The sequence below is a fragment of the Odontesthes bonariensis genome, chromosome 20 (genome assembly GCF_027942865.1).
Source record: "Odontesthes bonariensis isolate fOdoBon6 chromosome 20, fOdoBon6.hap1, whole genome shotgun sequence".
Lineage (NCBI taxonomy): Eukaryota > Metazoa > Chordata > Actinopteri > Atheriniformes > Atherinopsidae > Odontesthes > Odontesthes bonariensis.
The window spans coordinates 26,441,537-26,513,625 of record NC_134525.1 but is presented as its reverse complement, the minus strand read 5'-3'; the positions used below and the strand labels follow the sequence as shown (position 1 = coordinate 26,513,625).

General features: G+C 41.7%; 1 protein-coding gene across 2 annotated transcripts; it reads right to left on the bottom strand.

The window, feature by feature from the left end:
- Positions 1-17,874: 17,874 nt before the first annotated feature.
- On the bottom strand, positions 17,875-36,061 carry LOC142370415 (polypyrimidine tract-binding protein 2-like). 2 transcript variants are annotated; one of them, XM_075452981.1, is made up of 14 exons: positions 35,972-36,061; positions 34,826-34,853; positions 32,780-32,822; positions 31,011-31,183; positions 30,184-30,324; positions 28,080-28,226; positions 27,886-27,996; positions 27,529-27,739; positions 27,124-27,239; positions 23,141-23,174; positions 22,532-22,624; positions 21,844-22,060; positions 20,125-20,202; positions 17,875-19,937 (listed from the first exon to the last, which is right to left on the bottom strand). In XM_075452981.1, the coding sequence occupies exons 1-14, from the start codon at positions 35,977-35,979 to the stop codon at positions 19,808-19,810; spliced, it is 1,530 nt and encodes a 509-aa protein (XP_075309096.1). In that variant the 5' UTR covers positions 35,980-36,061; the 3' UTR covers positions 17,875-19,807. The 2 variants fall into 2 exon arrangements, with proteins under 2 accessions (XP_075309096.1, XP_075309097.1); XM_075452982.1 differs by having other exon boundaries at positions 27,541-27,739.
- Positions 36,062-72,089: the final 36,028 nt, after the last annotated feature.

Here is a 72,089-nt window from a genome sequence, read left to right as displayed (position 1 = left end):
CCCTAGTCTCAACTACTCCCTTCAGCCTCTTACGGTCTGCCTCGGTGCAGTGGGAGAACCATACCGAGAAACAGTACATTAGCATGCTCTCATTGGTGGAGCGGTTGAAGGTCACCAGCAGCTTCTCACTGATGTTGTTCTTCCTGAACACTTCCAGGAAGTGCAGGCACTGCTGTGCCTTGCAGTCCAGGAGAGGTGTCCAGGAGAGGTCGACAGAGATCGTGGTGTCCAGGAGGGTGTGGAACCTCTCCACATAGTTGTCCTGCCTTGTGCTTCATGAAATCCAAGATGATCTCATTTGTCTTAGTGGTGTTCAGAGCCACGTTGTTTACCGAGCACAACTCAGACAATTTCTGGACCTCATCCATGTAGGCAGACTCATCTCCCCCTGAGATCAGCCACACCAGGGTTAATCCAGGGTTTCTGGTTGGGAAACACCTGAATGTGTTTGTCCACTGTGACATTCCCCATACAAAACTTGATGTAGGATAGTACAGCTTCCATGTGTACAGTCAGGTTCTGATGTTCAAAAACATTCCACTCGTTGTGAGTGAAACAGTCCTGAAGCTGAAGAAGTGCATCTTCAGGCCATGTAGTTGAAGTTTACTTGATTAAAATCGCCAGCTATGATATGCACACCGTCGAGGTGAGCCTGCTGTAGCTTGTTGATTGTGTTTGACAACAGCGAGAGAGCTTAAATAGTGTTAACATTGGATTGTATGTACACAGCCGCGATTAGCACGACTGTTAGCCCTCTCAGAAAGAGAGCTATGTGTCAATTATGGGTTTGGCAGGACATGGATGCTGACTCCAGAGGTAAGAAGCAAAACTTGGTTTATTCTCAAAGCAGCAAAAGTCAAAACAAAGGCGCGGCTGAGCCGGATGAAGAAACTAAACTGTGGACATGAAAAAAAACACTTAGCTTTAGATCGGCATGGCATGAAAGGTGACGACGGAGAAGGAATTCACAAATTGAAAGGGGAAACCTGGAAACTAAATACTGAACTGGGTGATTGGTGAGAGAGTGCAGCTGGGGACAATGAAAACAGGTGACATTAGTGAAACTAATGACCTGACATGGGAAAAGGGAAAAACAAATGGCAAAACTTAACTAAACATGGACTTAAACTAAGACATGACTACGCATGATAAAAACACAAAACCAAAAACATGGGGAAAACCCCATGAATGTGACAGTATGTATGGGTAAGTTATCTTAAGACCAGTTGTAATTCATGTAAATGCACAAACTGCCCCCTCTGCTCTTACTGGAGTCTTTGTTTCGGTGCCAGCAGTGCACTGTGTGGCCTGCTAGCTGTACGGCTGTGATGGGAATCAGCAGGTTTAGCCAAGTTTAGTATATAACTGAAATACAGCAGTCAAGAATGTAGTAATTTCCCTCCATGAGCAGTTCTAGCTCGTACACTTGTGGATCATATCTCTTGCATTGATGAGGAACATACTCAAAAGAGGAGGTTTGTAGGGGTCTTTCCTCAGTCTCGCTACTAGTCCGGAGGGGCATCCCTGCTTTTGCTTCCTCTCACAGCTTCACCTTCGCCCCCTGCCAGCATCGTAAACAATGCATGGAGCACACGGTCACCTCTCTATCTCAAGCCCCTTTCACACTGAGACCCGCTACCTTAACGGGTCCAAATTGCCACTTCGTCCCGCGTTGAGCAATGTGAACGCTTGGCGTGTTAGGTGACCCGTGTCGCCTGAAGCCGAGTTCCGGGGGAGTTGCCTAGTGGCAGAGCGTCACACGAAACACATAAAATGCTGGGCGTGTACAATGACGTAGGCACAAGCCATGCGTCGGAGGTAGGGTTAAATACACCTGTCTGCATCAAATTTTTCAAACCAACGATGGCGGGACTTGTTTTTGCAATTGTATATGCAGTTCATGGAGATGTTATTTTACGGGGTGTGGATGGTCACAACGTGGGATGCCACCAAAGAACATATGCGGAGAATACAAGAGCACTATAATCTCCAAGTTGAGGAAATCCATCGACAATTTGAAGCAGAAGAATGCGAGCTCCATGCTGCCCTGAATGGCAATGGGTTTGGCAGAGTGGCTTCCTCCCCAGATGGCGTGGCACATGTCGAAATATGGCCAGTCCAATCGCCCTCTGCCACTCCTGCCGTTGTGGTCATTAACCGCATGGAACTTTTTCCTCATGGCCTTTAGTTTGTTAGTCACCTGCGCCTGTGCTGCGTGGGAAACCGCGCTCTCCCATCTTTCTCGCCAGCCCTTCCAGCAGAGGTCCATCTTTCACCGTCCCCGACATGTGGCGGTAAATAACGTCCTCTGCTCGGGGGCTGAGGAGCTCGCGGACCTCCTTGTCTCCCCAGTTGGCCATCTTCAAAAATGTCTCGAACTTGAAGTAAAACAGAGTAAAACTTGTCCTCACATGTCGCTGTTGTTCTGATCAGCTGTCCATTCTGTCTTTTAAACTCCTCACGTCACGCCACGCCCACGTCCGACCCGCGTCAATTGCTTTCACATCAAACTCGGCTCGGCAAAAAGACTAGGGTCCGACGCGGGTCGAATGGCGAGTCGAGTTGACACGCCAGCCCGGGTCGTCAGTGTTAAAGCGACCATCCGGGATTTTGGACACAGGACCTCATTTCCAAGTCAGCCAGGGTGTAAGAAATGTGTCCAGGTGGTTTTTTTTACATTCCATGCAGTCCTTGTGAAATCTCGTGTTCCTGTTGCTAAGCTAGCGCAAGTGAACGGCTATGCTCTAGCCTGCCCCGAAAACACTCTAAACCTATTTATTTAACACTGAAAGCAACTCAATTATCATGGCAGGTTATCGATGCAAATATATGTGTTGATGGGGGCGTTTAGGAAGTTAACCAACCTTGCAATTGTGTTTGATCACCATCAGCAATTCGTACTACCTGATTTGAAAGCTTGGCAGCCGCGGAGTGATATTTCTAGCACTAATCTTAAATAAAACTTGCCGGTACCCATCTGTGGGCTTTATTGTTGCAGTTGATATATGCACATTGATGTACCATGTTGCGATGTCGCTGTTTTTTAATCTACTATTCAATCCGAAAGCAAGTTGTAGAACTAGCCTTGCTAAGCGACGTCTCTTGCGGCTCCCTGTTGATGACAGTGTGGTTACATCACAACTGAAGACAGCGAGGTAAAATTCCGCTGACCCCGAGAAAATAGTCCCTCAACATTCTAAAATCCAGGCAGTGCTAGGTCGGTTATATTTCAAACCTCATTATATGAAGACAAACATTTACATTCGGAGCCTGGCATAAATACGGTTTTGTTTTGAATGTTGTTTAAACTGGATAAGACTGTTTTTGGGACAGGCTAGAGCATAGCCGTTCACTTTCGCTAGCTTAGCAACAGGGATATGGGATTTCACAAGGACTGCATGGAATGCAAAAAAAACGTTCTGGACACATTTCTTACACCCTGGCTGACTCGGAAATGAGGTCCTGTGTCCAAAATCCCGGATGGTCACTTTAAAAGGAACAGCGGACACACTAAATTCGTGAATTAAACACGGGTTATTCCTCAGTGTGAAAGGGGCTTCAGTTGGGAAGTTGTTGGAGCGGTGAGACTCGTTTCTGGTTGTTGGTTTCATGTTTAGGCCAATGTCCAGTGTCCCCTGGCGACTATATCAGTAGTTAACATACGCACAGACATACAAAAAAGACAAAAATAGCACCAAAAATAGAGAGTCACAAGCAGCTACGTCCTTATGCACTGCCATCATGACATCATCATCAAAAGTATAGATGTGTAAATGTTCACTGCACAGTAAAACTCCTCAGGCAGATGATTGAGAAATGTTTTAAAAAATTTAAAATTTAAAATAATTGGCTACAAAATAATCTGCAATACATAATATCAAAAAAAAGGTTTAGAGAATCTGAAGACATCTTTTATTTAAAAGAGAAGACCAGAAATTAGTATTTGAAAGCCACAAACTTTGGGCCATTAGGGTGTTTTATTATGAAAAAAGTAAATGAAATTCATCACTGCGTCGGGATTTTTTCTGGAAAACATTTGTTAATTGCCACATCAGACAATTTTAAGTTTAGGGTCTACCATTTAAAGCAACAAAACATAAGGCTGCCACCTTCCCTGTGCCTGAACCCATTAAAGATAGACTGAGGTGAGATGGAAAACTATTCTCTGTTCTAATCAATCAGGAACTGAAATTCATTTAGGCTAACGAGGCAAGGCTGAAAAGACTACCCAGCTTCCCATCAGCACACAGTTAAAAAGCCAGCATCTTTGATGGTATGGGGCTCCATTTATTCAGTTTGAAAGGAGTCACTTGCACATCCAGTCTCACTAAATGAGGGAGATTGAACCAGTACATGCAACATCTATAAAAGGTAATTTCAGGATTTTGAATCATCCTTGATCTTTCTCAGGTTCACTGTAGTAAAAACAAAATTCTAAGTGTTACCAACTCGAGTGATTAAGAAACTGTTTTTCCGTTCCTTATGGAGGAATACTATGACAAGAATGACAGTACCAATCCAATGCAGTAATGGCTATTTTTCTGATAGTGCTGGCCGGGTATTTAGTTGTTGTAACACAATATGTTCTATGGCTGAGAGGTGAAGAGAAAAAATTAAGTATTTGATTTAAAGTTGCACCTGTGGCTTTGATTTCAGCTATAATAGCCCAGTCACTTCAGAAATAGAAATACAAATATAGATCATATGTACAATTTACTATGTACAAGATTTAGTGGTTCTCTGTTTCTACTAATATAACTTTTTCATCAATCCCTGCTACCTCTGTATTCCACTTGATTCTCTCCATAGAAAAATGAAAATGCAAGCTTTTTTTGTGCACCAGGATTGCTTGTTAAATTTCAATAAGGAAGTTGAACATGCTGTTCTTTCTCAAAGAAGCCCTTTTTCTTGCTGTCAGGGGGTCATCCAACACATTATCATTCTTATCTCATCTCATGCCAATGTTGGTTAAGAACCTGAACATTAACAAAAAAAGGTGCTTTAGGAGCACTGAGTTGACAACTGACACAGTGGGCTCTTGACAGAGTGACAGTTTGTGATGACTTAGGGGTGAGAAGAGGTTGCATCATTATGTTTTCTAGCTTGCATTTGTGGAACATGTCCACATGTGTCTACCATATATAGTAGGTTTGCTTCCATCATAAAAAATAAAGTTAGCTTGCGTTCAAACAATAATTTAGTCATTTAGACAGGGATGTGGTTACTTCAAATCAAAATTAGCGAAGCTGTATGTACATATTTAAAAAGGGCAGTACTAAATCCTCAACTATTGATTGTTGATTTTCTTGAAACTGTCTGTAGAAATGTTCATTCAACTTTTGGAGGCTGGTCATAGATGGTGGGTATATGTAGTTTGTGCTGCTGTCAGTTTGGTTACACTATACTTTATAAAAAAAAATATATTGTGTACATTTAATATTTCATCCACCCATATTCTATGATTAAGCTTGTAAGCATGTAAGCATTTCAGTCAGACAATCTGTGGCACAGTTCTTCTCAATTGACAGCCACATGTGACAGTGATGGCAGACTGGCCCCTCACTGTAGGTCCTACAGTGAGGGGAACGATGAAAAGAGAGAGAAGTGAGGGGCAGTAAGGCCATGCAGCAAGGCCAGCTGTATGGCCTAAAACTAGACAAAAGCCAAATCAATACTGCCATTATCAGCCTTGTGTAAGACTGAATTAGATGTCACACAGCTGCAGGGTTAAAGACAGGATTTGACAAATGTGAACATTAAGAGCACTTTGATGAAAATAGTTTTGTGTCAGTGCGTGATGATGGCAGCAGAGCTTTGTGTTTGTGGAGGAGTATGAGATCATCATCTCTCACTACTACGGTAAGAGCTGTTTGCGTCCAGCATACAGGCACACTTTGTACATCTCAAGGCTTCAGAGGCACAGTGGTGTGAAAATGATGAGTCAGTTGTGAACTCAGTTGTGAAGATCGTTTCTGGAGCTTGGATGAATGTTATTAAGTGGACCACACTTTAATCAGTTCATTTTTATACTAATTTCTTTACTTTGTAGAGATGAACCAGATCTGTCGTAATTAAGGGCTCTCATAAACTAAACTGGCATAAAGAACCAGTGGTGACAAGAGGACCCATGGTGCATCTCCTCGCGTCACCATTATCTGAACAGACGAAATGGCACTCAAACAGACCACAATGATTTCTAACTGCCAGCAAGGATGTATAACCTGTGCATCTGCAAGAAGACATAGTATAGCTTGCCAATACAGAAGGGTGCGGTAGTACGTATGTTATACAAGAGACAGACGTTCACTGACATTCCACACTTGACAGTTGATTTGGTGTGTAAGACCCCTAAAGGCTCTAGCATGGTTGCCGCGTCTGCTAGCGCGAGCGGTGTTGATGGCGTCACGATTTCGTGCAGGCTTCATATAGTGGTGCAAGTCGATGCGCCAGTAGTTGCAATTTTTTCCGTCACAGAGGTGGCGCTGCTACGTTAAGGTTACCGCTAACTACTCTACAACGAAGAAAGTCGAGAAAAAAACAATGCCACTGTCAAGAGCAAGAATAATGCCATTAATGATACTGCTGTAGTATTCGGATCATTTTAATTTTTTAATTCAGTTAAAAGAGGTGTAGGTCCCCCTCTGAAGCCCCCGGCATCACCAGAGTCTCTGCCCTCTTCTTTGCCTTCACGTATCTGTCCCATAGCTTCTTCCACACATTCTTACAGAACTCTCCCTCTTTCCCCAAAGTTCTGTTAATCTCTGTCCATCAGTTTTGGGAGTTTACGTACTCCCTGTGCTGTTTCACTGCAGTTTCGTACAGGTGCTGTACAAACGCACCTCCTGACTGAGCCTGGTCTCAAATTGGTCCATCCGGTATGTCGTTGTTGGCGCCGCCAAGTTACAAAAATCGACTGGTGCACGACAACGCGCTGTGCCGTCTTTTCAAGGCAAGCGCCATGCCTGAAACGTCATTTTGACGTCACGGGCCGCCACCGCCGTGAGCGACGCGTCAACTGTAACTCCGGTTTAAGTTGTAAGAGGGCTGATAACTAATGATAACTAGCTGACAGTAATTAAAACTCATCACAATGGTCTTTTATCAACATTCAAAAGGATTTTTTTTAAGAATTCTTAGATTTGATCTCAAAAGCAAATTAAGACACTTCTTTCACCAACATGTGTGTAATGAAGAGCTTCATTACAATGTCTGGACACTTAAAATGATGTTTGGAGTATTATTGAAAGGACAGATTACACTGAAAGAGATTGGAGTATTTTATTTAGGCAGTTTCTTCTCAGCTGGTACTGAGGATGACCTGTCCTGTGGAATAAACCAAATGAATAAATGAAACACTAGTATTGTAACTAGTCTTTGTTTGAAGGTGTATTGTGAAGTAAATTACTTACCTCTGTCTCTTCCTCTGTAGCTGTTCAGGCTAAAAGATTCCCCGGGAGCCTAAGCACTCTTTTAAAGGTTCCGGAAGAGACCATTATGAGTTGAAGGGGAGAAGTAAATAATGTGCATTTTGAATGTTTGGTGTTAAAAACCTTAGAACCTAGATAGACTTGTCTCAGATGTCTGGTGATAGTTCAGATGTCTAGTGATAGTGTTTGTTAAATAAAGTGATGTTTTAGCTATTTTGTATGTATGTTAATGTAGGTTTGTTTCCCCTGTCATGATAGGTTTGTTAATGGGAGGGGCTATAAAAGGCTACCGGTTGACAACCTGGGGTGGGCTGTAGTGAGGATTATATGTGACTTGTGTGATGAGGTTTCCTCCTTGTAAATATTCAGTGTCGGTGAATGAAACACCTAGTGGGTTTGCAGCTTTCCTCTCCCTCAAGCCTCCTGTTTAAGCCCGCCGCTAAGGGCCATCGCAAAAATGTGACATAAATAAATGGTTGTTCATCTACCACTTCTCTTTAACTATTACAGACTACCCATAGCCTCCAGAATATTATTGTGCATTTTACAATCTAATATTATTACAACATATATAAATGTTATAACTAATGAGTCAATGCTGGGTCTGCGGACAGCTATTTAAAATCAAACAGTTAGACTCATGCTTTCTTTGGACTGCATCATTACTCTCAGGTACTGCTATCCCTAAGTATAAGGCATTCACTCCAGACTGTTCTCATTTGTGGTTTGCTGATGGTTAATCAAGCCACCAAATGAGTGTTCCTTCTCTCACTCTGTACACACAGATACTCAAATACTTTGACAAACCCAGATTTTTTATGCATTTTCTGCCTCTTGTCCACATACAATGTCTTTTTTTTTATGAATAACCATGCCATTATTAAATGAGTTTACATGTGGGAGCAGTTGATTGAGCTTTCCAGTGCAATAAGAACCTAATTGAAGAAGAGTTGAGGAAATCTGGGATGTGAAGCGGGAGCAAAAGAGAGAATGCAGGGGAGAAAGTTTGAAACATTTCTTCCCTTGATTGTCATCGGAAATGTGACATGACAGACAAATAAAATAGACAAGCTTGGAGCACTGATGGACACAGTGGAAATGACTGACTTGGTTTTCAGGAACAGACTCTAATGTCTCTATAGATGGCTGTCACTATATAAGCAGATAGGGACTGCAGACAGAGGGGTAAGAGTACAGGAGGAGGGATTGCACTCCAGCTAATAAACCACTGGTTCTGAGTTCATGTCCATGTTGTCCACAGAGTTCACCTGTGTTACCCTTCAGTGTTTCACAGTACCTGACGTCACCAGCTCAGTTGTTGCCGAGCTAAAAACTAACATCCACATGTACTCATAGCAATTTTAGCCCTGCCCTGTTTTCTACAACCAACTTTCCAACATATTGTTATCTTAAATTCATTCATTTTTTGGTATTAATCTGTTCTGGAAAAATATATTTTCTTCTTGGGTTTATCCATCCATCCATCCATCCATCCATCCATTTTCTATACCCGCTGAATCCGTCGGTCGGGTCGCGGGGGGGCTGGAGCTATCCCAGCGGTCATCGGGCGACAGGCGGGGTACACCCTGGGATTTAATCAAGTGAAATTCAATTCAATTCAGTCTCTTGAGAGAACACCTCCTGAACACCTCTAACACACTACCAACTCATACATGTGTTTACTGTTCTGCTCGTAGTCCTTCCTTTCAAATAGATTTACACCTTAATTAACCAACTGGGTCCGTGGGCAAATCCCTCCAGTATGAAATTATGGCATCTCTGTCGGAAGCCCGTGAAAAACCATATCCTCAAAGCACCGCACAGCAATGTAAAAGATACCTCATCTTCAACCACCTGTCTTCTTTAGTCCCACTCTCTTTTCTCCTATTTTCAAATTATTTCCACACTTGATGCAGTCACTCATTACCGTCCATATTTGATCAAAGTTTAACAAAGAAATTGGATCTAATGTAAGTAATGGACAGAGAAAAAAAAGAAAATACATTAGTTATCAGCAGTCTTTTACACCTAGTTTTGCTCTGAGGAACTTCTGCCCTGCTAAGGTACTTAAACTCTGAAAAGGAATTCTCTGCATGTTAACATAAGGCAGCTTTCAGATGGGGACCTTTTTCCAACATTTTCAATGTTGCTTTTAATATTTCAGAATGTCAGATGGTGACAGAAAACTGCCAGCTGGTTTGATTTTTTTTTTCCAAAGGAAGCACAAGAAGACTTTCTTTTATGAGCACAGAATTTAAGGGAAGATGGAAGAAAATGAAGATCCCCTCAGCGTTCAGTACCACGAAGCCCATGAGACCAAATGTACTGACTGCATTCAGACGTGTTAAGATTTGGTGGAATGCTGTTTGAATGTCAGTTTGAGGAATGCCTTCGGGGAGAACAGACAGAGGTAGCCAGAAGAACACTGACACCGTGTTTATTATTCTTGTCTGCAAGGGTTTGCATTTACTGACACTTTCTTATGTTTTCTTTTACTATTTACAATTCAGTTGGCCTGTATCTGTTTGAATGGATCCAGTGTAGCAACTTTATCATCTATAAATATATATATATATATATGTGTAGATATATTGTATGCTAGCAGCAAATTCGAGGAATGCAGCCTGTAATTTCCCACATGGATGTGCTGATGTGAATCAGCTCTTTGTGTTTTGGAGAACGATATAATTAATTTTTACAGTTTTAATGCTTTTTTTCTCTGCAGTTGTTAAATCTAGCTAGGTTTATCTTTACAAGCACTTCTAATATGTCTTTGGAGCTTTTTGAGTAAAAATAAGGGACATTCCAGTCTTATTTTTAAAGCATTTTCAGAATATCCCTCACTGTCCTTCACCTGAGACACCTGAGAAAAAGACGTGTTTTCATTAAAGAAGCCATGGCATGAAATTTTCCCTTTTTAAGGTTTTTTAACATTAATATGAGTTCCCCTAGCCTGCCTGCGGTCCCCCAGTGGCTAAAAATGACGATAGACCTAAACCATGCACTGGAAATTATTCTCCGCCTTTGGTAATGTGACCATGCAGATGGCCTGATCGGGAAAGCTGCCTCATATGACGTCGAGGTTATTTCCCCCCAGAGCCCATATATGGCTATGCCAAAACTGCCTTTCCCCGCCCACAGCTCTTTGGCCAGCTCATTGCTCTGTACATGGATGTAAAAAAATCTGTTTAGAGCTCCTGCATCAGAACCTCTAAAGAGCCAGTGGACAGATTTAGTTTTTTTCTGGGAAAGTGACGACAGAACCGAAGAGATTTGAGTATGTGTGCGCCAAAAATTTATCGACGAATGTTTCCAGAACTTGGGCCAATACCGAGCTGGCCTTGCCGAACGTCTGAAAATTAACCCTGGATCAGTACGAACTCTCTTTGGCCCAACTACAGACCTTGGACAAGTAAGTAATTTAACGCTCTATAATTGTGTTGCTTTCCTGTATGTACAGTATAGTTACATAGCTTGTTACCACAAGAAAGTGTCTGTATCGTTAGCTATGCAGCTAATAGCATCAGGTATGCGTGTGTCATGTTAGCAAGCACTTATCTCTGCCAACTGGGCTGTTGGAGGTGTTTTCATGCCCATGAGATGGTTAGCTCGCTCATTTTAGACCAAAACCCCCGACTTCAAGCTTCCTGAAGAAGAATGAATCTGCAAATTCAGTGCATTTCATCAGGATACTGATTCATTCATGGTTCCAGAGTCAAAATGGTCAGTCTGTCTGTGTCGTTAGCTCTGCAGCTAATAGCTCGGTCACTGTCGCTAATGTAACGGTAACAAGAGGTATGCGAGTGGACACCTCATTTACTGTAACGCGAGTGTTGTGTACTTATTTGTTGTTTTGATAGCCGTCCTGCTGTTGGTGTTATGGCGCGCACGATATCTGCATTTCACCTGATTGAAATGACTTGCGCCACGTGCATCTTTGCAAACCAGAGCAATCAGATGAGAATGTCAAAATCCTCACTCCTGCTTTCCCCTTCACGCATACCTTTTTTGCTGCATCTTGTGTAGCACTTGCTTGATGTTTGACTGTGTTAGGAAAGTTGTTCACTTACTAGTTCGTCATAGTCAAAGTAAGCTCATTTCAACAGGTTTCGCTAGTTTTAGTCGCTAGCATCTTTGCCCCGTCATTCTCCTCCTAATTTGCATTTAAAGCTGCAGACCCTAAGCAGCTCATTCTTAAGGAAAGCTAATTTTTGGGACTGTCTGTAATTCTGCACCAAGGCAGAATTTGGGGGAAACAAACTCAGATACAGTATTAGGGGACCACTAAAGCCTATAAAAATATATAAAAGCCTCCATTTATTGTCATGCCATGGCACCTTTAAACACATCTTTTTTTCCATCCAAATGTTGGGGTCAAGGAATAAACCCTACCAATCAGGATGTGTACTCTTCCACAAGTCAACATCCTTGAAAATTATGAATTAATTATTATTGACTAAAAATGTTAAACTGAGCTTTTCCACCTTTGGATTACTACGCTGATCTTGGAGGACAAGAGATCCTGAATGTATTTTGCACAATGTTGCATTACATTTACCTAACTGGAATCTTTCTTATTTTTTACATGAAATAATAAAAACTGAAATAACCTAGCAAGAACTGTAAAGGGTGAACTAGTTTAAAACTAATAGACTGAAAACAGATCATTGATGTTTGTGGCATATGTGCTCTCAACATATGCATGTGTGTAAATGTTTAGCTTATTTCTCCTGCAAAAGTCTGAGTAAAAGACTCCTAACATTAAACAAAATACAAAATATGCAGGCGGATGAATCCAATGTATTATATTTCCTATCCGATATAGTAAAAGAAGTCACATACCTTCAGTGGCGGTTGAATAAAATAGTAACAGATGTGTACATTTCAGGTGCCTGTGTAATAATAGATGTAAAGTCACAGCAGAAAGAGACATTATCATTGCAAGCCACATTTATGTCATGTGTACGTTTACAGAATAAAGTCTCTACAATGTAAAGATGGTAGTACACCAGCATCAAACTTGTTTTTTTAAGCTGCTTAAAATGTGTCGTTCGTGCCGGAAGCAAAGTAACAAACTCCGGAATCTGAAGATCCCTCATCACAAAACACATAATTTTGCTCTGAATGCAAATACAAGCAATTAATCACTTAGAGCACTAAGGTTTCAGCAGTGAGGAAGTGCAGGAACCCATAAGGGAGTTAAACCCATGAGAGAGAGGCCTTTGTGCCATCGTCTAGTGATGGAGAGCGGGATCAGAGTGTCCTGCCCTAGTGATGCATTGGCCAGACTAACTATTGATTAGCTCTGCCCGTTTGCTTTGATACATCATGTCATCTTTGTTTAGAGAGTGGGATCTAGGATACGAGCACTTCCACTGAAAGCTTGTGAGGTTAAAAGTCCTTTGCGCTGGGTGTATATGGCACTGTGTGTCTAAGCGATGATGGATCAGGTCATCTGCCTGGTCCCAGGGCCTGACTGTGGAGCGTCAGCTTCATCAAACAAAGCCTGACAGGACGTCCATCATCACAAAGTCATGCCTATAGGCCTAGTCCCTGCCGGAGCAACACTTGCTTATATCAACACGTCGGCAGCAACTTTATCATTTTCAGCCATTAAGAGATGAGCTTTAGGCACAAATTGAAGCTCTGTGGTTGACCATAATCATTTGAGGTTCAAGCATACAGAGTCCAACAGTTGTTTGGAGATTGTGCTACCTTTACTGTCATATTTCACAGGCTGAGAATCATGCACTGACATGAAGAATCCAAACTTGGCAACTTGAATAAAAATATTTTGTCATATTTGCCAAAACTGCTGATACTCCCTGACAGCAATACATGATACAGACAGTCTGCGGCAAAATCTGGTAACTCTGGCACATCCTTGGGCTTCCAAAATGATTTGCAAGAATCTTCGATTTCTAATGAAAACAATCATACAGATCCAGGGGGTAGTTTTGCACGAGTGTAAATCATTGCCACCACTTTAGCTGGTTTGGTTACTAGCTTGCATGACAGCCTCTACTGCGTGGGCCTTTGCAGGCAGAGCTAAAGTACAGCCGAGAGGGAAGGGTACTTATCTAAATTCCCAAGCTAAACTTAGTTACAAAGATTGAAAAAAGGCTAAAAGGTTTCATTTTGTGCCCCTTTTCAATAAATGAAGGAAAGTCAAAACACATTTCTTAGGCATCAGTGAGTTGGTGTTGCACAGAAGTACAAAAGGTAAGAAAAAAAGAGCTATGTCACCGCAGAAATGATATCAGACAAATGATTATTTATCACATTCAAAACACAAATTATGTGGTATAAAATGAGACATTTTTATTCAGCTCCCTGAGCTGTGTAAATTTGGCTTTTGACAAAAAAAAAAAAAAAACAACTGATAAAGGAATTAAGAAGAGAAGGTGTTTTTAGTTGTTGGAGGAAGAAAGTGTGGTATGGTTACAAATTTTATTTTCTATTTTATTTTAAGTCATCCTATTTAATCTAAAGTCTTTGCACACCAAATCTGTATTTGTCAACCTACAATAGCCAGGTTTTCATTCACGGCCGAAAAAACTTGAGGGCAAAAAAAAAAAAATTGTTTTGGACATCCTCAAGTTGAAAATGAAGAGCTCTTAATTTTCATTTAAAGGTGGGGTAGAGGATCTTTTTCTGGAACATTTTTTTACATATTGCTTGAAATACTCTTCACACCCTCATTGCAACCAATTAATTAAAAGTTTTGACACAAATATGAAAAGTTTTAGTGGCCTCTAGAACGTACAATCTAGGAAAAACAGTATCCAATCATTGTGAACGGTCCGTTCACAATCATTGAAAAAAAAACCTGATCGGGACATCCCTAGTTTCAACTACTCCCTTCAGCCTCTTACGGTCTGCCTCGGTGCAGTGGCAATTCCAATTTTTCTCAGTCACATCTTTTAAATGCTAATAAAAACTGCAGGGTAACTTAATTGAGTAAGAATTGTCGCAAAATTGTCTAGGTTAGGGTTAGGTTTTCTTTCTTTCTTAAATCTTAACTTGCTGTCGGAAACAACGGCCTGAGTGCAGTCACTCTTGTCAGACTACATTTTTGTTCAAACTTTACATCTATAATTTAAGCAGATCAGTCAGTGACAAAAAGAACGCAAACGGTCTTGGTCTGTTAATTAACAAGCCATCTGTATCATAGCTTCGGTACCAGAAGTACCGTTTTGTCAACAATCTTTCGAAACATGATCTGTGCAGCACATTGATCAACCAATAGGTGAGCAGCTGAGCCCATGACAGACTTTGAAAGACCACCGCCTAATTTTTATAACGAGGATCATAGTCTTTTTCTTCTGCAGTTGTGCATTAAACACAATTCATCCTGTACTGTTATATAATGGCGTGTTTCCACTATGCAGTCCGGTACGGGTCAGGTCGGAAGGGTTCGCTTATTTCAGTGTTTCCATTACAGTGGAAACCGCTTATAGTGATCACGTTGGTCCAGAGCCAATTTGAACACTATAAGCGGTTGATTACTAAAACCGAATTTGTATCATTTTATTTTTTTTGCTATTTTATTTTTTACTCCCTTGATTCCTTTCTGAACATCTGCTTCTGCCCTACGCTTCTGCCTCGCTAGCTAACGTAACGAGTTGACACCGGGCAGCAAGCCGAGATGCGGCGGCGAAGCTTGGCATTCCTCAGGCTACCTTGTGTAGTCTAATTAAGCAACAAGAGACAGTCATGAATGCTAACGACAGAGAAAGAAAACGACGGCGCCCGGGAAAAGCACCTGAGGAATGCCAAGCTTCGCAGCATCTCATTGGCTCGTTTTTAGTAATTTGTCATACGCCTCGAGGAGACTACGTTTTTCATTCAGAGAAAATGACTTCCTTTTTCCAGCCATGATTCGCACGCTTGCTGCCCGGTGTCAGCTCGTTACGTTAGCTAGCGAGGCAGAAGCTTAGGGCAGAAGCAGACGTCCAGAAAGGAATCAAGGGAGTGAAAAATAAAATAGCTACACGTAGTTTTAAAATAATTTTTTGCACGTTTACATTCATAAAATGGCCAAAAATGAACATTATAAGCGGATTTCTTGATTACTATAAACAAATTATTTAAACAGCATTTGTATAGAAATGATTCTGTCCCAAGCCTTTTGATCTATATAAGCGGTTGATTACTATATCCGTGACCACTATAAGCGGTTTCCACTGTACCACGAAAGCGTACCGATCTGTTACCATTTTCGTAACCCTTCTGCTTGGGGTACCGAGCACACAGGACCGGTTCCAGGCTCTGCTCTCCGTTGTTTGTAAGAAGGCTGTGCAGCGGGAGCTCGATGGCGTCGTGCGAAACGAAAAAGTTTTCCAGCTGATTGCCGCAAAAATGTCAGAGTGGTTTCAACCGGACCGTGAGCCAGTGTTGCATTAAGCTGAAGAAGCTTGGAGGTGGGTCGAAATTATGGATGTTATTTGTTGTTATTTGCTATTTACGCTTCAGCACGCACTCCGCCCACCCCAGAGGGTCCCCTTTGTACAGTGGGAACACAAAGCTGACCCCAAAGCTACCCTACCCGACCCGTACCGTACCGCTCCGAACCGACCCGTTCCGGACTGCATAGTGGAAACGAGGCTTAAGGCACTCCATATGAGCAGTTGCTAAAAGTGATGGGGATGAAACAACAGGGTGCACCTCCATGTTGATTCTTTAAGTCTCTGGAACTCTACTGGAGCAACATTTTTCAAAAACACTCTCCTTCTGTTTAACTCAGTCCAAAGTCTCCCATATATATTCAGTTGTATTGAGATCTGGGGACTGTGAAGGCCATAGTATGATTTCCACACTTCCATTTTACCCCTTGCGTCCTTAGGATAATGGCATTATCCTAGAGGTGACCACTCCAGTCACAATACAAATGTTCTCATTGTGGAATAAAGGTGATCATTTGTAAATTATGTTCCTAAAAGTAGACAAACCGTGTCTCTCAAATCCCAACACAGCGACAGGATCCCTCTCAGGGCAGGTCAGGTTTTCAGGCCTGAACTGTCATCGTCTCGTTTAAAAACCACTCATGCAACGGTCCACTTGGGATCTTGCTGAAGATGTGGTGAAGAATGACTCATTTGACAATATCACTTTTTCAATTTTCCAAAATCAGTACTTTGGTTTCCTGCATCACTGAACTCCGAGAAGAGCTCAGGACGCTTAAAAAGCAGGGTGATGTGAAGACATCTTTACTTCCGAAAGCTATCTTGATAAATTGGTGCATTTATACAATGGCAAGTGATTCAAATGTACTGCGCAGTCTATTTAATTGTTCCGTGCAGTACTCTGTAAATATATGCATGCATTCCGTCTCCACTTTCATTCATCATTATTCAGGGTTTTATGTTAATTTTCCCTCTCCTTTGTATTTATGTCTGACAGCCACAGTCACCCACACTCTCATGGATTCGATTCACTTCAGCTCACTTACTCAGGCAATGCATCAAACTCGCGTATCAGAAAATATTATAACAAGCAAAGTACTGTCAGAAAACTGGACATGAACAATTCAGTTCATAGAAGAAACCAACGTCTGACCTGAAACATCCGATTACTTTATTTATACTGCAGAACACCTCAGTTCTGACTTATTATTGGCCGTCTGGCCCCAATAACTCCTTTAACAGCCAAATGTGCAATTTTGTTCACTAGAAAGCCTGATATATTTTCGGTGGTGGGCAGGTAAAGTATTTAAGACTGTCGACTGAAATCAATTCCTTGAACATAAAAAATAGGATTGTAAACTATTCATCTTGAGGAGTACAAATGTGGTCACCTGGACAATAGACGGGAGAGGAAAGAAGAAGCATAGGTCTTTCCACATTTAAAAAGTTTTACTCCCCAACAGAGTTTATGGTGGGAAGTAAAATACTCTTTGTCGTCATGAGTTGGTGGCACAGCAACCAAGTCAAAGACTCAAAGAAGCTGAACAAACCGGCAGAAAAGGCTGGTTCTGCACTTGGAGCTTTGGGGCCCTTGGGGCTGACAGTATAATGCTGAACAAGTTGCTAACATAATGGGCAACACTACACACCTTCTACACAAGCGATATTCATTTTTGTGGGGTCACCAGGTGACTTTAGAGCAAAAAAAATTAATCTCACTCTTGGTATGGTCTGTACGTTACATCACAACTAGTAGTGATGCAATTTACATTCAAATAGATTGCTTTTGTGACCTTTTAGAGCACAGAAAGTCATTTTCGCTGAGCGCAATAGTCTTTTGCAATTTCTCTGCCAGGAGAGGAAACTCCTTTAAGTGGCTGAAATGCATATTGTACCTGTCCATTTGCTCTTGTTTTTCCATTTCATCTTTTTTTCTTTAGATGACTGCTGCATTTTCCATTTAGAAATGCAACAGTAATTCGTTTTGGGGATAAATGGAGTACTACCCTTTCTCTACTCTGTTGTTGAAATCCAGGCTGGTGTGAACACAAAAATTTTATTAAGTCACAACCAGTAAGCTGTAATAACTGTAACAATGAGGGAAAAAAAATGATATTATTCGACCTGAAGGAACCTGTACGAGTGGGTCACTACGCTCAGAGGGATTCGACATGACGACGGACACAGTTCAAATTATGGTAGCTTTAAATTAAATCAACTTATACGAGCAAAGCTTTGTGCAGTTTCTTTTTTTAAACAATGCTCCAAAGATGAGGAGCATAAAAATGCATGAAATCATGGAAAAATTAAACTAAGGCAATTCATGCAACCAATAAAAGGTGTGAGAGAAAGATAGATCACACAAATAGTCTGGAGAATGTCGGCCCTTAGAGACTGATTTGAAAAGAAGCTACTACCGGGGGAGAGAAGAGAAAGACATCAGAGGAATAGATTGTGTCAGTTGGCAGGGTGGGAAATTGTACTTCTTGTCCTGTGAATTAGACCCATCAGAAGACTCAATCTGGCATATTAGGACTGGTTTTCAAGCGACTCCAAAATAGATTTTGGCATCCTTCCCACCCTGGGACTGAGGATGGTTTCAAAAGTGAGCAGAGAAGACAGAACTGAGAGGATACGGAGGGGGTGAATGCAGAGCAACAGAAGAGTTTTATTAGGCATGCCACAGAGGTAAAAAGCAGAATACACGAGACTATGAGAGGAGAAACAGAAGAAAAGAAACCATGTGTCACCTCCCTGTGTTAGAAAATAACTCGTCTTTTAATCGTGCCTCATCAGAACAACAGCAAATCCTAGCATTTTGAGCTGTATAAAATCAAGCTTGGAAGAAAAAAATAAAAATATACAGAACTTTTATTTCTGACCTGTAGCCTCACACGCCTAACATGTAGCCTCTTGTCAGAACCTGCTGAGTATTAAAAAAAAGAAAAGAAAAAAAACTGTTGAAAGATTTATCTAACAATAAAGTTTTTTTTTTTTAAATCTTTTTTTTTTCCCTAAGTTAAAATTAACTCAAGAAGAAACTCTAAAGGCACAGAAACTTTGGTCCAACTGAATAGCCCTCTCAAGTAAACCGTCACATGACAATGAAATCACAGTGGACTCATACTTTAACTTCTGCCACGGCATGCAACACTTTCTTATCAGACTTCCTGATCATTACTACGCATTACTAAAAGACACCGTCACTGACAATTACACCTCACTGCAAGGGAAAAGGCTTCGAACGCTTCAAAAGTAAAGTAAAAACTTAGCAACAAGCCACAGTCTAATGATTTATCTCGTGAAGTCAAAAGTGAGGGAGAACAATGTCACAGTTGGCAACCCTGTGGAATTATGGAGTACAAGTTAAAATGGCAGTCACAGGCTGCTGTAAAATCTCTAACATGTAGCCTCAGGAATAGTCTGTTCTCCTGCTGCTTAACTCAAAAAAGTTAATGTTCTGAACCAAACAAAAGCTGCAGCTGCTTGGTGGCACAGCTTCAAAAACTGCCGTAATGTTTAGATGATGACAAAGCAACCTGCGTTCTTGCTGACCAAAACATTCAAAACTAATGTGCCTCATTAGGAAGGCAATTAATGAACATGTCCAGCTGTAGAAACAGTTGATATTGTCAAGTAAGGCACGTAAGTACAATTTCTCTTCAACTATATCAAGAATTAAAACACTGATGTACATTACATTATCATACAAGGGGACAATAAGTCATGTCAACAGTCTGCTTGACATGAAAGTACGGAGGTACAGTCAATAGCTGGAGATCCAGTATTGTTCTCTTTAAAAAGAATGCAAGTCAAAGGTTTCAGTGTCTCTCGAGGAATGACAGAATGAACAAAGCCCCTCCGAAAAACCCCCCAAAAAAAACAGATTCAATCTAGGTGGTCCGTCCGTCCCCCCCCCCTCCCCTCCCCTCCCCACAGTAAACCATCATAGCCAAGAGTCTGTGGGTTACATTCTTAAATGGTGGACTTTGAGAAAGAAACTCTCAGGTGCTGGTTATTTCCCATGTTGTAATTATGAAGGTCAATCAAAGCTTGGATAGCCTCCTCCACTGTTGACATCTGGAGCAGAGCCATTTTGCGATCCCTGGAAGACACGAGATGGAAGGTCATTCCGCAACTCAACCACAAGGTCAGACGGAAAAAAAATAAAACTGCTGGAACACGGGATCCCGAATTCACATGGACTCTCTACACCCGTCTTGGCTAATGTTTGTGAATGCTGTAGTTCCTCATCTTACAAAAAATAAATAAATAAGGATGGGTCTACGTACTGAAAAAACTTGAATGCTTTCACGGTGCCCCCTGTGTTGGAGAAGAGCAGCCGGAGATCTTCCTCCGTCCCATCTTGCCTGTTGAAAAAGGACATAATTAGGAGAGAAAGGAGGGAAGCCCTACATCAGCTTTATCGTAGCGTTCAAGCTCCGGAACGAAAGATTCCTCCAACTGTGACATGAAGGCAGTGAGGTCAGAGCATTGAAACATTGATCTCTGATTGTAGACAACGATTATGTTCTAAGATGGAAAAAAAAAAAAAAAAAAAAAAAAAAAAGAAACCCCCTAAATGTGAACATGAACAGATTTGAAGTAAATAGAGCTGTTTGTAGGCTACCCTGGTCACCATGGAGGCAGCAGCGGCTCTCATAAGTTATCGTTTAGTGACAAAAAAATGTCCATCTCAGACTTTTCCCCAGGATTACGAGTTAAGGCACCAAAAAATAAACAAATTTAAAAAATACACAACCCACAAAAGTGAGTAACTTGAACAGATTGAGTGGAGTTTTCTTCCTGCGTCATTGCAGCTTGGCAGTGCAAACACTCGGTAAGTCAGGGTGAAGCGACACACTGCTTAATCTACCCTGAACCGCAGACCTCGGAGGAAATGTAACAGACCCAGGGTGGAAGTAACTGTTTCGCGCCGACAAAAAAAGCCCTGAGCCATTTACACCTCGATGCACCTGCTGGAACAACTTCAGGGTCGACTGTGGTACATGTTTCCATGAGCTTAACAAGGTCAAAAATTCCATCCAGAGTTAGACTTTTCTTTTTGTTAGGCTCTTGTATTGATGATGGGAGAAGCAAACCGCTGCTTCCTCAGCACATCCCAAATATTCTCAATGAGGTTATGGTTTGGACTCTTTGGTGGCCAATCCATGTGTGAAAAAGATTTTTCAAGGTCACTAAACACTTTTTTCAAAACTTTTGGCCAATGAATCCCACCATCTTGGAATATATGTGTGCAATCAGGGAATAAGAAAAATCTATCAATGGTCAGTCAGGGTATAATCAGGCAGTCAGCGGACCTCATTCTTAGGCACTTAACACTTGTTGAAACCAGCTCTGACCAACCGAGGCAACCTCAGATCATAACGCTGTTCCCCTGACTTTCTCCTAATTGTAGAACGACCTTCTTCCACCATCTGGAGTCGTGCAGTTGAATGAGCCTTACTTATAAGCGGTTTTCTTTTGGCCACAAAGCTGTTTAGTTCAAATACCTTGAGGGGCTGGGTGATAAATTGATTTTGTCGATTAATCAAATTTGCGGTTTAAAGTCGATTTAAGGGAAATTACGAGGCCCATTTCTCTTTGCAAAGATGTTCACTTTGATCATAGTTTTGGTTTCTAGTATGTTAACTTTTTTTTTTTCTAAGGGGATAAACTTTTTATTTCTATTGTGAAGTCCATTTGTACTGTACCACTGACCGACATTGTGTTTTCTAATGTACTGTATATGGCTTTAGTTTTTGCCACATTTTTGAGTAATGTCTTTTCAAAAGATGTGCACGCTGACATAGTGAGATACTACTTATCCTTAGAGAACCGTTGCCAGCTGAAAGATTTTAAATCACTGGGACCTTCAGAGTGGCAGGCTCCTCTTTCTTTCGGACAGGCAGCCTATACGAACGGGTATCAGATCACATATTTTACTTTCTGGAGTGGACATTTCCAGCACGATCTCCAACGGATCCTCTGCTGACCTGCCGTCTACTTACGGGACATTGGAGAGGTGAAGAGTGGCAGAAGGCGGGAAGATGTTCTGGAAATTCTTGGAACCAGGTTTTTTGAAGCGATGAAGTGGCGAGTTGGCGTAGTCCTTGGTGAGGCCCTGGTCGTCCAGGCCGTCCCGAGGCAGTGCCACCGTCTGATGCTTGGACAGCGTCACCCGGATTATCTTCCCGTACATCTTTTGGCCATTCAGATGGCTCATTGCTTTGACCGAGGCGAAGAAGACAAAGGTCAGTGTGTGAACCCTCCTGAGTGTCATCAAGTTCAATCTAGCAAATGTCAGCTCACTGGCCTGATATTTCCCAAATCATTTATGATATTGAAAAAGCAAAAAAAATAAAACGGTCAAATCTCTGTACATGTCAACTCAGATGTTCACAGCACTCTTCAAAGAGCTTTTACTGACTGACTGACAGAAGAGGCAGATTCTGAATTAATGTTAAATGTGGTTTTGTGCTTTTAAATTTGCCACAGGTGACACCAGCGTGAGTTAAGCATGTAAAGCGCAGAAAAATGAATTTTATGGAAATATCCACTCTCGCCTGTGCCGTAAATTGAATAACTGACAAATGAAAAAATAAGGGAGTCGCAATGATGGAGCAGACCATTAAAGTATGAGAACAACAAGAGTCCCAAACCACTGGGATCACCAGACCACTTTGAGGGTGGGCTCACCGAGCTGGGCCTGATTGGAGTCAGACATCTGAATGAGCGCACTGTCCTTCTTATTGTACAGAATCTTCACCCTCTGGACATCGCCATACACTCCTGCATTAGAGCCAGTAGGCAGGGGGAGAAGAGGTGAGGTGGAGAGAAAGCAGACCGTTAGAAGATCCAAAGTTGGCTCAGGAGAACAGATAGAAACAGATGAAAGAGCAGCAGACACACAGGAAGATTACAGTAGACTAAAGAGTGAGAGTGGTGTAGACAGAACAGGAAAAAGAGAAGAGAGCCCTCCTCTAAACAGAAAAGGTATCAAGCTGTGTCAGATGGCTATAAATAAAAACAACATGCAAACACATGGTTTAACCATGCAATGAACAAATGACTACGTTTGGAATCTTAGGGCAGTAATAAACATTAACCCAAACCAATAAACAGGGGGCCAAAAGGTTTTACAAATCAGAAAAGTAACTACTGTGCTTCAACAGGTTAAAGTAGGCTAATAATAATAATAATAATCATAATGAATGTCTCAAACTTAGAATCAAACAGAACAAAAAGGTTCAAGAGAGAATAAAAGAAGAGTGACAGAGAGAGGAGAGAGAGCTAACGATAACATACCGAAGAGGGTAAACAGACTTTGGGGCGTAACCATCTTTAGAGGGAGAGAAGAGCAACAAGCAGCGTGAGACAGGTAGAGAGGTAGAAGAGTCGGAGCGGAGCGGAGGTAGAGATGGACAGATCGATCCAGAGCGGAGGTAGGTAGGAGGGATGGTTGTTTTTGTTTTCCCCCCGAAGAGTGATGGAAGTGGTGGGTCATGGAGGAGGGGAGCAGGCGGTGGAGGAGGAGTCATGGAGGGGATTTAGGTGGCGAAGGGGATATTGGTTAATGTTGGAGCAAGAAGGGGTGGTGTAAGGTTGGGGAGAAAAAGAAAAAAAAAAAAAAAAAAAAGACCGCCCGTACCCCAAAACCAGCAGGGGGAGGAGGCAGGACGAATGACGGAGGGTAGGGGGGGAAGGGGAGGAGAGGAGAGGGAGTGAGAGAGAGAGAGAAAGAGATGGACAGGGAGAGGGAGGCAGATGCAAATTTGGGGGAGAGGATAAAATATAAAATAAATAAAAGTGAGGGGGGGGAGGGACAAAAATAATATAGGTCAGTACACTGGAATAATGCAGGTAGTTTGGTCAGAGATAATGGCTTGGATCAATGTTTTCCTTCGTTAAAATACTGCAAAAAGGTCTCTCATCCTAGACAAGCACGGGGCAAAAGTACAAAATCATAATAAAATCAGCAATATAGAGTCATAACCGTGGGATAAAAACAACATGCAGCAGCTCAAAAGTCTAAAAGATCTACAATCTTTCAGAAGGGGAAAATGTTACCACAGGACTGTGGGAGGCTGAGGGGGGAAAATTAGTTAGACCATGCAGTTCAAGTTCATTTTAGCAGTGCATGCAAGAGGTGATGCACGTGGTAGAATGTGTCTTTCACACCTGTCACACAAGAGACTAAAACAAGGCTTAAGGACAGTATCTCAACATCAGGGCTTGTTTGATACTGCCAAAAGGCTCCAGCATGAAGCATTCATTCAGTCAAAAAAAAATGAGGAGAGAGAGAGAGATTAGGCGAGACAAATTAGAGGCCATATAACCTTCACAGTTTCAACACACACAAAAAAAAAATGCAGAAGAAAAAAGGGAGAAAAGACAACCAGCAAGCGTTTCAGGGCAGGGATTTGTTCCCAGGACTGAGACACACATTATGAGACAAGAGAATGATTTCATATGAGCTTTCATATGTGCTGAGGAGAGGTGAGGAGCACTTAGAGAGAAGAACAGAAGAGAGCGTTAGCAGAGTAAATTCTGTTCGACAGACAGAGGAAGGACAGAACATTAGAGGAGAGGGGGAGGTTCTCCCCTCTCTGTAGGGATAAAATGAGTCTTGCCAAAAAGAATTCTACAAAGAAAAAGTATACACACAAAAATAAACTCTTAAATACAGCAAAGAAACCTTCAAAAGTCAGGGCGTGTTGCAAGACCTCCAGTTCACTTCTAAAAGATCGGGGGGGGGGACAAATATGGAGCATCTGTTGTGTTCTGAGTCAGTTCAGAAACACAGGTGAGTGCCAATGGAGACGGAGTGAGCAATATTCTTTTTTTTTTTTTAATATATATATATATATATATCATGATAAACACTGGCAAAGAGTGGGAGCAGGTGTGGGGCCGCACGAGTGGGTCAGTGTGTTAGAGTGCGAGAGCATTAAGGGTTAACACCAGGCTTTAGACAGAACAACAACCCAGACAGGCCACCCTCCACTCTCACTTGGCTCGTTACGCTCGGCCTGTTCTTTTCCCGATCAGACACACAAGCCACAACAGTACCAAACTTCCTGTGATGACAGGACCAGGAATAAGTGGAGGTGTGGAAATTTCTCAATTCCAAGACAGGTCAAGAGGCAGATGTGGGTGATTCTGAATAGACATAGTGACAAAGGTAATCACGGGTTTAAAGACTACACAAGTGTAGAGTCCATTATTGTTACTATGTGGTTTTCTGTTGGTACTTTCGACTGATGTAAAACTCCAGAGAAGAAGTCATATAACACAGCTCTCTGGAATTGAATTTGTAGAATGGCATGAAAAGCTTACTGTGATATGCAGGTTGGTGTAAGATATAGATGAGCAGTTTCTTTTCACATCAGCAGTTTTGGGGGTGCTGCAGACAGGCATGCTTTCCATTCGTGCTCCATTTTGTATCAGCTGTGACAAAGCTTCCCGGCATGGGCACCGACTTGGTCTACACTCCAGTTTTGTAGAGGTGTGAATTATGACGACTCCCCTGCAAAAATTCTCTCCTCAACACAAATATCCAAGTTGTTGTTCTGCACGTCTTCGTGTCGTCGGTTCTTTCCTGGTGTTCTGTTTGAATGGGAGACTGATGCGGGCACAGTCAGTGTGGCCAGCTGCAAAGAAACTCAGCAGAACTGCACCAGAGCAGGTGGTGGACTTCATGTTACACACGCCCAACAAAGGACACGGAAAACTAGGAATTTGCCTCAATAGATCTCAATGAGAAGAACCACATCAGTCTACAAAATAAAGGCAAAGTAAAACTAGTTTGAAACAACATCCCGGTCAGTGTTGTGGGAGCTTTAAACTGTTCACGCTACGCGGTTACACTGTGAGGTCGCTGTGTGCTTTAAAACGAGAGATGTGCAAACGGGTCACATCCTGCAACATTCTTTTCCAGACTCAGCCTCCGAATTGATTGATCAAGCAGTTACAGCAGTCAGATGGACGAGTCTCTAACCTCATCATAGACCTCAGATGACACAGGGCACAGGAATCTGCAGGTTATTACGTCCGATTTGCTCACCTGGCAGTTTCTCTCCACAGCTTCTCTGCCTTGTCTGACCGCTAACGCAGGCTGGAAACATCAACGAGACGTGGGTGCTCTCGTCAACCTTTAACAAAATTCTGTTTCCTCTGCAGACCGTAGCGCATTCATCATGATCTCCATCACTTCCTGCATGTTTGTAGCGTTTTCCCTTTACTTTTCTGGGTTTCACACCGTTCTGTCCCCTCACCCCATCTCTTGCCGAGGACATCCAGTCTCATCTGGTGGGAGACGCCCCGTTTTTCACCAATCGTTGAACACTTTGGACCCATCACATAGCTCACATCAGCCTAAGGCCAAGCTAACGGCCACATACAGTACTCTGTGAAGAAAGCTTGTGGAGTAGCCATTATACGCGATTCACATTCCTGTTGTCCGACTGTCAGGAAAGCACGTTGTCAGAGCACACTTCTGATGTACTGCAGCGGGATGTAGGTTCATTCTCTTGTCTACAGTAGCAATTTTGTGGAAGGGTTTGGAATCAAACAGTCAACATTCAAATTGGTGGATATTCAGTGGGTCAACCAATTCATTCAATTCAGAATATGGAGCTCCAACACACTCATTTTCCCAGGTTATTTACATTACTGATTAATACTTTGCTAATAATTCATTTTCAGATTATAACAATCTGCTGTTTTATTTAAAAGGAAATTATTAATATTCATAGATTTATTTATATGAGTTTTTTCCAATATATTTTTGCTGTTAAAGTCCAACATACAGTTAAGATTGAGAGTGGGAGGGGGCCTCTTGCCGTGAATGCCGATTTAATCTGTGCACCTTCATTTTGTGCTATGACTGATATTTTTGGAAGGACGCACCAGTGCTACGAGATGAAGAAGTTAGTATGGAGACTGAGATTCACAGAAACAAATGATGAAATAAGAAATACAGACAAAGAGCTATAGGAATGTGAGAAAATTAGACAAATTAAACAAAGAAAATACAGACATTTTTCCCCCCTAAGTTCAGTAAAGCGGCCATACCATGTAGTTTGAAAAGATCAAATGACCATTTAAAAAGAAAAATACCAATCACCCTTTAAATGTACCCCAAAATGCTGACACAAAACAGTAAAATGGAAACTGTAACACAACAAAAGCAACAGAAGAAAATAACCAAAGACAAATGAATGGAGGTGCTGCTGGGGTTCAAGCTGTAGATGGTCCATCTGACTGGCGTTTGCATTTGTGTTACTAACCTCCTCATTAAGGTTGCTTACAAGCAGAACCCCACTGGATACTGCATGTCCAGCAAGGGCTACCCTCCCTGCAGCAGCAGCAGCAGCTGCTGCAGCACTCAGAGGGTTCAGGGCTCCTGACAGGAAGCAAATAAGACAATCATGGAATGGAGAGCAGCACTCCGCCAAAATCGCTGCATTACAACACTAAGCTAGGATGTAATTGACTGACATTCTTTGTTTCGGTCTAAAATTAAGTGCAACACATTAAACATCGTTAATACTAAAAAATGACAGCTAGTGTTAGCAATTTATGCAAACTGGTCAATCTGTTCTGAACCCTAATGGCCATGATCACAATAAACAGCATCAAGCCTGCATAACAACAAACTAAATAAAAGGAGAAAGAATAAAAATGTGATCTACCTGGGATCTTACCGAGGAGGGAGCTGGAGTCTTTACCGAGGGCAGCAGCCACAGCGGGGTCCAGGCTGGGCTGCCCGTCACCAGCTGGCAGCTCGGGTCGGGTGTAGTCACGACTCTTATCGTTGTTGTACTTAACATTTAGGTTAACCAGCTTTGAAAAGTCAATGCGTAGAGTGCAACATGAATTGTAGATGTTCTGACCGTCCAGTGCCTGGCACAAAGAACAAAAAAAAAAAAAAAAAAACACCCATACTGAATACCAAAACAATGTCCTCGAAGCACAAACAAACAGTTCACAATACATTCAGTGATCAGAGGGAAATGACTAATAGGAGCTGAGAGTGGACAGACTCTCACCAGTTTGGCATGCTGCGCATTGACAGGATCACTGAACTGCAGAAGAGCTTGAAACTGATTGTTTTTGGTGAAGGTGATTATCTTCATTACTGTGCCAAACTTGGAGAAAATCTGCCAACGATATAGAAAAAATAAACATTTAGCTTTGAGAAGTCTGTCTACTGTGGCATGTTAAATCATAACGTGCTGCCCACCTGTTGCAGTACATCCAGCGTTACAGGGTAGAACATGTTGTCGATGATGATTCGCAGCACAGGACTAGAGGCTGCAGCAAGAACCTCCTGAACATCTGAACCTGGCGACTGGACTGCCGACACCGCATGCAGTACCGCCTGAGTCCGCTACAGCCAAACACACAAGCCGTCAATTCTTTTTTTCACAACAAGGACACTGGACGATTTTATTAGCCTTTTCCCACTGAATACTTTAGAAACACCAGGAGGACGTGAAAATCGTTGCGTGTGTGAATGAGACTGGAGAGTTAACACCAGCCTGTCTCACAGTCATAATAACACGGCGAGAACTTTTAAAACCGCACGGCCCGTCATCTCTCTGTGGCCACCCAGCTAGCACCTCACTGTCCTCTCGCTTTCCTCCAAACTTTGAGCTATCAGTTCATTTTTAAGAGACAAGCATTCAGACCTTCCTGTGACTATGGTGATGAGTCATGGAAACAGTAGACATTTATCTCCTGATATGAAACAGACGCTCACTCGTGTTTCATGTACCTCTGTCGCTGCGGTGAGTTCACGGACTCGACCACAACATTTACATGTGAGACGCTCATGAAGGCGACCACAGCATGATGCTACGCTACACTGGTGACCTGCAGCATACAGACCCACAGTGCAAAGGAAGAGTTAAAGCTGCGGTCGGCAACTTTTTTTTAGTCATACTAGCTTGAACTGTCATGGGATTCTGGAAGTAGAATATCAAATAGGCTGTTTAGGAAAAATAACGAAATCTGTAGCTCCCTCTGAAGCCTGTAATCATGCTTGCAAAAACCGAGCGCTCCCGGCTGTTTTTAACCAATCAAGTTAGGGTGGAGGAATCCTACCTGTCAATCACAGCTTGTGCACACGCTGCTGAGCGTGAGTCTGCCCCAGCTTGTGTGCGCTCACACTGGTGTGAACTCACGTGCACAACCTCGTCCACAGAGGGGGAGGGGTTTGGGGGGCGATTCGGAGCTTGTTAGAGGTTGGGGGAGGGACCTGAAAGTTGTATCAGTTGGAATTTTCCGACTTTAGACTCGGAATTCTGAAAACCTGCCGACTGCAGCTTTAATATTCACATTGCTCAATTATGACATTCAAAAAACAATAACATGCACGGAGCTCATTGGAAACCAGATTCAGGTCCGTATTCTGTATTCTCCTTTGTTTATAGGTGAAGATGTGGGAAGAGTAGTAAAATGCCAACTTGTGCAAAAAACACCCGCCCCAAAGACTTAAAAAGGTAATGATGCTTACACACATCATTGTTCCCCAAGGCTAAGTTACTGTTGTTTTTCTTCAAAACACAACACATGCAAGTGTGTGTGTGTGTGTGTGTGTGTGTGTGTGTGTGGTAAATACAAACTATGGTTTGTGGGTAACTCCATGTTTCTAAGGAGTTGGTGAAGCAACAATGGATACTTTCCATTATCGCAAATTACTGTTAGCTTCTCTTAACGTACCCATTATGTTTGTACTAAAATCCATTTGGAAGCCAAATACACACACAACACTGACATTTGAAACAGTTTCACTTCATGCTTGAGGTTTAGACTGATGCCCTTTTAGTGTTAGAACAGCCGAGACTTTTAGCTACACTTTCCCGACTGCGTTGCTGGTCGAGTGAAACAAACTCTGCATTCACTGAGAAAAGATCACCGAGCCTTTACGGAAGCTCAAAAAGGGTCAAATTGCCCCCTCAACCAAAAACATGTTTTCTGGAAGATATCTCCTAAAAAAAACAACAAGAAAGAGCCACGCTGTGGGAAGTAGAGGTGGATCAATGGCTCACTTATTATTAAAATGGAGGATAACACGCACGCTCTGACTGGAGCACAGCCCGGAGAATTTGACTTTACAAGGAAATCAGGGAACCATGATATTGGCTGGGTTACTGAAAAAAAAAATATATATATATATACATCTCACAAACAAGAGTTTATACCTGGATAAAATGTAGTTCCCTTGCATAAAAACAACTAAAACATGCTTATACCTCTGGGGACATTTAGGGTGATAGTAGACTGTTTTAACACAATGGATAAGACGGAATACATGGGAAAAACATGCCAAACATGCCACTAACCTGATTGCTAGCATCCGTTTTGAGCTCTTTGTGATTAGAGTACTGAAGAAAGACGGGGACATTGCGGACATGCGGAGGTACTGTGTTGTAGTAGTTAACCATAGTGATGGCCGTCTCCTCTGTTCCCATCTCCAAGAAGGCCTAGAAAGAAAAAAGAAAAGAAAAACAGTCAAAGTCTCCGATATTTACGCGCTTCAAGAAGTGACAATTTGATCACTGATAAGCTCATTCATCCCTTTCATTGATATTTGTTCAGTAAGCCAAGATATCTGGCTATGTGACCAAAAAGGAAAAAAAGAAGAAGAAATGCTTATCCAAATGTACAGAACAGTCCTCATTATTCACCATACCTGAATGATCCACAGTACACCACTAAGCTGGCAGCAGACATTTTCAGAGCAACTCGCATGTCTGAATGCTAAGACTGTCAATCAAGGTTAGTGACACACCGACACAGCTACTGTGACGAGGACAAAGTATTTGTATCAGGCAGGAATCTAAGGGACAAATGCCATGCATCTCCTACAGCCCCCCCTCTAAAGACAGACAATAAGCTTTTGGCTAGCTTTTGTATGGAGCTGTGGGCACGTTTTAGATGCACTGCTAGATAACAAGGCTGAATGTGTCTCAAGTACTAATAAGATGCAGTAAGATGTAAGGTGACAATAGGCTCCTCTGGCAATCCAGCAAAGAGAAACGTGTCCACTGTCCTTTGGGGAAAAGGCATTATGGTCCAAGACTGGGTTGTCCTGTATAGATTTTCATTTATCTGTGGCGGTGATATGATGCTGCATGATAAAACTCGCCAATGTCTTTCATCCACTCACCTGGTTCTTTCCCTTCAGTGTGAGGATGTTGGTGACTTTGCCAAAAGGTAGGCCAAGAGCGATGACTTCAGTATCAGAGGCCTCATTGGGCAGCTTCCTGATGTGGATCACACGTGACGGCGGTGCTTCCTCCACCCTTAACTTCTTACTATCGTTGCCGTTGGAAGCCCCATCTAAAAGTATTGCACAGGAACTGGGTAAGTGAATTCTGCTATACAATGATAGCTGATTAACCTGAGGAGTAAGGCTCGTTGTATTCTGCGCCTCCAGAATTAGAGGCGCCTACAACAGAACAACAACATCTGAGAGAGTAAAAAACTGCCAAAAGCTGTCTGTCACAGACCCCAGCTTAGATTAGCATTATGTGGCATTTGAGATTTTAGGGAAGCATGGGAGACCAAAGCTGCTTGCAGACATTTTACTTTTTTGACAACATCAAGTTTTGAGCTTCTCAAATGGTTCATGCCTCAGTCCCAGTGTCACCGCTAGTAATGTTGGAGGAAAGCTTTGATGCACTAAGATCAAATGTTAAAAAAAAACTAAGAAACTAAGATCACTATTGCGTACTGGCCAATTTAAGCTTGGTTTTTTTGTGCCTGACCATTTCTCGCTCATGACAAACTACTGGAAATTGGCGTGTGGGCAATATAAGCATGAAATTTTCAGTGACATATTTTCTAAAAAAAAAAAAAAAAAGAAGAAGAATATGTACATCTTTGTGAAATGTCAGGTTTTAGTTTTTTTCCCATTGGAATTTGGTCAAAGCAAATTAAAATAACAGACTTTAAAGAATATTTAATTATTTTGGTCTCAGAAAGTATCTTAAATTTCACAAAGAAAAAGCATGTTTGAACAGTGAATAACTCAAGTTGCAAAGCACCTTAGAGAGATGCTTATTCCCTCAGTAGCTTTCAGCATGAGACTGTTGATTGATAAGAGGAAGCCTGTAGAGAGAAATCTTCCCAATTTGTGAGAGCAAAGGGATACACAAGTGATATCACTCACAGCTCCTCAAATACATTAATCTGAAGACATTATATCTTTCCATTGAAGACTACATTATTGAAGTAAATTAATACATTTGATGAGAACATGCTCACATGTTGCAGTGGATTTTGCCACAACCCAAACAAATCTTTTTCTTTTGTTTTATATAAAAACACCCGAACCTGCTCAGATTTATCTGCATGTATCAAATCCTCCTTCTCATATGAAGCTGGAATATCTGACCCTGAGCAATACTTCATTTCAATCCGCCGTCCATCTCTGCCAGACTGCTTACACAAGACAGATCGCCTCCAAGCACAACAGCAATATCCCTTTCTTTGACAGGTCCCCGGGGTGACATTAGCTTTGATGTGGGAGTGGCAAAGCAATGGAAGGATTTGGATATTCATTAAAGACACGATTTTCAAAAACACGTATTTGTAGGTTAAACACTGTTACTATTCTACTGCCAGAGTATTTAACAACCCGACTACACTAATCCTCTATTTCTTTAAGATATTCCAGATCTCATCTAAACAACGAGGAGGCACCAAGATGCATTCAGATCTGTTCCAGTCACATGCTGCCTTGTGTGGGTGCCCACCTACTGGGGAGCGTGAGGTTATTCAGACACTAAACGGCTCTCATGACGGAACAGCTCACCGCACGCAGCCTATTCCACTTTGCAAACATCTATTAATCCTTTGATTTCTTTATATTGTTATCTGCCACAACCCATCAAATGGCTTCATGTAAAATCCATCAATCCCGAACAAACTCACCGCTCACACTGTTGCTGTACATGTTCAGCTCATCGGATCCTCTCTGTGGGGAGAAAAAAAAAGAGAAAGACAACAAACACACGAGCATGGTAGTGAGAATTTTCTTTTTCTTTAAAGAAATCAGGAGGATCGTTTCCATTTTACAGAACTCAAACACAGCAAAGCTCTCTGAGGACAGTTTCAGGGAACAAAAGGACGGGAGAGAAGTTGGTGAAAAGGGGCATGAAACAGCACAAGTGTGATCCTCCTTTGCTGGTGTGAGTTTAATCTCGCTGAATTTAAGATGTCAAGAAGTGTAATTTCAACCTGAGCTACACTTGGTCCCAGAAGGCTTTCTGGAGCTGCCCGGCGCCCTGCGCTCCTAAACCTGACTGATGGGATGACGAGGAATGTGGCAAGGGACCCATTACACACACACAACTTTATAATAGCTCAATACACCCCCTCCTTGTTTCTGTCTGACTGAATTTGAACCAATTGTTCTTCTGTCACTAACATTCTTTATGGTTACGATAAACTAGACGTTGCAGGCCTTGCTACAGCGCCATGACACAAATAAATTGAAAGGGTAATAAAGTTGTCCGACTTGGGCCACAATGTGAGCACATCGTGAATGAGATACAACAATCTAAGAAATGATTTGTCTCCCAACAGCTGGCAACCCTCTCCGTTTTGCCTTTGACATTGAAATATTGATGAAATAAATGGAGGAATCAGTATTTTACGACTCTTTCGTTTCCCTCAGAGAGAGGACTTTAACTTTGTTTTGTGCAGACCGCACTGCAGCTGACGTTCAACAAATCAAGTTAGCAACATGTGCTTCCACAAGGAAACAGGTCTGCTTGGACCAGGGAACTCAAGCCCTCCTGATTTTATTAAATCCATTTTAATGCTCTGAAAGAACAAAAAACATGGGCTGGGACTTCTGTGGCATTAACATGAGAGTTTGATGTCAAAAAGAAAACGGAAAATGAAATATGATCTCATCTTTATGGCTTGTCGCTTTTTTTTTTTTTTTCAATGGATGTTACCTTGGTGTAGAAAAGGTTTCAAATACAGATTGTGTACTGGTATTTTTATACAGAGTGGTGATATGTGATAACTATCCTGTTCATTTCTTAATATATTTTCCATTATTCGGATTGGGCAACACTCACATTTTAGCTCATTCTGGCACAGTTATGTAGAATTCTGTTTTTATTAACTTTGAAGTAGCAGAAATACCCATAAAAAAAGTTTAGTGGTCAAGTTTAGATTCCTATAATCACAAAGTATACTTGAATGGACCATGAAGTCCTTCGTCTTAGGCAACATTAAGAGGCCTTGTGCAGAGGACTATGCTTCCACTTCCACTTGACTCTTTTCAAGGCAATGTAGATCTACAAGCCTTTCAATGCAATTTCAATTTTTTTCTTTTCTTTACATGGTTACATTTCAACTGTGCCTGTTGGTGGTTTGGGCCTTATTTGCATGTGAAATTACTGATAAATTTAGTTTATATCCACACCTGCCAGTCCCGGTCAGGTTCCAGGTGTTTACAGAGATGAAGGGAAAAAAAAAAAATGTCCTGGAAACTCATCTACAGAAAGTAGTTCGGTTTGTCCGACACATTGCCACGAGGCGGCTAAATTGCCAAAAATGGTAAGTTGAGAGTGAGTCTGCAACTCGCCGTGCTCCGAACAAAAAGAGCGGGAAATCGGATTTGAGCATTTTAAAATGGACAATATTGTCTGACTTTAATATTTTAGTATAAATTAAAAATCCAACACAATGACCAGGTACTGTAGCACCTGTTTCCCAAACAATTAATCTGAAACGTTTACAATTTTTAGTTGATATTTTTCCATGAAAGCCAAAATACACCTGTTCCAGTGGCTCAATTGCCATGATTGGTTCAATCCAACACTCTTACATCTGTTATTGCCATCCACCATCTTACAGAGCAAAATAGCTAACTGGTTAAACAGATTATCTAATGTCAAGTTGCAATAATAATAATATTGATAATGACAAGGGCAGCCAACATATTTGTGTGATGTAACTCACCTTCACTCCAACTGCAACATCACCGATGCTGAAAGACAAATCATTTTCATGTGGTCAAAGTTAAGGCAAATGGAACAAGAAACTAAACAAAGACGCAATCTGATCCAAAATGATCTGATAAAAACGGCGCTGTTTTTAAGGAGAGCTTCTAACATTTTCAGTCAATTCTTATGTATCTATTACCAAATCTGGGTTGTTCTGACAATTTAGTGCTCTAATACATAAGTCACTGATGTCAACAGAAGGGCTCATGGTCAGGGTGCCACTGAGAACAAAAGCCATTCCTTTACCGTATGTTGTGAACTGTCTGAGCAGGAATTTCTGTAATTTATCATAAATATAATGCCTCAAAATTCTGCTCATCAATGCACGTGACTACTTTGTTATGTGTCAAACCATCCATCTCTGCTCAACTCAATTTCTCAACAACTCAAACATTATCTGGCCACAAGATTATCCTCCTACAAGGTTTCCAACTCACATATTTCATCTTAAAGTAACGTGGTAACTCGTCATTCAACCCCAAGTGAGCTTCTAGTATAGAAGAACATACCCTTGTACACCTAGTCTAATCTTGTATCCTTAAAAAGTTTAATATTAACAGCAGTTACCTGTTAACACCTTCTGTGGTGTTAACTGTACACATAAGCTATGTATTAGATGTTTTATCTTTCAATGCTGGCAAATATAAATGTATAATAAGAACACATTTCCTGCCTTTTGGCAGCTCCAACTATGGAGGAGCCCTAGCTCTGCACTGTCAGCTGCAGCTAGTTAGCTAACTGGACAAAGGACCAATGTTACAGTAGTGTGGTTTGCTAAACTTCATTAAGGTTTACGACACTGTATTGTGGGGAAACTGCTCCAACACTTATCCCCAAGACTACGTTAAGTTTTCTAGGCTTTTTAAAATGAAAAGTAACAACACCAGTTCATGTGGTAAACACACGAGCATGAGCTAAGTTACAGCAGCATGCTAACATTATGTACTTCCTCAACAGAAAAGAGAGCGCGTGGCTATGGAAACACAAGCTCGCGGTTCTTCTCCGGCTTCCTCATAAATTCACGAAACCACATACCCTGTGTTCTGCACTAGCTCACTGAATGCTCAATTAAATCAAGTTAGTATCGCTGGTAGTATATTACCCGTCCATTTCTGTAGCGATTTCAAAGTGTATCCGCTCTCGCTTCTGTTTCCTCTCCCGTTAGAGACCCAGAACACGCACACATACACACTAAAGTAAAATGGAGGCAAGACGAAGTCGTGGCGGAAATAACCGAAAAGTGCCGGAACTATAATTGACCAGCTTCCAAAAACACTCGGTGGCATTCTAAGACAACACTGAATTTTACGGAAGAGTATTAGAGCCAGGCATAAGAAAAAATAATAATATTTTGCCTGTCGAGATTAAAGTCAACATGTCGAGAATAAAGTCGAAATGTCGAGAATAAAGTCCACATGTCGAGATTAAAGTTGAAATGTCGAAAACGAAGTAATTAAATGATGGACCAGAGGAGTTGACTTTTTTCTCGAAAATTCGACTTTATTCTCGAAATTCCGACTTTATTCTCGACATGTTGACTTTAATCTCGACAGGCTAAATATTATTATTTTTTCTTATGCCTGGCCCTAATACTCTTCCGTAGAATTTAGCAAATTGCTGTTAGTTATAGATATTGGCAGTTACAGCCCTCCATTACTGGGGATGTTTGCGTTCGTGGTTACTGTGGGTAACACCGGTACTTTGACAGCAGGAAAATTCAGAAACTGCTTGTTTGTAACTCATCTTCATGAATAAATATGTCTAAATTTAAGAAACGTACCCTAACTGTAGCCTAAGGGACAGTTTATTTGGACTGTGGGGCTACAGACAAGCACAAGGATGGAAATTAGGGAAAGGACTGAGTTTGACATCCCATTAGAATATGAATTAACTCCAACACAGGAGATAAATCAAACAAGAAAAACTTTAGAAGACACACTTCTTAAAGGATGGTAAAAGAGAAAACATTAAGTGGTGGTGGAGACTCTTGTATTAAAGCAATCAGTCTATAGTCTTGTGGTCAGTTTAGAAACATTGCCTATATTTGAAAATATTGTTACTAAACAAAACGAAAATAGTGTGTAATGGGCTGTGAAATTAAATGAATGCAGTGATCAGATATATAAATGCTTATCTACAAACAGAAATTTCCTGTGGATTGATTTAACTCGCTATGGTTCATTCCGTGTTTCGCAGGGCTTTAATTCAATTCAATTCATTCTTATTTATATACAAATGTCATCTCAAGGCACTTAAATAATAAAGTCCAGTTAAAGTCAATTGGAATTCAATTAATTGTAATCATAATTATTTATAAAATAATCCAATTAATTCATATAGAGCCAATTCAAAAACAATTTCCTAGCTAAGGAAACCAACTTTACATATCTTTGGTGTTGTGTGGGCAGTAGAGCAAGCTGTAAAACAACTAAGACTGTGGAGCTCGAAAGTTCGTATGTTTTGTGATATGATGTGCACATTATCACACCTATAATGTAGATAAACACATACCAGTTTAACAAGAGAGACTAAGATATTTTAGGCTACTTGGTAAGATACTTATGGAAGAAAATTATTCAATCTTATCTGTGAGGTGCACACAGATGGTATTTTCAATCATTTATAGGATTTATTAAGTCTGATTTGTTCATTTGGATCAACCAACCGACTTTCATTCCCAGAATGTACTTTACTGCCATTTTTTCACAGAAATTTACACAATTTGTCTCTGTCCAAGTTGTCCACTGGCACCAACAATATTAGAAGCAAGCACAGCAAAGTAATTTTGGAATGTTAACTTCTGAATAAGTGACCAGGTCATGATGATGTTTTTGATCTCATTAGTTTAGAAATATAGAACATTTTAACATGTCCACAAACATTCAAGTATATTTAAGGCCATTGTCATAGTATTTGATTTATATGGGGAAAAAGTTACCTATTTCTACATAGCAGGCACGGAAAGTTTCAAGTTGTTTTTGTTATAGCGTAATGAATCTACGCTATGCAGCAGAGACAACTACACGTCTTTGCTATATCAGTTATGTTTAAAAAATGAAAATGCATTTCCTCTAAATACCCGATTCATTTAAAAGTTGAAAAAGTGTTTCCTCTCACAAACGTGAATGTTTTTTCCTCAGTAGAGGTGCCCTCAGTGCCCCAAAGTAGAGAGTCCCAAAAGTGAACACACATGTGATCACTTACAAAAAAGTTATGTAAATACTTAAGAAAATTAAGTCATATGTTCATTAAGCTGTGATTTCCAATTATATTAATAGGCAAGGCAAGGCATCTTTATTTATATAGCGCATTTCATACCACAGACAACTCAATGTGCTATACATTGAGTTGTGCTATACAGTGCTATACATGCTAGAATGCGCTGCTGAGGGTGGCAGCACGTTGGAGTAGCTCTGAACCTCACATTGAGATTTTTCTTTTTTCAAAATTTCATTCCTGTTATTTCTTGGAAGAAATTGCATTTTTTGGACAACTGTTCCTTCCTGCCTTGGATGCTGTGCAGCTGGATTAATTTTTCGCAATACTTTTGTATATTTTACTCTTTTGTCATGATGCATAACCATATCAACAAGGTGGTTTACAACAGGGAGCAGCTGATTAACATTGGAAAAGCAGAAATAATTCGACAACTGAAGCCAGAAATCCCACTGGAATTGAAAAGGAGGCGTCGTGGATGCAGAGCAGGAGCAAAGAGGAGAGAAAGAAAGAAGAAGTTCAAACCATCTCTGCCATCTGTCATCATGGGAAATGTAAGATCGTTAGCTAACAAGTTGGATGAACTTCTAGCATTGACAAGGACTCAGCAAGAATATCGGGAATGTAGCATTATGTGTTTTACTGAGACATGGCTACAGGATCATATACCTGACTCCAGCGTCTCTCTGCCAGGCTTCCTGACTGTACGAGCAGATCGAGATTTAAAGAGTAGCAGGAAAAGGAAAGGGGGTGGATTGGCAGTGCTTGTCAACAACAGATGGTGTCACCCAGGACATGTTACTGTGAAGAGTCGTCTCTGCAGTCCTGACATTGAGCTATTGGCAGTAGGTTTTCGTCCATATTATTTGCCAAGAGAGTTCACCAGTGTTGTTTTGGTGGCTGTTTACATTCCACCCTCAGCTGTTGCCGACACTGCATGTGATGTCATCAGTTCCGTTGTTGCTAAGATACAGACACAACACCCCAATTCTTTTGTGGCAATATCTGGTGATTTTAATCATGCCTCACTCTCTGCTACACTGCCAACTTTTCAACAGTTTGTCAGCTGCTCTACCAGAGAAAACAAGACATTGGATTTGTTTTACACAAATGTCAAGGATCCATACATTTCGAAATCAAGACCTCCCCTGGGTAAATCAGATCACAACCTTGTTTTTCTCTGTTCAGCATATAAACCCCTTGTCCAGAGACTACCTGTCACAAAAAGGACTGTTAGAAAGTGGTCACATGATGCTGAAGAAGCCTTACAGGGTTGTTTTGATGCAACCGATTGGATTTCTCTTTGTAAGCCACATGGAGAGGACATTAATGCCATGACTGAGTGTGTGACTGACTATATAAACTTCTGTGTGGACAACACCATCCCCACCAGAACAGTGAGATGCTTCCCTAATAACAAACCCTGGATCACCAGTGAGCTAAAGGAACTATTGAACAAGAAAAAAAGAGCCTTTAGGGAGCGAGACAGGGAGTTACTGAGGAGTATACAGAAGCAGCTCAAAGTCAAGATCAGAGAGAGCAAGGAGGTGTATAGAAAGAAGCTTGAGAGTAAACTGCAGAGGAACAATATCAGAGATGTGTGGTCAGGAATGAAGAAGATCACAGGCCTCAAGCAGAGGGAGGATCCGATGGATGGAAGTCTGGACAGAGCAAATGAGCTGAACACATTCTTCAACAGGTTCAGTTCAGGAACAAGCTCACCACCCTCCCCTCCTGTTCCCAGCCAAAGAGACATCCCACCCTCCTCTGACCCACAGCTTTCCTGTAACATCTCCACCTCCACCTCAGTCATGGATTCTTCTGCTTCCACTAGTTTGTCTTCAACCCAATCAGGAGATGCTGCTGTCCCCTTTGCCTCCCCCTCCCACTTTTCTGTTTCTAGAAGTCAGGTGAAGAGGCAGTTGGAGAGACTGAACCGGAACAAGGCTGCAGGTCCAGATGGTGTCAATTCAATTCAATTCATTTTTATTTATATAGCGCCAAATACAACAAATGTCATCTCAAGGCACTTAGTATTCAGTATTCAGCCCCAGAGTCCTGAAGGCCTGTGCAGAGCAGCTCTGTGGGATTCTGCAACACCTTTTCAACCTTAGCTTGACCAAAGAGAAGGTACCACTGTTGTGGAAGACATCCTGTCTGGTTCCGGTACCAAAGAAAACTCACCCTTCAGACATTAATGACTACAGACCTGTTGCCCTGACATCCCACATCATGAAGGTCCTGGAGAGACTCCTGTTGACCCACCTGTGTAAGCAAACCAGCACATGTCAGGACCCCCTGCAGTTTGCTTATCGCCATGGAGTTGGAGTTGAAGACGCTATCATACACCTGCTTCAACAAACCCACTGTCATCTGGACAAAGCAGGCAGCACTGTGAGGATCATGTTCTTTGATTTCTCCAGTGCATTTAACACAATTCAGCCTGATCTGCTTCGTCTGAAACTCCAGAAGACTCAGGTGGAGGCCTCAACAATCACCTGGATTAATGACTACCTGACAAACAGACCACAGTTTGTCAGACTGAAGAATTGTGTGTCTAACCAGGTGATCAGCAGCACAGGAGCACCACAGGGGACTGTACTCTCACCATTCCTTTTCACTCTGTACACTTCAGACTTCCAGTACAAGTCAGACTCCTGTCATCTACAGAAATATTCAGATGACTCTGCAGTGGTCGGGTGTATCAGAGATGGACAAGAAGCTGAGTACAGAGAGCTGGTGGACCGCTTTGTGGAATGGTGTGGGAACAATCATCTCATCTTGAATGTTAACAAAACAAAGGAGATGATTGTAGATTTCAGGAGAAACAGGGTCAGATCCAACCCTGTTTCCATCATGGGAGAAGAAGTGGATGTGGTTGAGGAATATAAATACCTTGGTGTTCATGTGGACAACAGACTGGACTGGAGACACAACAGTGAAGCAATCTACAAGAAAGAACAGAGCAGACTGTACTTCTTGAGGAAGCTAAGGTCCTTCAAGGTTTGCAACAAGATGTTGCAGATCTTCTACAAGTCTGTTGTTGAGAGCGTCATTTCCTCTTGCGTCATCTGTTGGGGCAGCAGCATCAGAACCAGGGACCTAAAAAGACTCAACAACCTGATAAAGAAGGCTGGTTCTGTTCTGGGGACGGCTGTGGAACCTCTGGAGACAATAATGCAAAGAAGGATTTTGCATAAAATCAAGAGAATTATGGACAACCCTGAACATCCTCTCAATGAGACTGTTATCGGAAAACAGAGTCTCTTCAGTCAAAGGCTTCTTCAGTTTGGATGCAAAACTGACCGCTACAGGAAATCTTTCCTGCCCACAGCCATCAACATCTATAATAACTCCTTGATTTAATTGAGCTACATCAACATTTAATTTCCCTCTGGGATAAATAAAGTATTTTTGCATTTGAATTGAATTGAATAAAGACAAGGCATTTAAAAGAACAGCATAAAGCAGCATAAAAACAAGCAATTTAAAGAGAAAAAATAGAATAAAAATTAAAACACAGTTAAAGGGATACGCCACCACCAGGCCAAATTAAGTGTATCCCTGCATTCCCGAGACATAAATAAGTGTGTGGGAGCGTTTTCCTGGCGACCCAGGCATTGTCCGAATCTCACAGCACTGACCACTGCTTGGTTGCGCGTAATACATACATGCTAGCGTCGCCAATCGAAATATTTCGCCCAACGTGAATTAATTTACTTGATTTACCTTCTAATTACTGTGTTAGTGGTGTACTTTCACATCGAGTGCAAATGACTGTGTAAATCAACACGGAAGGCTTGGTTTGCTCATGTCGGTTTGGGAACTAGTTTCCGGTGCGGAAAACACAGCCGAAGCATACTCCCCGCTATGTCATTGGGAATCCCCAACCCCTGGCTGCTTCATGCTGGTTTGTTTGAGGAAGTCGGGGGTGGGGATTCCCAAAGACGTAGCGGGGAGTATGCTTCGGCTGTGTTTTCCGCACCGGAAACTAGTTCCCAAGTTCCCATATTTCGATTGGCGACGCTGGCGACGCTAGCATGTATGTATTACGCGCAACCAAGCAGTGGTCAGTGCTGTGAGATTCGGACAATGCCTGGGTCGCCAGGAAAACGCTCCCACACACTTATTTATGTCTCGGGAATGCGGGGATACACTTAATTTGGCCTGGGGGTGGCGTATCCCTTTAAAAACAATCAAAGAAGAGGGGAAAAAGAAAAATATAAACTCAACCATAAGCGCACAGAAAGAGAAATGTTTTTAATCTGGCTTTAAAAGTGCTTACTGTTGGGGCTGATTTCAGTTCTGCTGGTAGTTTGTTCCAGTTGTGTGCAGCATAACAGCTAAAAGCTGCTTCACCAAGTCTAGATTGAACTCTGGGCTCCACTTTTTGACCTGAGTCAGCAGATCTCAGAGCTCTACTGGGTTTATACTCTACTAGCATGTCATTCATTTATTCTGGACCTAAACCATTCCGTGATTTGTAGACGAGTAGCAGCACTTTAAAATCTATTCTGTATCTGAGCCAATGTAAAGACTTGAGAACTGGGGTGATGTGATCTGATATCTTTGTTCTGGTTAAAACTCGGGCTGTAGTGTTCTGAATGAGCTGCAGCTGTTCAGTCAGAAGACCGTTACAGTAGTCAAGTCTGTTGGAGATGAAAGCATGAATCAGTTTCTCCTGATCTGTTTGGGACATGAAACCCTTAATTCTAGATATGTTCTTAAGTTGATAAAAGGCTGATTTGGTGACTGATTTGATGTGATTGTTGAAGGTCAGGTCAACGCCGAGGTTCCAGACTTGGTCTTTAGTTTCTAGAGACAGTGACTCAAGGTGTTTACTGACAGCAAACCTCTTCTCTTTGTTGCCAAACAAAATGACCTCAGTTTTTTCTTGATTTAAAGCTGCAGTCGGCAAGTTTTCAAAATTCCGAGTCTAAAGTCGGAAAATTCAAACTGACACAACTTTCAGGTCCCTCCCCCAACCTCTAACAAGCTCCGAATCGCCCCCCAAACCCCTCCCCCTCTGTGGACGAGGTTGTGCACGTGAGTTCACACCAGTGTGAGCGCACACAAGCTGGGGCAGACTCACGCTCAGCAGCGTGTGCACAAGCTGTGATTGACAGGTAGGATTCCTCCACCCTAACTTGATTGGTTAAAAACAGCCGGGAGCGCTCGGTTTTTGTAAGCATGATTACAGGCTTCAGAGGGAGCTACAGATTTCGTTATTTTTCCTAAACAGCCTATTTAATATTCTACTTCCAGAATCCCATGACAGTTCAAGCTAATATGACTAAAAAAAAGTTGCCGACTGCCGCTTTAACTGAAGGAAATTTTGGTTCATCCACTTTTTGACTCGCTCTAAGCTTTCGCACAATGACTCTATAGGACTGCAGTCATCTGGACACAGTGCGAGATATATCTCTGTGTCATCTGCATAGCTGTGGTAGTTGACTTTAGAGTTCTTCCGAATTTGACCCAGAGGCAGCATGTATAGAGTGACCAGAAGAGGTCCAAGAACTGACCCCTGAGGAACTCCACATGTCATAGCCACTCGATCAGATTGATTACTTCCAATAGTCACAAAATAACTCCGCTCCTCCAAGTAGGACCTGAACCATTCTAGGACTGTCCCGCTGAGTCCTGCCCAGGTTAATAGGGTCAACATGGAATAAACAACCTGTGATTATCAAAATGATCTCAGTTTTTGTGATCATCCCCTGTCACAACCGGTGTGCCCCAGGGCTCTGTCCTGGGACCCCTTTATCATCTACCTTCTTTCCCTTGGCAACATGTTTAAAAAATTTAACATTCATATTCACTGTTATGTGGATGACACCCAGCTCTATTTATCTAGTAAGCCAAACTCTACTCACTCCCTCTCCCCTCACCTCTTGCCTATCTGAAATTAAATCCTGGTTCATCTCCAACTTCCTAAAAGTAAACAGTGACAAAACTGAGATCCTCCTTGTAGGTACCAAATCTGTACTATCCAAAGCTGACAGTTTCTTTCTTTCAGTTGACAGTTCCACCATTTCTCACTCACTTCAGCTCAAGAGTCTGCGTATCATTCTTTTTTTTTTTTTTTTTTTACCCCTTGTCCTGTCCAGCATTATGGCAGCAGAATTTTAATCTGAATACCGTTTATGCCAAACATGTATGCTATGCCAAGGGAAGCTTTATGAACTGCTTATTTATTTATTTATTTTTGTTACAATACTTAACATGTGATAGTGCCAAACCGGACCGGGGGACAGGGAAAGAGGGAGAGCAAAGAAAAAGAAACAGAACAGAAATAGGAAGAGACAATCATAGAAAACAATGAAAAATCAGATAACCAGCTGCTACACCTGTAAAAACAAAACTGAGGACAACCCATGGCTTTTGTGGGGATCCAGCCTTAGAGCCACCAGGAGCACCTGTAAGCAGACAAGCAGAGAACAAACACACAAACAAACAAACAAAAAAGCACAAGCAGCAGCAGTCGCATATAATACAACTGTGGATACAGATGACCTTAAACCACAGGACAACACAAAAACTGGAGTCAAGACATGCCCACAGGTGGGTGAAGCCGTGAGCAGCGGGGAGAGGCAATGCCCAACCCCATCAGGAACAGCGCAAGCAGGCCAGAGGACGGCAAGACCCCCCAAAAAATAAAAAAATGAAAAATAATAAAAAGATCCATCCATCTATTTTCTATACCCACTGAATCCGTAATAAAAAGATAAAAAATAAATAAACATATCCACACACAGGCAGGCAAACTTGTGGAACTGGGAATCTGGCTCTCCGGGTAGCCTACATACCCAAAGAGCCACGCCAACCAGATACCACTCAGTGCTACCACCCCCCAAGACCTAATATGTGTGTGTGTCTCATGAGTAGTGATGTCTAAGGTGTAATTAAAACAAGGGCGGGGGTGGGTATCATTCTTGATAGCCCCTTATCTTTCACCTCTCATATCAATAACATTACCCGTTCTGGATATTTTCATCTACGCAATATTTATCGCCTTCATCCCTCTCTTTCCCTACACTCAACATCTATTCTCATCCATGGCCTTGTCACCTCCCGCATTGATGACTGCAACTCTCTTCTCATTGGTCTACCTCAAAAATCTCGCTCGAAGCTTCAAATGGTTCAGAATTCAGCTGGTCGTATTATTACAAAAACACCTTCATTTCATCACATCACCCCAGTTTTGCATCAGCTTCACTGGCTACAATTAAAAAATTCTTCTGTATACGTTCAAGGCCATCCACAATCTTGCCCCCCCATACCTGTCAGATCTCCTTCACATTGTTACTCCCTCCCGCATCCTTAGAGCTTCCTCCTCCATCCACTTTATTCAACCTTCTGCCCGCCTCAGCACCATGGGGAGCAGAGCTTTCTCCCGCTCTGCTCCCAAACTCTGACACCCTCCCTCTGCTCAAGTCTAAACTGAAAACCCATCTGTTCAAGAGTGCTTACCTCCATTGATTGCTCCACTCTGTGTATATTTTAATATTGAATGTTGTTTTAATTCCTGTGTTTTTATCTAATTTTCTTGTTTGTACAGTGTCCTTGAGTGTTTTGAAAGGCGCTTTAAAGAAAATGTATCATTATTATTATTATTATTATTATTATTATTATTATTATTATTATTATCTGCGGGGGTACAACCCCAATTAATTTATTAATTATTAAAGTAATTACTTTCAAATCTCATAAACCAATATTTTATTCACAATAAAACACAGAAAATATATCCAATGTTGAAAGTGAGAGACTTTACTATTTCATGAAAAGTATTTATTCATCTTTGATGGCAGCAACACATCTCAAGAACATTGGAACAAGAACATGTTTAAGATAAAGTTTGTCCTCTTTAGAAAACTGACTTAACTAAGTAGGCTGTGTCCCCTTACTTGAATCCAATTAAACAATCTTGGGGTATTGGACTGTAAGTCAAGTATTGTCTTTTCTTTTTGATTCTTTATCTAATAAATGGTTTTGTGTATTTAACAGTTGTAGCGTCTAACTTCATTGGTTCGGTGCACCCTGACTCGTGCAAAGTGGATCTATGTGTGCTATTTGACTGAAATGAGGTTGCTGAGTAGCCTGGAAAACCAGCGCCAACTGCTGGACGGCAAAATGTTTTGCCTGCGGTTGGGTCTGGCTTCGAACCACTTTTCATTTTGAAAATACTGCCCTGAATCTGGCAGATGGCAACTAAACCAATCACAACGCAGAGATGTGTTTTGAATCAACGCGGGCGGGGCAGAGGGTCAGAGCGTTGGCCTATAGGCACAGACACGGTTTGAAAGACAACGGGTTGTGCTCATCAACAATGTTCCGTTGTATCCATTCATCGGAGCCAGACTAAATTAGACATCCAATCCATTTAGGCTGCTTTATCAGGCTAGTTGCTGAGTGAATTAAGACTCAACCAAAGCAGTTATATTGTTGGCAGAAAGCTGTTTTAGCTGGTGAAGCTAAAACCAATGACAGAGCAGAGGATTATTCTCTGTGTGTTTTACTTCGCAAGTCATGTAACATTTTGCATTATTCATATTTTTTAAGGAAAAAAACGGTTTTGGCAGCTTTAGACAGTCTGACTGACATAATGAGGCGTGTTAGACACAATACTACAGCACCTTATCATTGTTAACATGCTAAAAATTCCAGTGCATGTCTCCTGGACATTTAAAACTTTACAAGACAATTGACTGACGTATAAAAAACCATACCCAGTCAGGGTCGTAACCAGGATTTTTCAAATACCGAGGTCAAATATTGCGATAAATCTTATTTGACAAAAAAAAACATCCTAATATGTTGACTTTTTAAAATACAGTTTGGAAATGTGAATAAACAGAGGTAAATCACAAGCCCATCAAGGAGGTGAATATGTAGGTGAACAAGTTTATTATAACAATGTGATCACAAAAGTAGAGTATTTGAGGGAGTGAGTGAGACTCAGTTCTTCCCCTTTCTTCCTCTACTGACTCTCTCTCTTCAACTCCCTCATTCTCATCCTCTCCTGTGTCATCTGTTTTAAAATATCCTCATCAGCATCACCATTAATATCATTGTTATTATTAATATTCCATTATTATTATTACTATTGTCACCATCATCACCATGCATGTGCATGACCCACTAAAAGGTCAAATGAATGAGTTGGGTTATTGGTCTAACCGATGTGCAAAATTTCAGACACCATTTGCAATAAAATCCAAATGGTTCATTTGGAAAAATGCAATCATTTTACCTAAGTAACTGGTTGAATCCACCCACTAAATTAACATCGTAGAATGTGCCAAACAGACCACAAGATGTTGGCTGTATTTTAGATGTATAGTCTCAATTCAATCCATTCACTCAACACAGAGAAGACAGAGGTATCATGCTGGGCCTGACAACTAGCTAAATGCTGGTAAAACTTGGCTTCATAATGCACCATGAGCAGCACAACTAACCTCAAGATTGTGTCATATGAGGGAGTACACGGGGTATTTCATTCTGTTATTTTACCCCGTGTGCATCATCAATTGTTTTAAGTAAAATGAAAAATATAAGTTTCTGACCCAGTTCCTATTAGTCTGCTTTATTTACATGTAGGAAGCCATATAGCACTGAACAAAACTGTAGCTAGTGAGGCTGAATGACCACTAGCCACAGTTGGCACAAAACTGTCAAGCCCTGATTAAAAAAAAAAAAAAGTTAGCTTAACAGCCCAAGCCTTGTCACGATTCCCAATAATTTCATTACAGGTCGCTACTTTTTTTTTTTTGGAAAATCGAATTGAGAGAGAGATTTGTGTGCAGTGTGTTTGTGCCGACTGGAAAACGAAATCCTAACCAAGGGGCTTTGTGACTGTTGCTTGAAATGCTGAGAACAATGATCTAGCATCCTCCTATTCCTAGCCGCGCTTGGAACAAATATGAACATTATGAACTGTCACTCATTCTCACTGGCGATTGGCGAAATGAACTCACCTCCTTCTCTCTTTCTTTTCCCCTGGCCAGTTGGCTTTCCAAAGCTGAGTTTAGTTTGTTTAGTAGATTTCTTCATCTTGCTTCCATTTCCTAGCTGACTTTCGCGTCGAAGCTGTGTAATATGATAAACATGTTTCCAATGGCGGGTGGCGTAAAAAAAAAAGAAAAAAAAGTCGGGTGGCGTTTTTCCGCTCAGTTTTAAAATATAACGTGATGATAAAGGGATTATGTGGACTTTATTTTCAGAAAAACAAATGAGAATGCATGCTGATCTTTCTACCAATCAAAGTCAGAACGATTTTCATCATATATTAATTTGACATTTCTCTGAATAAAAAAAATTAAAAATTAAAAAAAAATAAAAAAAACACCGGGGAAAATACCGAGGTCATGACCTGTGTGTCCTCAATGCTGGTTACGGCACTGTACCCAGTAAGTCACAGGAACCATACTATGGGCCTATTTATTTGGTTGATTCAAATGGTACTCTTTGTTAGCTGGGCAGTTAGGGATTCCTTCCACATGCAATGAGGAAAGAGAAAGAAAAAAAAACAGGGTATCTTTTGCATAATGATTCATCTTGACAGACATACGTCATGCTCCTGGGCTCCTGACAACGTCACGCCCTGGGTGAAATTAATGCCTAACTGCTTATCTTAAAGGACCTGGGATTTAATTAAAAATGACATTTCCCCAAAGACCTGCGCTTCTGAGGCTGCCATGTTGAAATTAGCTGATGAGGGGCTCTCTGAGGAAAAGGGAAATAAGCAAACTGTCAAACACAGAGCAAATCATGCCGTTTATCAGTCCTGCTCACTGCTCAGGAAATAACAGTGGACTTGCATTCTTCATGGCACCTGCTGCACCATGGATACAAGTCATTTTTGTTGTTATTAACAAGAGGGAGGGGGAGGGGGGGCAACAAAACAAGCCTGTCAAATGTGATATGGAGACAAACAATGTGGGTGGCTTAAGTGGGGGAACAGGTTCCTGAAATGAGCTCTTAAGTCACCACAAAAATATTCTGTCACTGACAAAGTGTACTTCATGACTTGAAATTTCAGCTTTTTTCAGTGAGTTGCTCAGATGGTGACTACTCAACAGAATTAAAAAAATTTAAGCACGGCCTCCTGAAAAGTCCATCTAACTGGTCCAGCAATGATATGGCAACTTTGGATATGTACCATCTTCCAAGGGTCTATCAGAGTAAATGCAGTTGATACTGTTCAACACTAATAAACCAGGTTAGAACCCAGAATAAGGAGAGCCTCCAGAAAATGTGATCACAATGCACAATGTTTCCATGCAATGGTACTATAATTTCTAAAAGGTTTTAGTACGGTTTTCTATTTGCTAATTTTTTACCTGTAGGGAATGCCAAAAAGTCAGCTGAGTTAAAAAAGTTACTCTGAGCAAGAAGCAACCGCCAACAGAAAAAGATTCAGTAGAAGCAGCCATCTGTCTCGACAGTTGGTTTGAGGGGATAGAAAGCGAGAAAGGATCAGCATAAAAGAGTAAGAGACAACAATCAATATGGCAATAAATGCAGCTTTTATGTAGAGCTTAGTGGATGGGCTTCAAAGAAAGAAGGTTGAGAACCACTGTAAAAGGGACACATACTGTAACAGTCACTAATAACTGCCAACAAAGTATTTCAGTCTCTTAAGGGACAGTGTTTTCTGAGGGAGAGACTAAGTGCCTTAGCCATGGCCTTCCGCCTTTATAAATGTGCAGATATTTTGCACACAAAAGACACTGCTTGATAATTAAAATAAAGGGAAAACCCAAAAAAATATACAGTGGCCTCTCGAAAGCAGCAAGAATACACACAATCTGGGTACTGAGTGTTATGGAAGATGTTTTAGTGTGGTTTGGAATCATGAGCAGGCATTCACCTTTTGGAGTAATCCAGAGTCGGCTGTTTGATCCCCAACCAGTCCACATGCTGACATATCTTTGGTAAGTGATCTTTGCATGTGATTTTGGAAAAAGAAAAAACATTTGATGTTAAAATAGATTTGGTGTATGAATGTGTGAGAATCATATCCAGGTTCAGGTTGTAGACATGTTAGCACTTTGTTGAACCTAAGTAATGTTGACAGAATATTTGTTGACCATTTAGAGATTTGTACACTTTTTATGAATGAGAAACGGCAAAATAGCAACATATGTTGCAGTATATATTGTTTTTATGTAATACATACATTAATCCTTTCTGAGGTTCTACAAAGCACTTCTCATTCATTCATTCACAGACAATCATACAGCACTTATTTTCTCATGAAAAAAATTTAAATATTGTATGTGGAGCAGTGGACAAACTTTACCTGCTGAGCTAAGGTCACCCTTTGCTTGCACAGATGCATATCAGTTTATCATATACTTCGACTTCCCTGTTAACCTCCTTAAAGGAACAGTGTGAAAAGGGCCACTTACTTAGTCTGAATGTCCCGAGAAGTATTACTGTCAGTTGAAATAGGCTTTTCAAGCAAGAATCCCAGTCAATATTGAGAACCCCTCAGCCAGTTGAAATACTCAATGCTTAAAGACATTGGGCCTCATGCAACAACCGTTCCTACGCAGAGATTTGTTCTTAAGTCGTGCGTACAAGTGATTTAAGAGAATTTGCGCATTCACCAATCTTTTTGTATTTTACGTTTTCTTTCAAGTACGAACAGAATTTACAAGTGATCCAGACCTGTCGTAGGCGTTTCGTAAAATAGTCCGCTCTGATTCCAATCAAGTTTGCTTGAATAATAGATTGTATATTTAATTACTTTGAAGCAAATATAAATAAATATACATTATATATACATTACCACCCTTGGATTTTTGGCCACTGGAACCTTTCAGAGCGAGGTTGGAGACAGATCAGGGGTGTCCCAGTCCTCTGTGAGTCGTGCGCTCCCCTTGGTCATCAAAACTCTCATCAGTTTTTCACCCATGGTACATCAAATTCCCATACACCGCTGTACAACAAGTACAAATCAAGAGGGACTTTCATGCCGTGGCTGGACTGCCAAACATAATCGGAGCAATAGACTGCACACATATACATATCAAAGCACCTGTGCCGTTGTGGAGCGCACCAATGAGTTGAAGGCCAGGTGGGTGTGTCCCAATATTTGCACAATATTGCCATGAACGAGGGTCTCCACCTGAACCAGCCCAGGCAGAACAGAAGGTGTGGTGCCAGAAGACCCCCCTCATGGACCACCCCATCAAAGTGCCATCATGATGAGGAAACAACTGATTGCACGGCTTTAGTTGCAATCATCGAGCGCCTGGCCATGGCGAGACTTTTTTTTTTTAAAGCCATTTTCATGTCAAACCTTTTTTATTTCTGTGACATTACGAACTACAGGTGACGGAATTAACAGCACTCGTAATTGCTTCCCAAAAATCCTTCGGGTAAGTAAAATGATCACGCCTTGTGCAAACCTCTGTGCCAGTGAGGATGCTCGGAAGATCCTAGAATCATGAACTGATCCTAGCCATTTAGCCTCAATGTTGGAAATTAAATGACCTCCATCACAGATCATCTGTTTGCTCGGAGGAAAGGAGTCAAGGATGAGGTACTTGGTCTCACAGGGCATAATTGTAACATTGCTCAGCATTACTCAAAGGGGTTGATGTGGTATTTTTCTAAATGAGAAATCCAGTTCAGAGTCTATGGACAATTATCCCCAATACATACCTGTACAATTAGGCTATGGAAAAATTTTCGGTTTACATAGTCAGCCTCCACAGGTCCAGCAGGGGCCTGGATGCGTACATGGGTACAGTCTAGTGCACCGATAACATTGGGGAAGCCTGAGGGAGATGATGAACTTAATGCAAATACGTGAGCCAGTAGGTTGTTAGTTGCGACTGATTGATTTATTGATTTTCCGAGACAGTGAAAGTGGAGATATGATAACCACAATTTTTATTTTTTTTTATACAAGACATGGGTTGCAGGAGCGCGGAATTCTACCAGGTGGAACTTTCTTTTGGGAGTCTGTTTCAGCCTGTCAGACATTCTTTGAGACACAGCTAAACGAAGCTTGAACGTTACCCTGCCCAGGAGCAGTCTAGTTCTGTGGCATAGGTTACCATTGTTACTCAGCGGGCATTCAAATAAGCCACGTTGGTGGAACGGAACTCTCTCTTAAATGAGCCAGAATTATCGAGATAAGCCAGGTGTAGCAGCTGGTTTCTCACACTGATGACCAGGAGACATAATCCAGTGAAGTCCATTTATTCTAAACAAAAAGCAAATTAACATGACAGGATTCCTTCGTCAGCAGGTAGAAAATCTGGCTGCTTCCACACCTGTGTTCGATTCTAGGTTCACTGGCGACATCACAGGCCTCTAAAAAAGGGAGTTCCACTCAGATTTCTTACTTGATCCCTTAAAGGTCCTCAACTTCCAACCTGCAGCCTTCCACTGGCTCTCATACCAGGCTTTCCCTTAATCCAGCTTCGTGGAACACCTCTCAGGTGTCCCTGGTCTGGTGTTACGGTGTCTCTTGTCCCCTCTTTCCTCTCCTCTCAAACCCCAGCTGGTCGAGGCAGATTTTCTTTTCACCGTCGCCTCGTGCATGCTCAGGAAGGGGGATTGGATGGAAGAGAAGTTTCGATGCAATCTGTTGGTTTCCTGAGCCCAGCAACTTTAAAAAAAAAAAAATTGGCTTTGTATGAACTGGTCTAATTTGGAATTTATTGTATTGTAATTGATTGGATGAATTCAAATTTGGCTGTATCTTTGAATTGCCTTTAGATGACATTTGTTGTGATTTGGTGCTACATAAAGAAAACTAAATTGAATTGCATTGAATTGTAACAGGGGATGCACGGTGGTTAGCACCGTCGCCTCACAGCGAGAGGGTTCCAGGTTCCAGGTCCCTTTCTGTGTGGAGTTTGCATGTTCTCCCCATGTATCATGGGTCCTCTCCGGGTACTCCGGCTTCCTCCCACTGTCCAAAAACATGTATGTTAGGTTAATTGGCGTCTCTAAAATTGTCCTTAGGAGTGAGTGTGAGCGTGTGTGGTTGTTTGTCTCATTGTGCCTCTGTGTGGCCCTGTGATAGACTGGCGGCCTCTCGCCCGATGACTGCTGGGATAGGCTCCAGCCCCCCTGCGACCCGACCGATGGATTCAGCGGGTATAGACAATGGATGGATGGATGAATTGTAACAGGATGACTTAAAGCAATAATCTCTGCCTGCATGCTCTGAGTTCTGCCGTATGATTAATTTTTTAACCATTCAACTGTATTACCATTCTTGCATCTTTGCTTGAATGAATAAGTGTAAATTTATCTATCTATCTATCTATCTATCTATCTATCTATCTATCTATCTATCTATCTATCTAGTATCTGTAGTGTTTACAGATTCTTTGTGTGCATGTTTGTGTGTGTCTTTACCTCCCACAGTATGCATAGCTTTCATGTCTCATTGACAGGGGTGGTACAGCAAAGGAATGTTGGGAAAATGATTGCGACAGTTTCTGTCAGAGGTGATGTCACTGGAGAGTGACCTGTGAGGACGTGAGAGATCCCATCCAGGTGGCTGTCCGTTCCTGAGCTTGGTTGCAGTGCTGGATGTGTTGTTTAGGGTGTGAACAGTATGTCAGTAGGTGTCACTGCCAACATCTCCCTCAACTTTAATCATCTACATTAGTTATAAATGTGAGTTGATGTGAATGTTTTCTTCTTCAGGATCCTCTCACACAAGCATACTCTCATATAGAGGGTAGACGGAGGAGGAGCTTCCTGAGTCAACCACAATCGCTGATGCACAGTTGTGGTTGGTAATTTAGACTTCGAAATTGAAACATTTAAATTGAGAATGTTAATGTCATCAAATGTCACTTGTGTCATGACAACCTGCAGTAAGATGAAATGTCATCTTGTCTGAGGATGAATATTTCTTCAGGGTCAGAGAACCCATTTATTAAAATCCCGGTGTCTGCGACCCTATGTGCTAAAGAGACAGTATTCCCTGTCATGTTTCATTGTGACCCTCCAGCTTGACATTTTGATTTCTCTCATTTTATCCTTTCTAGATTTCTCTTAGGGTGACAGCACATATGCCTGATGTGTACATGCACAAACATGTGTTAAAGTATGCAAAAGACATAAAAAAAAAGGTCTGAAAGGCAACACAAAGTGAATGTCAGAAATCACAATATGGCCATCGGTGACATGGAGGATTGGCAGATGTGTGGGCTATCCCTGGAGGAACACATTACCCACTGCTGTTGAAAACTCTAGTTTTATGATGTTTGACTTCTTATCCCACGACCACTCTTTACTGCTTTTAAAGCTGAGATTTCTTGACTGAGAGAAAACATAGACTTATTCTGTTCATAGATTTGAAAAAATTCAGCATTTGCTGACAAAAGCTAGGAAAAAATGTCAAGGTATTTATGTGCAAATGCATTCTGTGCCCTATTGTAGAATGTGGATTTTGTGTGGTTAACTGGTAATTAATAATGTGGCACTCACTGTATCCGTTTGAGTGATTTTACACCAACACATACAAACATCAAAGGGGCCTTTTTACACCAAGTCGACAACAGTTGTTGTGCACATCTGGAAAATTGCCGTTTCAACTAGGATTCGCCATTGCGGGTGTCAGTAAGATAGCTCACTCTTATCGGCTGTTCAGTGAACGGAATGAGTTCACGGGAAGAGAGGCAGCATTGACGACAGCGAGCTAATAGCTAATTTAACATGTCACATAAAATCTCTTTTCATTTTTCATTTTGATTTCTCCAAAACAAGCAACACTTTCACAACAACATCGCCATGTGGGGTGAAAAAACTGAAGACCAACGGATAATCATGAGTCAGAAGAGACCTGCTCTATTTGACATGACTGAAAAACACAAATCACACACTGCTATGTGTACATTTTATATTTTCATCAATGCAGTCTTTCAGTTTCCCTTATTACATAATGTACATACTGTCAGTGCACCCTTCTGCACTGGCAAGCCATGTCTTCTTGCAAAGAAGCAGATTGTACTTCCTGGCTAGAAGTTGGAAGTCATCTCTGCGATGTGTTCATGTGCTATCTTGTTTGTTCAAATGCTGGCGATGCGACGAGACTCAGCAGGAGGCCTCTCATCAGTGCTGTTTCTCCATGTTAGATTGCTGTGTGAGAGCCCTTAGCTGCAGAGTGAGACTTAGCAAGCATACTTTCATCTTTAAAGTAACGGTGTGCAAATGACTGATATTTAATGAAAAAGTTGGAGACATCAACCATCTCGAGTACTCACCAACCACCATTTAGTGTATCAAAAAAACTGCATCTTCATTGGTTAAATAAATATACCTGCTGAGGAGAAAACAAGCAACTTTCACATCTCTCCAAAGCTATTTCCATTACATCAGTGATTTCCATCACATCCTCCCGTGCCTATCACAACTTTGCTTTGCTCCTTCGTGTTTTCACTTCATCGAAGAGGTCATTTCGTACACAGTTTCCAGTTTCTTGCTTTGTGCAATAAGTAAATGATAAAATGGCAAGTATTCATATTATACGTCTCTGGTCTAGCTGATCACTCAAATCCCTTTTATACTGCAAGCCACTGTGGGAGAAGGATGTCATGACATGCTCATGACTTCTGGCCTAGTTACATCCTGGGCCTTGTTGACTGGTTCATATGAATATTGTTGATAGTTAGAATGAGCGTGTTTATGATAAACTGCGAAAGCTAGGCGCCTCCAGAGAAGGCCACGTACACTTGTTATGATAAAACGGTATAAAAGGGTGTCACAAAATGAGCTCGTCGGACATTTTGTACATTCTGTATGCACATTTGCTGTGACGGTTTGTTCAATAAACTCCCCAATGGACGGCTGACCAACGCGGGATTCGACTCTAATTTCTCCACAACATAATGGTGACCCCGAATTCGTGAGAGTTTGCATCTGGATCCCGGCGGAGCGTGTCCTCTGTGCCCCGACAACCGACATCAGCTGTAACAAGCCGGCAGGTGGGATTTTGTTCCTACCATTACAGTTGATCTCTGTTAGTGGAGCACAGCTGACGGCTTCTTCCGGCTTCCCCAAATTTAAAAGAACACAGGAGAGAGATGGATCCTGCATTCGGTAAGCTCTTCCATTGCTTTCCTCTGCGCAGGGGGGCTGCTGAAATTGTTTGGGAAATTTTGGGCCAAGAGGAGCCATATGTGTGAATTGGGATAAAAATTGGGTAAACAGCAGCTTATGTGAGTTGTAAAGCAGACAGCTGTGGTCAGTTGGTCTGGCTTGTGTGGTTGTATTGTATTTTTGGGGTAAGTAAGAAGGACTATAGTCGCTGCGCTCCGGCAAATTGTGAATCGGATGAATTCAAACTGGATTAATTAATAGCTGTAAAGAAGCGGGTAGGTTGTTGAGCAATCGCCAATAGTACCTCTTGCGTCTTATCAGCCATCCTTCAATGCATTGGGGAGAGGAATACTGACGGGAGTACGGGGTACACTAGACTCATTAAACATACGTGAAAATTATTTTCACTAGTCAAGGAGTAAAACGAATACTGATAATTGATTGACTGGCGAACATTAAAGTTCAACGATTGAATCAATCAGGCTTTCAAAAAAACTCTGAAATGAAAAAATCCAGTTCTATGAGGAGCACATTTTAAGTATATATGTTTATATCATTTTATATATCTGCTTAGAACTCTTTGGAGTTATCCGAGACCTTAGTATAAAGACATTTAGAAGAAAGTTCAAATTCGTTTATGAAATTGACCACAGGAGATTATTATTGAGAGGTCACAGCGAAGCTGGTAAATACACGTCAGCATCTGTTGCTTTGGTCAAGAAACCATATCACAAGGCTTGTAGGGAAAACACATTTTGTATTCCATATATTGCCGACACCAACATCTCCTGAAAAATTAAAAGTCTAAATGAAAGAAATTGATAATTTAAAAATGTGAAGATTTGAACGGTGACTGACAAAACTTTGATCGACTGACTTGGTGTGAGTGTGTGGGACCGGTCTCTGTTGTCTGTCAATATGTGTGAAATCCTGCTATTTTATGTGAATGTAAAAAGAAGAAAAGAAAAAAGGTTCTGAGTCATATCATCCCTTGACTTTTGAGTATTTGTAGTATTTTAAGTTAAACTCAGATTGGCTTCATTGTTATAATTGCCGCATTGATAGTTTGTTGAAATAAGGGGTTGTTACAGTGAAGAGCTGTGATTTTTAAACGCTGAGTGTTTATTTCTTTAAGATTCTGTATTTTCGTTGAGTGCATCTTGTTATTATTGAATTATTGAATACTGCTGTGATTGGTGTTAAGTTTCTAAAGTTCTATTCTCAACAGGCGAGTGAAGGTGTTTTGGCTTTCAGGGGGACAGAGGGTGCTGCGCGGGCACGCGGCTGGTGTGTAGGCGCGTGGTCTGTCCTTGACATTTTTCTGCTGCTTCAAATGTTCGTGTGTGATCACATTTTCTTTCCTTGTGTCTTCCAGGGGCAATCTATGGTTGAACTGTAATAATTATTAGTTTTCTTTAGGTAATGTGCTAATTGCGGAGTTGTTATCAGTCGAGTAATGAGGATTTCGCAATTCTAGAGGAGAGGTTCTGTCTCTAGTCCAGTTGAATGTGACATTCCTGATAAAGAAAGTTTTTCGCTTATGCATTGTTTCTGTATCTTTTGATTTGTAGTTTCCCTGTCCACAGCGTGTTAAATTGTATTTCTTTCTCTTTCTTAACAAATGCCATTTTGAGGTGAAGAATAGTGCAACTGTTATTTCTGTGTTGTTTGGTTTGTATTTTTTCTCTGTCCAGCTGGAAAGGTTGTATTTCCTCCTCTTTCTTAACTTGTAACAAAAGGTGTGACAAACGCCATTTTGAGTTGGGGTGTGGTTCAATTGTTATGTCTGGTTCAATTGTTATGCTTGGGAGGAGTTAATAACAGTCTAGGAAGTAGATGTAATGGTGTGTTCATATTTGGTTGGTTAGAAATTCACGTGGTTCATTGGAGGCGGGCTTAGAGGTGTGTTCATATTTTATTGGTTAGAAGTTACGTGTCTCAGATGTGTTTCATTGGAGATAGATTTAGAGGTGTGTTTAGATTTCATTGGTCAAAAAAAAAAATATTTTTATTTCATTGGTCAGAATTGACGTAGCTGTGACGTACATTGGATCATCTGGATTGGTGGAGGACATTGTGTGTGGATTGGATCGGAAGCATCCGGATGTGAGCAAAGGTTGGGGCAACGCCTTTAGCCTGAGTCACTTCAAACAGAGTAAGCATTAACTGAGCTTTCGATTAGCAATAAATTAACATTGGGTAGCATTAGTAATACAGATTAGCAATAATTAGTATTGATTAGCAATAACTAGCATTGTTTAGCATTGATTAGCGTTGATTAGCAATCAATAGTACAGCAATTGGCATTGGTTAGAAGTCAAAAAGCTAAATTAGCCTAACATTGAATTAACATTGGTTCAATTTAAAAAAAAAAAAACCAACCTAGAGCGTAAGCTTTCAAAGCTAACATAGGCTAACCTTAACATTAGCATTGACAATATCCAATTCAATAATTAGCTGCATCTAAGCTCAATTTAGCCGAGCATTAAATTAGCATGGATTAGAGTTAAATAATTAGTTAATTTAAATTGACTTTCAAAAAAAAAAAAAAGGGGGGAATACGAATAATAAATAAAGAAAATTTAGAAAATAGATAAGTAAATAAAAAGGAAAAGTCAAAAGTCAATAGAAGGGAACTAACTAGGTGAAACAATGGATGTAACACCAACAATAATCATCAGCGCCAAACATCCTGAACATTCCAAAGATATTAAAAAGATATCTCTAAAATGGGAAAAACGAACAAAAAATAACGTCTCACCCTGGCCAAAAGGTGGCACTCTCAATGTAACTACCTGTAAGATTATGGAACAAAGGATATGAATCAAAGGACAAAAGCAAAAAGAGACAGGAAAAGAGAGAGCCTGAATTAAAAGTTTTACATTTCTTTGAAAATGCAGAGCTATATCCAACACTGCCAGGAGCAGTAAACATACAAGGAGATTCTGAAATAAAAGATCACAAAATATCTCATGAACGTCCAGAACTACAAATAGCTACATCAAGCAGTCATGGAGCTCCTGAGCCAGACGCCGTCTGTAATTCAGATCAGGCAAGGGGACAGCTCCCACAATACCAAAGATCACCAGAACTGGCACCTCCAGTTCAAAAGGCATCTTCTGAAGAACATAAGAGTCCAACAGCGTCAGCACCGAGTTTGATGGAAATGACGCAGGGACAGTATGTGCCGTGGCAGACGCTCGTCCTAGGGGGGCTGGTTGCCAGACTGCCGGACATTCACACAGGTGCAAGCAAATGGATAAGAGCTTTTGAACAAGAGACTGTGCATAAACTGTTGTCTGTTGGACACATTAAGGCAGTGTGGGCACTGTGTTTTGGAACTTCTACCATGGAGGGCATTTTGAGACACAGTGAGAATGACTGGATGTTGAGCCACCGAGCTGATGGAACTGATTTTAATGCATATCGAGCTGCACTCTGGAGAGCGTTACGAGCTGAGTTTCCTGTGGGAGTGGACCTCGAAGCATTAAAGGGGGAGCCACTGTCAGGAACAGAGAGTCCGGCTGTGTACATTGCACAACAATTGAAGAAATGGAGACAAGAGTCTGAGGGAGAAATCGAGAAGAGCCCAGCTTGGGTGACATTGTTCAGAGTTTCCATCAAAGAGGCTCTGCCTGCCCCAGTTCAGGGGCGGCTGGAGGATGTGGTGGGGTTGAATTCAATGTCACATGGACAATTCCGAGACCACGTGGTGCATGCAGTAAACAAATACAGAAAAGAACTAAAACGGAAGGAGCAGGAGAAGGATATGCAAAGGGAACTTGCACGGTTGCAGTTAGAAGAACTGCAAGCGAAGCAAGAAGTACGAAATGAGGCCATGACAGCGGGGGCCGCTGAACAGCCATTACAGGGGCAAGTCCATCGTCGACCCTGTCAAAGGTCAAGAAGAGGTGCACCTGGAGGACGAAGGTCCTCGGGGGCATGTTGGGCCTGTGGCGAGAGGGGACACTTTGCTGACAGCTGTCCGAGAGCACCGAGAAACCCGAGTGTTCGGCAGGACCGTGGCCAGTCCCTGGGGGGCGGAGCAAATGGCCCGGCAGGTCCATGGCGTTCCTCTGGCAGAGGAATCCCAGTATTGGTTTACATTGACATATAGAGGTAAGAAGTACACTTACATCGGACGTACTCAAAAGGGTTTAAAAACCGCCCTCAGGTGTGTCATCATTACAAAACGAAACAAAGTTTTTAAGTTAAATGTGTCACGACTACTAAGTTTCTAAAACTTGAATTTAAATAGGTCACTGTTACTAGGACACAACAAAACAAAGTTTCTGAATTTAAAATTTAAATGTGCCACTATTACGAAGTTCTAAAATTTGAACGGAACAAAGTTTCTAATTTAAATTTTAGCATTGATAGCCTGAATTAGAGTATCTATTTAGCCCATGGGGAATTACTGATATCTCTCCATCCCACTTGGAGGGAGTAAGAAAAGCGCCATGTCCAAAATAAAGAAATAAATAACAAATGAATAAATAAGTAAAGTTAAAATACAACAAGTATGATCTTCTTTTGGGAGGATTATGCAATACAATGCGCTTCCTCTGGAAGGAATCATGAAGAATCCAAAGATCAAAGGTTGAAAGCACAACTGGAGAGGACAACCGAGGCTAAGTTAGCCTTTGAAAATTTGAAACGAAATTAGCAAAAGTCATCCAAAACGGCCAACACTAGTCTATGAGAAGCCATTTTTCTTATATGTCTCCAATAAAAACCATAAGATTTCAGAACTAATAAATCAGAGTAGGTATGTTGTGACTCGGACAGGATGTTTGCAGGTTGTGCATCTTTTGACACGTCCAGATGTGAGAATACAGAAGTGTACTACATCGGGATCTGCGGATGTCATTCCACGTGAGTTTGAAGGAGAACCACATGAGCGTGTGTCAGAAGCTGTGAGATACATTAAACTGAGACCCGACTTAGAAGCAACTTCACTTGTGCAGGCTGACGTCACTCATGTTGTGAGATCATTGGGGTAATCATGCAGGTTTTGCAGTTGTGAAACAGGAAGGTGGAGAACTTTGTGACGGTGAAAGCTGAGAAGTGTGAACGGCCATGTTCGGCACAGTTGGCTGAACTGAAGGCATTAACGGAAGCATGTCTACTGGTGAAAGGTAAGGTTACGAATGTATACACAGATTCTGCATAGACTCATGATATTTGCTATTTGTTTGAAGCAGTTTGGAAGCAGAGAGGGTTCAGGAGGTCAGATGGAAGTCCAGTGCGACAGGAGGTCCAAATGAAGGAGCGGATTGCAGTCGTGAAAATTGAAAATTGGCAGTGATACAGTGTCAAATAATCGTAAAGGTAACAAAATGGTCGGTAAAGGTAATAACGCGGCTGATGAAGCAGCGAAAGTAGCATCAAAGTGCCAGCTTGCTGTTTTGGCACCAATGGTGTTACTGGAGCCAGAGGTCGCGCCATCACAAGGATATTGGTCATACATATTGGATAAATAGTCGTAAATTTTTTTGGTAAGAGAATTGATTCATCTGTTTGTCATTCCATCAGAGATTAGCTCAAATAATGGTTAAGTGTTTGTTTATAAAAGTGCAAGAGGCATTCTGCAGCAGCTGCGAATCAAGCAGCGCTGTGGGGCCGTTTATCATCCACAGAGGCAAGGGATGGTTGAGAGGATCAAAGGAACTTTGAAAGTGAAATTGAATTGAATCTGTGCTTCAACTAAACTAACTAGATGCTTTGCCGCTTGCACTAATGAGATGTCCTATGCAGACTCATAGAGTCACGCACTAACACCGCATAAAATGCTAACGGGTCGATCCATGCCGGCACCTCTGTTCCCACTTGAGCAGGTGCAAACAGAGTGGACAGCTTACATGAAGCAACTAACTGCAATCCACAGAACAATCTATCTACAGGAGGAGTTCAGAGACTTGAGTCTCGAACAGTTGGTTGAGAGACCAGTGGTGCCAGGCGACCAGGTGCACATCAAAGTGTTCCGGAGGAAGTGGCTTGAGCCAAGACGGAAAGGACCGTACACAGTGGTGCGAGCAACGCCGACGGCAGTTCAAGTGGAAGGTAGCAACACATGGTACCATTTGAATCACTCCACTAAGGTTCGGACTAAAGACACAGACGGAGTTAAGTCCAAGGGAAAGGATGAACAAAAGGAAGAGGTTAAGATTTCTGACACTGTGAGCATCCAGGTGTGGGTATTGGCCGACAGCATGGGCTCAGGAGAACGAAGCCTGGAGATGTTGGACGGGATCCCGCAGACAGGAGAGGCTGGAAGGGTCCCGTGATGAAGCCACCCTGCAGGGGAAGTAGCCAGCCTGGGTCAGAGAGTATGATGCAACAATACACACCCACTCAGACCATGCCACGCCACAAACTTTGCCAGCAGTACACACTAGAGCTAGTCGTGAAGAGGTATCTGCTAAGCTTGAATTTAAGTTCATGGAATAAACGATTTGAGGAAGTGTGGATCATGGGTCCGGAGGAGGAGACGACCAAATCACCGCCTCTGGACGCCACAACAAAGGGGCAATCTGGTAAGATCATGTCAGATCGGGTCAGAAGTAGTTGTTCACAATGGTTGTAGGAATAGAAAGATTTTTTGGGGAAGACTAGGGGGATTTGATACCATTAGCACTACAGGACAGAATAATCATGTTAATCCAAGAACAGACGGAGTGTACATGCACAGGTAAAGTCGGGAAAACAGTGTAACTGTGGAAAATGGGTTAAGGCAGCACAGGATATGTGGTATAGATGGGCATGGTACACTACAAGAGAACTGACAGCGACGGAGTGTCTCATATGCACAGACGCTCCAGGAGCATTGCCTGTTGTTGTTCCAGAGCCACTTACCTTCAGGGATTGTGCAGTGGTCCAGCAACAGGAATGAAGAGAAGGTAGGTTCACATCGGAAGAGGATAAATGGTTATTGTTTCCTATGTGTGGTATTAAGTGGGGATTGATGTTTGGGCCAAATAAAGTACATAGTTATTTTCAAAATAAGGGAGGGCCACAAATTGGAGTCTTCTTGTGCTGAATTTAATCTGAGTACATCACAGGATGGGCCTCCGTCTGATGATAGAGTAGATTACGATGGTGAGTTTGAATGCTTTTGGAACTCGCGTAGGTAATACTACTGTTAAATGAAAACAAGATTTATTGGGATTTATTTATTTGGATCAAATTGTGAAAATATAGAAATGATCATTTTAACTCTAAATCTTTTTGGGGATCAGACACACCCGATAGCTGAGAGTTACTGGATGTGTGGAGATGATGTTTTGTTAAATGTGCTACCCAACAGGTGGATAGGTCTTTGGGCACTGGTGAGGATGAATACATCAGTTGTGTTAGTGTATGACAAGGTAAACGAGATGCGAGGTTTGGATGTGGAAAAAGGGAGAGTTAAAAGATCTAGTGATGGCTACATCAGGGATAAGCACGTTTACTTGGATGCAATATGACAGCCGAGAGGGATTCCTTTGAGCTCAAAGCACGCAGGGAGGTTGCAGCTGGATTTGAGGCTGGTTTGCAGTGGATCATATTTAACAAAATGGGGAATGGACTAATTACATATAATACAACCAACAGGGAATTCTTAGCTACACGAGTGAAGGGTTTGCAGGCTTTGGAGAACAACTACATGAGACGAGTATGATGGCTTGGTAGAACAGACAAGTTTTAGAATGTATATTAGAAGGGAAAATTGGTGTTTGCCAGATGGTTGGGGAAAATGTTGTACATTTATACCTGGGAACACTGCAGCTGATGGGACGTTTACAACGGCCGTGAAGAAGATCAGAGAACGGAGAGAGGAGCTGACGTGTGATGCTGGTGGAGGTGAACGGTGGTGGACTGGTCTGTTTGGGATTTTGGGAGAAGGGGGAGCGATGACAGTTAAGGCGGGAATAGCAATATTGTTGATAGTGAGGATGGTTTCCCTATTGGTGTGTTGCATTATACCCATTCTGAGAAGGTGTTTGCTGCAAGTGATGTTCAAACAAACAGGGGAAGGAATCTGGAGGCAGATGACCATGCGAGACCAGGTCTGAGGACCAACGCATGGGAGAGCGGGTCAACGAATGAAGGTTATCAACGGGCGGTTCACAAGTTTCTTTCTTCGAGGGTGGAACCAAGGTTAGTCTAATAGGGAGAAGAGATGCTGAAGATCTCTTTGATTGGGAGTGACGTACTGGCGACCTCTCCTCCCAGAGTTAGCTTAGCAGTTCCAGACCCAGCCGTGAATTCCCCCATTCACATAGACACATACAAATGCATATATGTGCAGTGTTACAGTGGTGTAACACTGTCACGATCTGCATCTTAGGTTTTTGTCACGTTTCTGTTTTTGTCTTGCCATTTCCTCACTTTCCTCTGTCTCTCTTCTGTCCAGTCGTCAGCGCCACTCACTTCACTTGTGTTTCTCCCCTGCATGCCTTCACTCACTAATCACCCTCCTCTGCATTTAAACTCCGAGTTGTCATTCACTCATTGTCAGATCCTCACTGTCACACCTGTCACGCCTGTTCAAGTTCTTGTTTCGTGGCGTCCAGTCAGGTGTGTTAAGTCTTCGGGATTTGTTTTTTCAGTTTTGTTGTTTGGAATTCCGGCTTTAACCGGCCTTTTGTTATGTTTTTTTTTTTTTTGTTAATGAATCAAGTTTCCATTGGCAATATGGGTCTGCATTCTGGTCCTCTCTTCTCACCTCGTCGCTAGTCGACAAACCGTGACAAACACAACAGTGTTACAAGCTAGTGCTTTCTTTCCTGTCACACACATTCACACACCGATGGACGCATCATAGGCAACGTGGAGTTCAATGTCTTGCCCATAGGCACTTTTCACAAAACAACATCCGCAACCACTGATTCCTTCACTTTCTTCTCATTCATTGTATTCCCTCTGTAAGGTACGTCTCTCCTACTTACCTTTTATGATGGCAATAATAATCATAATTGTGCGTAGAAGGATCTACTACACAAATGGACATAAATACCTAATAATTACAAGAAGACATAGTTTATTTTTTTTAAATATTCTTCGCAATTGTTAACTTGGACTTCACACTGATGATAACAGCAAGACTGAAACAAAACAATAGCAAAAAACAAAAAAACATTTGCGAAATAATGCTAAATTAAAGCTGCAAGCAGCCTTGAGGGGGACTGAGCCTGTGCGCAGGTCGGGGCAGGCGCTGGACGCCGTAGTCGCACAGCTCTGCCCACACACACAATATCCTCTACATACGTACGAGGTCGTCAGGGTGGACGTGTGTGTGTACCAAGTTTCATGACCTTGCGATGATGATCATAACGCTGCTTATACATGTGAGCGATTTCCCCCCGCTCTCAACCCGCCCGCCTCGCCTAGGCGTGTCGAAGAACGTTGCCATCGCAACCAAGGTTTGTTTTTGTTCAAAATCTCTGTTCAATTACAAATTGTACAAGTAGATAAAAACTCACCAGGAATGCCAACAATGCTGGCCACCTTCACCCAGGCTGCATTCTTTTTCAAAGCATCCCTATACACGTATAGGGACTTATCAAATAATATCGGGCTATTCGATACCGCCGCTATTAAAACCTCCTCCATTTTTAAATGTCCCGCGGTGGATTTGGATTCACGTAGTGCTTGTGACGCACCTGACGCACCTGACGCCATGACGTTAACGTCATTTGAAACCTATCCCATTGGTTACCGCTTCGCGAACTTCGCTCCTCATTACATTTTTTTCAACCAAGCTCAACTTTTTCGCCCCGCTCGCAAACCGCCTCGCTTCCCTACGTCACCACCTTCCGCCTCGCTACTGCTTCCCAACGGAAAATAATGGAACGCCCCGCCTCGCCCGCGTCACATGCTTGCATGTATTACCGGCGTAAGGCTTTCAAACCACAAACGCCATCACATGATTTTCACTGCCTGGCCACGCCCACACCGTTTAGAGTTTGTAAAAGTTTCTCAAGTTTTTTTTCCCCCTTAGCTTAAGAGTAACCTGGCCAAGTTCGGAGCTGTTACCATTAAATCTGTCTTTTGCATACGTGGGATCATGGCAGCAAGAGACTTTTTTGTGCGTCTGGGCTTGATGAATGAGTGTACCGAATTTTGTCATCCCACGCGAAACTAACCCCAAAACATTTTTAAGTATCGTAGGGGCGCTACAGAGTCAATGAGCGACTCTCAAAAAAAAGGATTTTTTTCATTTTTTCATGTCGTCAACTGGCAGGTGGTGCTTGCAAAATTTCATGAGTTTTTGAGTACCTTTTGCAAAGAATAATAATAACTCCTTCAGATACAATAGGGTCCTTGCAGTTTCACTGCTCGGTCCTTAAATATATCATGGAGTTGAGGGGAACTTCATCTTGCAGATATGTCTTCAGCCTTGTGAACAACCCTTTTAAAATTATACAAGACTAAAGATTTAATTCACGTGTCACAATTCAAGACTGGGTATTGAAATCAAAGAAGTAATCCCTCAAGTCATTAAGACGAAGCCATAAAAAAAATTAATTAATAAAAAAAAAAGCTGCAAGACGGACAGAAATGCGGTCCAACAGATCACAATGAGATTGTGAGAGGGCTTTGTTCCTGCTAAGAATGGCTAGGTTTTTTTTATTCTGTCATGGATGTTAACATGCTGGTGGAAATCAGGTAAAACAACATCAGCAAATCACACTGGACGAAAACCTCAGTATCCAGACTTGTGAAATCCCCATTCACTGTCAGAAATGAGCCAAGATCTGGAGGATCAGATGGGCGAGCGTTCTACTGTTTCTGGGACTGAAAGTTTCCCATAGCTGTCACTCTGCTGTCAGGAGTGAAACACTGCTGTAATCTGACTTGTCTGCTCTCATCAGATCTGAGTGTTATGACAGTCTTCAGTTTTCAGTCTTACATAAAGCAGAACACTCTTATTCATGGTTCGTTTCTGATAGTGAATGGGGATTTCACGCATCTGAATATTGAGGTTTTCATCCAGTATTAAAAAGCCTGTCATTTTGCCATGATACTACTTGTAACATCATTTCTGTAGTGCATTTTGACACCTAATTTGACTTAAACTATATCTATCTACCATGTATATGGTGATAGGCCAACTGGGTGGCACTGAGGGCAGAGTCAGAATTATACTCTGTTGCAGACTATATCTCATTTATTCCCTAAAGCATTTTTTTTCAAAAACAGAGTCATTCTCAATTGCTAATATTAGAATATTGATCAGTGCAGCTTTAGAGCCCTAGAAAACCAAGAATATCAGATGATCCTCAGCTTAAAACCATAACAATCTGAAACTTTGTAATCATCATTATTACATAAACCAGAGGAATCTAATCCATTGTGTCATCTGGTCATGTCAGGTAACAATGAGCTGATGGTAAAGGTATGTCATATGATATCACAGCTTTTGTCATTATAAAAGCAAATTGTATTATACCCCTCCCCCGCCAACTACAATATTAAAGCAACTTCGCACTCTACTTCTGATTATAAATGTGTATTGATTTCCAATGTGACTGCTCAGAAGTTCCTCTCCATGGGAAAACAGACTCAGAGAGAGATGTCTCTTTTGCTTCCACACTGTACTGAATCAATGTGTCGCTATCTAGGCAACAGCTTCAATATTCTCCCTGCTCTGCTTCCAATTTGGTGCTCGATTGGAGACATCATTCTTCAGTTGTCTTCACAGAGAGTGGCTGTCAGTGGGGACGTTAGTCTATCCGATGGTCAGTGGTCTGTGTAGGCGGCGCTGCATTTGTATTGAGTGAATTCAATGCCTCGGGGTACTAAAGAGAGCTGCAACAAACAGTGTTGTTTTTTCTGTACTTGCTGTACAAGGCAATTCATTTCGATTTTTGAGATCTGGTGAAACATACAACTGTGCAAAATTACATAAAAACATACAAATGTTTTTTTTTTCCACATTCATGTGGAAATCTTGGGGTGAGACACGAGCCCTTTGGTGTCCTGCTCTGCCGTTTGGTAGAGCACATTTTTCATTGACAACATTTCTTAAAGATATTGTGGAAGTAAATCTGTATATGCCATCTCTATTATCCGCTTTTGGTATTTAAGAGTAAAAGATTGTATACGTTATGCCATCACTTTTTCAAATTAGAATTCTATTCTTACTATTGCGCGGCCCGTGACCCGACCGACGGATTAAGCGGGTATAGAAAATGTATGGATGGATGGACTATTGCGTGATATCTCTACCATTTTTACGAAAAAAAACCATTGAATACTCTTATTGCCTCAAGAAAATGAAAATACAAAACAGTACTTTTTTCTGTTCTTAGGAAAACAGAATAAAACTGGAAAAACTGTGAAAAAAGACAAACCAAGCACTTTGTTTTGTGCTCCTTAGATCTGAAAATATTTCATTCAGTGACCCGCTCAGAGGTAGAGTTAAAACTTATGTTGCAACTCCTTCTATACTTGGTCTCGACCCCTGAACCTGGCCCTCATTATTCAGCCCGCTAGAATGATAAGGCTTGCTTCACATGAACATGTTCTGTTGTCAGCTGTACTGAGCAGCATGCATCTTACATCAAACACAGCCTCAAATAATATAAGAGACCATTGGATACACGCTATTTTCAAGGGTAATGTTCCAGCAAGAGTGTGTGTAGCAACCACTTTTGGACTGATTTTGGAAAGATCAGCATTATCATCTCCCTTTTATGTCTAAAGTTCTTGAAAAAATAGTTGCAGCTCAGCTTTGTGATCACTTACACAGAAATAATCTGTTTGAAGAGTTTCAGTCAGGATTCAGAGTGCATCATAGCACAGAAACTGCACTGCTGAAAGTTACCAATGATCTCCTCTTAGCCTCTGATAGCGGACTTGTGTCTGTGCTTGTCCTGTTGGATCTCAGTGCTGCATTTGATACGGTCGATCACAGTATCTTATTACACAGACTTGAACATGTTATTGGGATTAAAGGAACTGCATTAGGCTGGTTTAAGTCATATTTATCTGATAGATTTCAGTTTGTTCTTGTAAATGAAGAATCTTCCTCACACACCAGAGTAAGTCATGGAGTTCCCCAGGGTTCTGTGCTTGGACCGATTCTTTTCACTTTATATATGCTTCCATTAGGTAACATTATTAGACAGCATGGCATAAATTTCCATTGCTATGCTGATGATACTCAGCTGTACTTATCTATAAAACCAGATGAACCCAATAGGTTGGTCAGACTACAAGCATGTCTTAAAGACATAAAGACCTGGATGACTCAGAACTGTCTGCTTCTAAATTCAGACAAAACTGAAGTCGTTATCTTTGGACCTGAGCGTTTCAGGGAGAAATTGTCTAGCTATATAGTTACTCTAGATGGTATTTCTTTGGCTTCTAGTTCTACAGTGAGGAACCTTGGAGTTATTTTTGACCAGAACTTATCATTTGACTCGCATATAAAACAGGTTTCTAGGACTGCCTTCTTTCATCTTCGTAATATTGTTAAAATCAGGAACATCTTGTCTCAGAGTGATGCAGAAAAACTAATTCATGCATTTGTTACTTCAAGATTGGACTACTGTAATTCTTTATTATTGGGCTGTCCCACATATTCTCTGAAAAGCCTTCAGTTGATCCAAAATGCTGCAGCCAGAGTTTTGATGAGAACTAACAGGAGAGATCATATTTCTCCAGTTTTAGCTTCTCTTCATTGGCTCCCTGTTAAATTCAGAATAGAATTTAAGATTCTTCTCCTTACATATAAAGCTCTTAATGACCGAGCTCCATCATATCTTAAAGATCTCATTGTAAGATATTTTCCTAACAGAGCACTTCGTTCCCAAACTGCAGGTTTACTTGAGGTTCCCAGAGTTTCTAAAAGTAGAATGGGAGGCAGAGCCTTCAGTTATCAGGCCCCTCTATTGTGGAATAAGCTGCCAGTAAATGTCCGGGAAGCAGACACCCTTTCCACTTTTAAGACCAGGCTTAAAACTTTCCTTTTTTATAAAGCTTATAGTTAGGTCTGTTGAATCTGATAGTGTATCTGCTAGTGTGTCTTGTTCTGCCTCCACCTCTGGCACCCTCTATACTTTCATTACCCCCTACCCGAACCAGGGTTTGAATCCCATTCCCGCTTATCTTACCTCTTTTATTTCTCCCCCTACCCGAACCAGGGTTTGCATCCCCACCCCGCTGTGACTGGTGTGCAGTTGGTGAGAGGCTGAGGTAGCTTGTGGCTGTAAAAAGATGGTTGTTGTGGTGTGAGGAGCAGATCTATATAGGGAGTATAGGGAATTACTCACTGAGTCTGGTCCTTTATTTTATTATTTATTTTTTCGTTAGCACAAGTTTCTTTTTTTTTTTTTTTTTTTTTACAAATCTTTTTATTGGATTTTTCTTTCATATACAGCAGTACTTGACACATAATATGTATTTAGATAGACATATTAAAAGGTAATAAGAGGATTGTCATACCGCGTATGCTGAAAAAACAACAACCAGGTTAACTTAAGCCAGAACGGCTTTAGTGACTGAACTTTAGTAACCCATTGTCCCTTCCCACCCACTGTTAGTTAAGGAAACGAAAGTAAAACACGGAAAAAGGAGAAAGAAAAACAAGAAACAAGAAAAGAAGGGGGGGGGGGGGGGGCGGGCGGCATCTAGTCACTTTCTGGGTAAATAGTAGTTCTGTCCAGATAGTCAATAAAGGGCTGCCAGGTTTTGTTGAAAACATTACCAGAACCCGCAAGTGAGAATCTCACCTTCTCTAGTTTGATGTGAGTTAGGACCTCCCTAAGCCAGCTGTTGTGTGATGGGGGGAGAGCATGTTTCCACTTAAACAAAATCAGGCGTCTGGCCAATAGGGTAGTAAAGGCCATTACCCGGCGCTTTGTCACAGGGAGATTAGGTGTTGTAAGTGGAGGGGAACCAAACAAGGCCGTGTAAGGCTCAGGAGTGAAATCCATCTTAAGCACCATTGCAAGTGTATCAAAAATTTGGCGCCAGAAGCCAGAAAGGTTTGGACAGGACCAAAACATGTGTGTGTGATTGGCAGGTGATTGTTTACACCTATTACAACTGTCACTGGTGCCTGGGTAGATTCTGGCCAGCCGAGCGTTTGTGTAGTGCACTCTGAAAAGAACCTTGCATTGTAACAAGCCGTGCCTGGCACACATGGAGGACGAGTGAACCAGCTTGAGAATTTGGTCCCACCGACTGTCTGGTATTGGTACCCCTATCTCTTCCTCCCAAGTCCGCCTCAGGCGAGTCACTTGGTCGGGGTTAAGGGAATCAATGGAGTTGTAGATCACAGAGATGGAGCGTCTCTTTGGGCGGGGTCGAGGGTGAGCAAGGAGTCAATCAGAGACCCAGGTGGGTGGTTGGGGAAGTGGGGGTAGGCGGTCTGGACAAAGTGCCTGACTTGGAGAAAACGAAAAAAGTGAGAGTGAGGTAATTCGAGCCTAGCTGCAAGCTCTGTAAAACCAGTAAAAGTGTTTTTTTTGTAAAGGTCCCTGACGTGTAGTAGGCCTTTTTTTCGCCAGATATTGAAAGTAGGGTCTGACAGGGAGGGCGGAAATAAATGGTTTTTGACAATCGGGGCTAAAGTTGAGGGTTTGTTCAAGCCGTAATGCTTACGAAATTGCAACCAAATTTTTAGGGAGTTGGTAACAACAGGGTTCTGTGAGATATTATGAATCTTGAGAGGGAGTCGCGCGGTAAGGAGGGATTGTAAAGAAAACCTTGAGGACCGCAGTTCTATCTGAGCCCATGAGGGACCTGTGTCAGCTCCTCTGTCAAGCCAATAAAGAAGTTTGTTAATGTTGCATGCCCAGTAATATTGGATGAGGTTAGGTAGTGCGAGACCACCCAGCTTTTTGGGGAGTTGTAAAGCAGCCTTCTTAATACGGGGTGGCTTATTCGGCCACAGAAACGACGACATTGTCTGATCTAGCTGCTGA

Bases quoted from the DNA above. Each gene is read 5' to 3' on its own strand.
- LOC142370415 (XM_075452981.1), bottom strand. The intron at 23,175-27,123 runs GTTAGTAACACA...CTCCCTCTAAAG, and splicing joins TAAGCAACCTTAATGAGGAG to ATGGTTACGCCCCAAAGTCT. The intron at 22,625-23,140 runs GTATGTTATCGT...GCTCTAATGCAG, and splicing joins AAGTCTGTTTACCCTCTTCG to GAGTGTATGGCGATGTCCAG.